Raw genomic sequence first — 72,089 nt, forward strand, 5'->3', positions numbered from 1 at the left:
GATTCGCTAAGGCTAGGCCACGTTATGCCCTTTTTAGTGAAAGAAAAAGGATCAAAAACGAGTAAAATCCGTAAATTAACAAGGAAATTCACTTTACCACCATTTTGGCCGTTTTTGAAATTTCTAAAATCAACCTTGGAAGTCGTAGATATGCTCGTTAGATTTCGTAGGAACTATTACATGCTTCGATTCGATAAGGCTAGGCCACTTTATGACCTTTTTAGTGAAAGAAAAATGGTCAAAAACGAGTAAAATTTGTAAATTTACAAGGAAATTAACTTAACCCCCATTTTGGCCATTTTTGAAAATTCTAAAATCAACCGTGGATGTCGTAGATATGCTTGTTATATTTCCTAGGAACTATTACATGGTTCAATTCGATAAGGCTAGGCCACTTTATGCCCTTTTTAGTGAAAGAAAAAGGGTCAAAAACGAGTAAAATCCGTAAATTAACAAGGAAATTCACCTAACCCCCATTTTGGCCATTATTGAAAATTCTAAAATCAACCATGGAAGTCGTAGATATGCTCGTTAGATTTCCTACGAACTATTACATGCTTCGATTCGATAAGGCTTGGCCACTTTATGCCCTTCTTAGTGAAAGAAAAAGTGTCAAAAACGAGTAAAATCCGTAAATTAACAAGGAAATTCACCTAACCCCCATTTTGGCCGTTTTTGAAAATTCTAAAATCAACAATGGAAGTCATAGATATGCACGTTATATTTCCTAGGAACTATTACATGATTCGATTCGATAAGGCTAGGCCACTTTATGACCTTTTTAGTGAAAGAAAAATGGTCAAAAACGAGTAAAATTCGTAAATTTACAAGGAAATTAACTTAACCCCCATTTTGGCCATTTTTGAAAATTCTAAAATCAGCCGTGGATGTCGTAGATATGCTTGTTATATTTCCTAGGAACTATTAGATAGTTCAATTCAATAAGGCCAGGCCACTTTATGCCCTTTTTAGTGAAAGAAAAAGGGTCAAAAATGAGTAAAATCCGTAAATTAACAAGGAAATTCACCTAACCCCCATTTTGGCCGTTTTTGAAAATTCTAAAATCAACCATGGATGTAATAGATATGCTCGTTAGATTTCCTAGGAACTATTACATGCTTCGATTCGATAAGGCTAGGCCACGTTATGCCCTTTTTACTGAAAGAAAAATGATCAAAATCGAGTAAAATCCGTAAATTAACAAGGAAATTAAATTAACCCCCATTTTGGCCGTTTTTGAAAATTCTAAAATCATCCATGGAAGTCGCAGATATGCTCGTTAGATTTCCTAGGAACTATTACATGCTTCAATTCGATAAGGCTAGGCCACTTTATGCCCTTTTTAGTGAAAGAAAAAGGGTCAAAAACAAGTAAAATCCGTAAATTAACAAGGAAATTCACCTAACCCCCATTTTGGCCGTTTTTGAAAATTCTAAAATCAACCATGGAAGTCATAGATATGCTCGTTAGATTTCCTAGGAACTATTACATGCTTCGATTCGATAAGGCTTGGCCACTTTATGCCCTTTTTAGTGAAAGAAAAAGGGTCAAAAACGAGTAAAATCCGTAAATTAACAAGGAAATTCACCTAACCCCCATTTTGGCCGTTTTTGAAAATTCTAAAATCAACCATGGAAGTCGTAGATATGCTCGTTAGATTTCCTAGGAACTATTACATGCTTCGATTCGATAAGGCTTGGCCACTTTATGCCCTTTTTAGTGATAGAAAAAGGGTCAAAAACGAGTAAAATCCGTAAATTAACAAGGAAATTCACCTAACCCCCATCTTGGCCGTTTTTGAAAATTCTAAAATCAACCATGGAAGTCATAGATATGCACGTTATATTTCCTAGGAACTATTACATGATTCGATTCGATAAGGCTAGGCCACTTTATGACCTTTTTAGTGAAAGAAAAAAGGTCAAAAACGAGTAAAATTCGTAAATTTACAAGGAAATTAACTTAACCCCCATTTTGGCCATTTTTGAAAATTCTAAAATCAGCCGTGGATGTCGTAGATATGCTTGTTATATTTCCTAGGAACTATTAGATAGTTCAATTCAATAAGGCTAGGCCACTTTATGCCCTTTTTATTGAAAGAAAAAGGGTCAAAAATGAGTAAAATCCGTAAATTAACAACGAAATTCACCTAACCCCCATTTTGGCCGTTTTTGAAAATTCTAAAATCAACCATGGAAGTCATAGATATGCTCGTTAGATTTCCTAGGAACTATTACATGCTTCGATTCGATAAGGCTTGGCCACTTTATGCCCTTTTTAGTGAAAGAAAAAGGGTCAAAAACGAGTAAAATCCGTAAATTAACAAGGAAATTCACCTAACCCCCATTTTGGCCGTTTTTGAAAATTCTAAAATCAACCATGGAAGTCGTAGATATGCTCGTTAGATTTCCTAGGAACTATTACATGCTTCGATTCGATAAGGCTTGGCCACTTTATGCCCTTTTTAGTGAAAGAAAAAGGGTCAAAAACGAGTAAAATCCGTAAATTAACAAGGAAATTCACCTAACCCCCATTTTGGCCGTTTTTGAAAATTCTAAAATCAACCATGGAAGTCATAGATATGCACTTTATATTTCCTAGGAACTATTACATGATTCGATTCGATAAGGCTAGGCCACTTTATGACCTTTTTAGTGAAAGAAAAAAGGTCAAAAACGAGTAAAATTCATAAATTTACAAGGAAATTAACTTAACCCCCATTTTGGCCATTTTTGACAATTCTAAAATCAGCCGTGGATGTCGTAGATATGCTTGTTATATTTCCTAGGAACTATTAGATAGTTCAATTCAATAAGGCTAGGCCACTTTATGCCCTTTTTAGTGAAAGAAAAAGGGTCAAAAATGAGTAAAATCCGTAAATTAACAACGAAATTCACCTAACCCCCATTTTGGCCATTTTTGAAAATTCTAAAATCAACCATGGAAGTCATAGATATGCTCGTTAGATTTCCTAGGAACTATTACATGCTTCGATTCGATAAGTCTTGGCCACTTTATGCCCTTTTTAGTGAAAGAAAAAGGGTCAAAAACGAGTAAAATCCGTAAATTAACAAGGAAATTCACCTAACCCCCATTTTGGCCGTTTTTGAAAATTCTAAAATCAACCATGGAAGTCGTAGATATGCTCGTTAGATTTCCTAGGAACTATTACATGCTTCGATTCGATAAGGCTTGGCCACTTTATGCCCTTTTTAGTGAAAGAAAAAGGGTCAAAAACGAGTAAAATCCGTAAATTAACAAGGAAATTCACCTAACCCCCATTTTGGCCGTTTTTGAAAATTCTAAAATCAACCATGGAAGTCATAGATATGTTCGTTAGATTTCCTAGGAACTATTACATGATTCGATTCGATAAGGCTAGGCCACTTTATGACCTTTTTAGTGAAAGAAAAAAGGTCAAAAACGAGTAAAATCCGTAAATTAACAAGGAAATTCACCTAACCCCCATTTTGGCCGTTTTTGAAAATTCTAAAATCAACCATGGAAGTCATAGATATGCACGTTATATTTCCTAGGAACTATTACATGATTCGATTCGATAAGGCTAGGCCACTTTATGACCTTTTTAGTGAAAGAAAAATGGTCAAAAACGAGTAAAATTCGTAAATTTACAAGGAAATTAACTTAACCCCCATTTTGGCCATTTTTGAAAATTCTAAAATCAGCCGTGGATGTCGTAGATATGCTTGTTATATTTCCTAGGAACTATTAGATAGTTCAATTCAATAAGGCTAGGCCACTTTATGCCCTTTTTAGTGAAAGAAAAAGGGTCAAAAATGAGTAAAATCCGTAAATTAACAACGAAATTCACCTAACCCCCATTTTCGCCGTTTTTGAAAATTCTAAAATCAACCATGGATGTCATAGATATGCTCGTTGGATTTCCTAGGAACTATTACATGCTTCGATTCGACAAGGCTAGGCCACGTTATGCCCTTTTTACTGAAAGAAAAAGGATCAAAATCGAGTAAAATCCGTAAATTAACAAGGAAATTAAATTAACCCCCATTTTGGCCGTTTTTGAAAATTCTAAAATCATCCATGGAAGTCGCAGATATGCTCGTTAGATTTCCTAGGAACTTTTACATGCTTCAATTCGATAAGGCTAGGCCACTTTATGCCCTTTTTAGTGAAAGAAAAAGGGTCAAAAACGAGTAAAATCCATAAATTAACAAGGAAATTCACCTAACCCCCATTTTGGCCATTTTTGAAAATTCTAAAATCAACCATGGAAGTCATAGATATGTTCGTTAGATTTCCTAGGAACTATTACATGCTTTGATTCGATAAGGCTAGGCCACGTTATGCCCTTTTTAGTGAAAGAAAAAGGATCAAAAACGAGTAAAATCCGTAAATTAACAAGGAAATTCACTATACCACCATTTTGGCCGTTTTTGAAATTTCTAAAATCAACCTTGGAAGTCGTAGATATGCTCGTTAGATTTCGTAGGAACTATTACATGCTTCGATTCGATAAGGCTAGGCCACTTTATGACCTTTTTAGTGAAAGAAAAATGGTCAAAAACGAGTAAAATTTGTAAATTTACAAGGAAATTAACTTAACCCCCATTTTGGCCATTTTTGAAAATTCTAAAATCAACCGTGGATGTCGTAGATATGCTTGTTATATTTCCTAGGAACTATTACATGGTTTAATTCGATAAGGCTAGGCCACTTTGTGCCCTTTTTAGTGAAAGAAAAAGGGTCAAAAACAAGTAAAATCCGTAAATTAACAAGGAAATTCACCTAACCCCCATTTTGGCCGTTTTTGAAAATTCTAAAATCAACCATGGAAGTCATAGATATGCACGTTATATTTCCTAGGAACTATTACATGATTCGATTCGATAAGGCTAGGCCACTTTATGACCTTTTTAGTGAAAGAAAAAAGGTCAAAAACGAGTAAAATTAGTAAATTTACAAGGAACTTAACCCCCATTTTGGCCATTTTTGAAAATTCTAAAATCAGCCGTGGATGTCGTAGATATGCTTGTTATATTTCCTAGGAACTATTAGATAGTTCAATTCAATAAGGCTAGGCCACTTTATGCCCTTTTTAGTGAAAGAAAAAGGGTCAAAAATGAGTAAAATCCGTAAATTAACAACGAAATTCACCTAACCCCCATTTTCGCCGTTTTTGAAAATTCTAAAATCAACCATGGATGTCATAGATATGCTCATTGGATTTCCTAGGAACTATTACATGCTTCGATTCGACAAGGCTAGGCCACGTTATGCCCTTTTTACTGAAAGAAAAAGGATCAAAATCGAGTAAAATCCGTAAATTAACAAGGAAATTAAATTAACCCCCATTTTGGCCGTTTTTGAAAATTCTAAAATCATCCATGGAAGTCGCAGATATGCTCGTTAGATTTCCTAGGAACTTTTACATGCTTCAATTCGATAAGGCTAGGCCACTTTATGCCCTTTTTAGTGAAAGAAAAAGGGTCAAAAACGAGTAAAATCCATAAATTAACAAGGAAATTCACCTAACCCCCATTTTGGCCATTTTTGAAAATTCTAAAATCAACCATGGAAGTCATAGATATGTTCGTTAGATTTCCTAGGAACTATTACATGCTTTGATTCGATAAGGCTAGGCCACGTTATGCCCTTTTTAGTGAAAGAAAAAGGATCAAAAACGAGTAAAATCCGTAAATTAACAAGGAAATTCACTATACCACCATTTTGGCCGTTTTTGAATTTTCTAAAATCAACCTTGGAAGTCGTAGATATGCTCGTTAGATTTCGTAGGAACTATTACATGCTTCGATTCGATAAGGCTAGGCCACTTTATGACCTTTTTAGTGAAAGAAAAATGGTCAAAAACGAGTAAAATTTGTAAATTTACAAGGAAATTAACTTAACCCCCATTTTGGCCATTTTTGAAAATTCTAAAATCAACCGTGGATGTCGTAGATATGCTTGTTATATTTCCTAGGAACTATTACATGGTTTAATTCGATAAGGCTAGGCCACTTTGTGCCCTTTTTAGTGAAAGAAAAAGGGTCAAAAACGAGTAAAATCCGTAAATTAACAAGGAAATTCACCTAACCCCCATTTTGGCCGTTTTTGAAAATTCTAAAATCAACCATGGAAGTCATAGATATGCACGTTATATTTCCTAGGAACTATTACATGATTCGATTCGATAAGGCTAGGCCACTTTATGACCTTTTTAGTGAAAGAAAAAAGGTCAAAAACGAGTAAAATTAGTAAATTTACAAGGAACTTAACCCCCATTTTGGCCATTTTTGAAAATTCTAAAATCAGCCGTGGATGTCGTAGATATGCTTGTTATATTTCCTAGGAACTATTAGATAGTTCAATTCAATAAGGCTAGGCCACTTTATGCCCTTTTTAGTGAAAGAAAAAGGGTCAAAAATGAGTAAAATCCGTAAATTAACAACGAAATTCACCTAACCCCCATTTTCGCCGTTTTTGAAAATTCTAAAATCAACCATGGATGTCATAGATATGCTCGTTGGATTTCCTAGGAACTATTACATGCTTCGATTCGACAAGGCTAGGCCACGTTATGCCCTTTTTACTGAAAGAAAAAGGATCAAAATCGAGTAAAATCCGTAAATTAACAAGGAAATTAAATTAACCCCCATTTTGGCCGTTTTTGAAAATTCTAAAATCATCCATGGAAGTCGCAGATATGCTCGTTAGATTTCCTAGGAACTTTTACATGCTTCAATTCGATAAGGCTAGGCCACTTTATGCCCTTTTTAGTGAAAGAAAAAGGGTCAAAAACGAGTAAAATCCATAAATTAACAAGGAAATTCACCTAACCCCCATTTTGGCCATTTTTGAAAATTCTAAAATCAACCATGGAAGTCATAGATATGTTCGTTAGATTTCCTAGGAACTATTACATGCTTTGATTCGATAAGGCTAGGCCACGTTATGCCCTTTTTAGTGAAAGAAAAAGGATCAAAAACGAGTAAAATCCGTAAATTAACAAGGAAATTCACTATACCACCATTTTGGCCGTTTTTGAAATTTCTAAAATCAACCTTGGAAGTCGTAGATATGCTCGTTAGATTTCGTAGGAACTATTACATGCTTCGATTCGATAAGGCTAGGCCACTTTATGACCTTTTTAGTGAAAGAAAAATGGTCAAAAACGAGTAAAATTTGTAAATTTACAAGGAAATTAACTTAACCCCCATTTTGGCCATTTTTGAAAATTCTAAAATCAACCGTGGATGTCGTAGATATGCTTGTTATATTTCCTAGGAACTATTACATGGTTTAATTCGATAAGGCTAGGCCACTTTGTGCCCTTTTTAGTGAAAGAAAAAGGGTCAAAAACGAGTAAAATCCGTAAATTAACAAGGAAATTCACCTAACCCCCATTTTGGCCGTTTTTGAAAATTCTAAAATCAACCATGGAAGTCATAGATATGCACGTTATATTTCCTAGGAACTATTACATGATTCGATTCGATAAGGCTAGGCCACTTTATGACCTTTTTAGTGAAAGAAAAAAGGTCAAAAACGAGTAAAATTAGTAAATTTACAAGGAACTTAACCCCCATTTTGGCCATTTTTGAAAATTCTAAAATCAGCCGTGGATGTCGTAGATATGCTTGTTATATTTCCTAGGAACTATTAGATAGTTCAATTCAATAAGGCTAGGCCACTTTATGCCCTTTTTAGTGAAAGAAAAAGGGTCAAAAATGAGTAAAATCCGTAAATTAACAACGAAATTCACCTAACCCCCATTTTCGCCGTTTTTGAAAATTCTAAAATCAACCATGGATGTCATAGATATGCTCGTTGGATTTCCTAGGAACTATTACATGCTTCGATTCGACAAGGCTAGGCCACGTTATGCCCTTTTTACTGAAAGAAAAAGGATCAAAATCGAGTAAAATCCGTAAATTAACAAGGAAATTAAATTAACCCCCATTTTGGCCGTTTTTGAAAATTCTAAAATCATCCATGGAAGTCGCAGATATGCTCGTTAGATTTCCTAGGAACTTTTACATGCTTCAATTCGATAAGGCTAGGCCACTTTATGCCCTTTTTAGTGAAAGAAAAAGGGTCAAAAACGAGTAAAATCCATAAATTAACAAGGAAATTCACCTAACCCCCATTTTGGCCATTTTTGAAAATTCTAAAATCAACCATGGAAGTCATAGATATGTTCGTTAGATTTCCTACGAACTATTACATGCTTTGATTCGATAAGGCTAGGCCACGTTATGCCCTTTTTAGTGAAAGAAAAAGGATCAAAAACGAGTAAAATCCGTAAATTAACAAGGAAATTCACTATACCACCATTTTGGCCGTTTTTGAAATTTCTAAAATCAACCTTGGAAGTCGTAGATATGCTCGTTAGATTTCGTAGGAACTATTACATGCTTCGATTCGATAAGGCTAGGCCACTTTATGACCTTTTTAGTGAAAGAAAAATGGTCAAAAACGAGTAAAATTTGTAAATTTACAAGGAAATTAACTTAACCCCCATTTTGGCCATTTTTGAAAATTCTAAAATCAACCGTGGATGTCGTAGATATGCTTGTTATATTTCCTAGGAACTATTACATGGTTTAATTCGATAAGGCTAGGCCACTTTGTGCCCTTTTTAGTGAAAGAAAAAGGGTCAAAAACAAGTAAAATCCGTAAATTAACAAGGAAATTCACCTAACCCCCATTTTGGTCATTATTGAAAATTCTAAAATCAACCATGCAAGTCGTAGATATGCTCGTTAGATTTCCTACGAACTATTACATGCTTCGATTCGATAAGGCTTGGCCACTTTATGCCCTTTTTAGTGAAAGAAAAAGGGTCAAAAACGAGTAAAATCCGTAAATTAACAAGGAAATTCACCTAACCCCCATTTTGGCCGTTTTTGAAAATTCTAAAATCAACCATGGAAGTCATAGATATGCACGTTATATTTCGTAGGAACTATTACATGATTCGATTCGATAAGGCTAGGCCACTTTATGACCTTTTTAGTGAAAGAAAAATGGTCAAAAACGAGTAAAATTCGTAAATTTACAAGGAAATTAACTTAACCCCCATTTTGGCCATTTTTGAAAATTCTAAAATCAGCCGTGGATGTCGTAGATATGCTTGTTATATTTCCTAGGAACTATTAGATAGTGCAATTCAATAAGGCTAGGGCACTTTATGCCCTTTTTAGTGAAAGAAAAAGGGTCAAAAATGAGTAAAATCCGTAAATTAACAAGGAAATTCACCTAACCCCCATTTTGGCCGTTTTTGAAAATTCTAAAATCAACCATGGATGTCATAGATATGCTCGTTAGATTTCCTAGGAACTATTACATGCTTCGATTCAATAAGGCTAGGCCAAGTTATGCCCTTTTTACTGAAAGAAAAATGATCAAAATCGAGTAAAATCCGTAAATTAACAAGGAAATTAAATTAACCCCCATTTTGGCCGTTTTTGAAAATTCTAAAATCATCCATGGAAGTCGCAGATATGCTCGTTAGATTTCCTAGGAACTATTACATGCTTCAATTCGATAAGGCTAGGCCACTTTATGCCCTTTTTAGTGAAAGAAAAAGGGTCAAAAACAAGTAAAATCCGTAAATTAACAAGGAAATTCACCTAACCCCCATTTTGGCCGTTTTTGAAAATTCTAAAATCAACCATGGAAGTCATAGATATGCTCGTTAGATTTCCTAGGAACTATTACATGCTTTGATTCGATAAGGCTAGGCCACGTTATGCCCTTTTTAGTGAAAGAAAAAGGATCAAAAACGAGTAAAATCCGTAAATTAACAAGGAAATTCACCTAACCCCCATTTTGACCATTATTGAAAATTCTAAAATCAACCATGGAAGTCATAGATATGCTCGTTAGATTTCCTAGGAACTATTACATGCTTCGATTCGATAAGGCTAGGCCACGTTATGCCCTTTTTAGTGAAAGAAAAAGGATCAAAAACGAGTAAAATCCGTAAATTAACAAGGAAATTCACTTTACCACCATTTTGGCCGTTTTTTAAATTTCTAAAATCAACCATGGAAGTCGTAGATATGCTCGTTAAATTTCCTAGGAACTATTACATGCTTCGATTCGATAAGGCTTGGCCACTTTATGCCCTTTTTAGTGAAAGAAAAAGGGTCAAAAACGAGTAAAATCCGTAAATTAACAAGGAAATTCACCTAACCCGCATTTTGGCCGTTTTTGAAAATTCTAAAATCAACCATGGAAGTCGTAGATATGCACGTTAGATTTCCTAGGAACTATTACATGATTCGATTCGATAAGGCTAGGCCACTTTATGACCTTTTTAGTGAAAGAAAAATGGTCAAAAACGAGTAAAATTCGTAAATTTACAAGGAAATTAACTTAACCCCCATTTTGGCCATTTTTGAAAATTCTAAAATCAGCCGTGGATGTCGTAGATATGCTTGTTATATTTCCTAGGAACTATTAGATAGTTCAATTCAATAAGGCTAGGCCACTTTATGCCCTTTTTAGTGAAAGAAAAAGGGTCAAAAATGAGTAAAATCCGTAAATTAACAAGGAAATTCACCTAACCCCCATTTTGGCCGTTTTTGAAATTTCTAAAATCAACCATGGAAGTCGTAGATATGCTCGTTAGATTTCCTAGGAACTATTACATGCTTCGATTCGATAAGGCTTGGCCACTTTATGCCCTTTTTAGTGAAAGAAAAAGGGTCAAAAACGAGTAAAATCCGTAAATTAAATAGGAAATTCACCTAACCCCCATTTTGGTCGTTTTTGAAAATTCTAAAATCAACCATGGAAGTCATAGATATGCTCGTTAGATTTCCTAGGAACTATTACATGCTTCGATTCGATAAGGCTAGGCCACGTTATGCCCTTTTTAGTGAAAGAAAAAGGATCAAAAACGAGTAAAATCCGTAAATTAACAAGGAAATTCACTTTACCACCATTTTGGCCGTTTTTGAAATTTCTAAAATCAACCATGGAAGTCGTAGTTATGCTCGTTAGATTACCTAGGAACTATTACATGGTTCAATACGATAAGGCTAGGCCACGTTAAGCCCTTTTTAGTGAAAGAAAAAGGATCAAAAACGAGTAAAATCCGTAAATTAACAAGGAAATTCACTTTACCACCATTTTGGCCGTTTTTGAAATTTCTAAAATCAACCTTGGAAGTCGTAGATATGCTCGTTAGATTTCCTAGGAACTATTACATGCTTCGATTCGATAAGGCTAGGCCACTTTATGACCTTTTTAGTGAAAGAAAAATGGTCAAAAACGAGTAAAATTTGTAAATTTACAAGGAAATTAACTTAACCCCCATTTTGGCCGTTTTTGAAAATTCTAAAATCAACCGTGGATGTCAGAGATATGCTTTTTATATTTCCTAGGAACTATTACATGGTTCAATTCGATAAGGATAGGCCAGTTTATGCCCTTTTTAGTGAAAGAAAAAGGGTCAAAAACGAGTAAAATCCGTAAATTAACAAGGAAATTCACCTAACCCCCATTTTGGCCGTTTTTGAAAATTCTAAAATCAACCATGGAAGTCATAGATATGCTCGTTAGATTTACTAGGAACTATTACATGCTTTGATTCGATAAGGCTAGGCCACGTTATGCCCTTTTTAGTGAAAGAAAAAGGATCAAAAACGAGTAAAATCCGTAAATTAACAAGGAAATTCACTTTACCACCATTTTGGCCGTTTTTGAAATTTCTAAAATCAACCATGGAAGTCGTAGATATGCTCGTTAGATTTCCTAGGAACTATTACATGCTTCGATTCGATAAGGCTTGGCCACTTTATGCCCTTTTTAGTGAAAGAAAAAGGGTCAAAAACGAGTAAAATCCGTAAATTAAATAGGAAATTCACCTAACCCCCATTTTGGTCGTTTTTGAAAATTCTAAAATCAACCATGGAAGTCATAGATATGCTCGTTAGATTTCCTAGGAACTATTACATGCTTTGATTCGATAAGGCTAGGCCACGTTATGCCCTTTTTAGTGAAAGAAAAAGGATCAAAAACGAGTAAAATCCGTAAATTAACAAGGAAATTCACTTTACCACCATTTTGGCCGTTTTTGAAATTTCTAAAATCAACCATGGAAGTCATAGATATGCTCGTTAAATTTCCTAGGAACTATTACATGCTTCGATTCGATAAGGCTTGGCCACTTTATGCCCTTTTTAGTGAAAGAAAAAGGGTCAAAAACGATTAAAATCCGTAAATTAACAAGGAAATTCACCTAACCCGCATTTTGGCCGTTTTTGAAAATTCTAAAATCAACCATGGAAGTCGTAGATATGCACGTTAGATTTCCTAGGAACTATTACATGATTCGATTCGATAAGTCTAGGCCACTTTATGACCTTTTTAGTGAAAGAAAAATGGTCAAAAACGAGTAAAATTCGTAAATTTACAAGGAAATTAACTTAACCCCCATTTTGGTCATTTTTGAAAATTCTAAAATCAGCCGTGGATGTCGTAGATATGCTTGTTATATTTCCTAGGAACTATTAGATAGTTCAATTCAATAAGGCTAGGCCACTTTATGCCCTTTTTAGTGAAAGAAAAAGGGTCAAAAATGAGTAAAATCCGTAAATTAACAAGGAAATTCACCTAACCCCCATTTTGGCCGTTTTTGAAAATTCTAAAATCAACCATGGAAGTCATAGATATGCTCGTTAGATTTCCTAGGAACTATTACATGCTTTGATTCGATAAGGCTAGGCCACGTGATGCCCTTTTTAGTGAAAGAAAAAGGATCAAAAACGAGTAAAATCCGTAAATTAACAAGGAAATTCACTTTACCACCATTTTGGCCGTTTTTGAAATTTCTAAAATCAACCATGGAAGTCGTAGATATGCTCGTTAGATTTCCTAGGAACTATTACATGCTTCGATTCGATAAGGCTTGGCCACTTTATGCCCTTTTTAGTGAAAGAAAAAGGGTCAAAAACGAGTAAAATCCGTAAATTAAATAGGAAATTCACCTAACCCCCATTTTGGTCGTTTTTGAAAATTCTAAAATCAACCATGGAAGTCATAGATATGCTCGTTAGATTTCCTAGGAACTATTACATGCTTTGATTCGATAAGGCTAGGCCACGTTATGCCCTTTTTAGTGAAAGAAAAAGGATCAAAAACGAGTAAAATCCGTAAATTAACAAGGAAATTCACTTTACCACCATTTTGGCCGTTTTTGAAATTTCTAAAAGCAATCATGGAAGTCGTAGATATGCTCGTTAGATTTCGTAGGAACTATTACATGCTTCGATTCGATAAGGCTAGGCCACTTTATGACCTTTTTAGTGAAAGAAAAATGGTCAAAAACGAGTAAAATTTGTAAATTTACAAGGAAATTAACTTAACCCCCATTTTGGCCATTTTTGAAAATTCTAAAATCAACCGTGGATGTCGTAGATATGCTTGTTATATTTCCTAGGAACTATTACATGGTTCAATTCGATAAGGCTAGACCACTTTATGCCCTTTTTAGTGAAAGAAAAAGGGTCAAAAAAGAGGAAAATCCGTAAATTAACAAGGAAATTCATCTAACCCCCATTTTGGCCTTTATTGAAAATTCTAAAATCAACCATGGAAGTCGTAGATATGCTCGTTAGATTTCCTAGGAACTATTACATGCTTTGATTCGATAAGGCTAGGCCACGTTATGCCCTTTTTAGTGAAAGAAAAAGGATCAAAAACGAGTAAAATCCGTAAATTAACAAGGAAATTCACTTTACCACCATTTTGGCCATTTTTGAAATTTCTAAAATCAACCATGGAAGTCGTAGATATGCTCGTTAGATTTCCTAGGAACTATTACATGCTTCGATTCGATAAGGCTTGGCCACTTTATGCCCTTTTTAGTGAAAGAAAAAGGGTCAAAAACGAGTAAAATCCGTAAATTAAATAGGAAATTCACCTAACCCCCATTTTGGTCGTTTTTGAAAATTCTAAAATCAACCATGGAAGTCATAGATATGCTCGTTAGATTTCCTAGGAACTATTACATGCTTCGATTCGATAAGGCTAGGCCACGTTATGCCCTTTTTAGTGATAGAAAAAGGATCAAAAACGAGTAAAAATCCATAAATTAACAAGGAAATTCACTTTACCACCATTTTGGCCGTTTTTGAAATTTCTAAAATCAACCATGGAAGTCGTAGTTATGCTCGTTAGATTACCTAGGAACTATTACATGGTTCAATACGATAAGGCTAGGCCACATTATGCCCTTTTTAGTGAAAGAAAAAGGATCAAAAACGATTAAAATCCGTAAATTAACAAGGAAATTCACTTTACCACCATTTTGGCTGTTTTTGAAATTTCTAAAATCAACCTTGGAAGTCGTAGATATGCTCATTAGATTTCCTAGGAACTATTACATGCTTCGATTCGATAAGGCTAGGCCACTTTATGACCTTTTTAGTGAAAGAAAAATGGTCAAAAACGAGTAAAATTTGTAAATTTACAAGGAAATTAACTTAACCCCCATTTTGGCCGTTTTTAAAAATTCTAAAATCAACCGTGGATGTCAGAGATATGCTTGTTATATTTCCTAGGAACTATTACATGGTTCAATTCGATAAGGCTAGGCCAGTTTATGCCCTTTTTAGTGAAAGAAAAAGGGTCAAAAACGAGTAAAATCCGTAAATTAACAAGGAAATTCACCTAACCCCCATTTTGGCCGTTTTTGAAAATTCTAAAATCAACCATGGAAGTCATAGATATGCTCGTTAGATTTCCTAGGAACTATTACATGCTTTGATTCGATAAGGCTAGGCCACGTTATGCCCTTTTTAGTGAAAGAAAAAGGATCAAAAACGAGTAAAATCCGTAAATTAACAAGGAAATTCACTTTACCACCATTTTGGCCGTTTTTGAAATTTCTAAAAGCAACCATGGAAGTCGTAGATATGCTCGTTCGATTTCGTAGGAACTATTACATGCTTCGATTCGATAAGGCTAGGCCACTTTATGACCTTTTTAGTGAAAGAAAAAGGGTCAAAAACGAGTAAAATCCGTAAATTAACAAGGAAATTCACCTAACCCCCATTTTGGCCATTATTGAAAATTCTAAAATCAACCATGGAAGTCATAGATATGCTCGTTAGATTTCCTAGGAACTATTACATGCTTCGATTCGATAAGGCTAGGCCACGTTATGCCCTTTTTAGTGAAAGAAAAAGGATCAAAAACGAGTAAAATCCGTAAATTAACAAGGAAATTCACTATACCACCATTTTGACCGTTTTTGAAATTTCTAAAATCAACCATGGAAGTCATAGATATGCTCTTTAAATTTCCTAGGAACTATTACATGCTTCGATTCGATAAGGCTTGGCCACTTTATGCCCTTTTTAGTGAAAGAAAAAGGGTCAAAAACGAGTAAAATCCGTAAATTAACAAGGAAATTCACCTAACCTGCATTTTGGCCGTTTTTGAAAATTCTAAAATCAACCATGGAAGTCGTAGATATGCACGTTAGATTTCCTAGGAACTATTACATGATTCGATTCGATAAGGCTAGGCCACTTTATGACCTTTTTAGTGAAAGAAAAATGGTCAAAAACGAGTAAAATTTGTAAATTTACAAGGAAATTAACTTAACCCCCATTTTGGCCGTTTTTAAAAATTCTAAAATCAACCGTGGATGTCAGAGATATGCTTGTTATATTTCCTAGGAACTATTACATGGTTCAATTCGATAAGGCTAGGCCAGTTTATGCCCTTTTTAGTGAAAGAAAAAGGGTCAAAAATGAGTAAAATCCGTAAATTAACAAGGAAATTCACCTAACCCCCATTTTGGCCGTTTTTGAAAATTCTAAAATCAACCATGGAAGTCATAGATATGCTCGTTAGATTTCCTAGGAACTATTACATGCTTTGATTCGATAAGGCTAGGCCACGTTATGCCCTTTTTAGTGAAAGAAAAAGGATCAAAAACGAGTAAAATCCGTAAATTAACAAGGAAATTCACTTTACCACCATTTTGGCCGTTTTTGAAATTTCTAAAAGCAACCATGGAAGTCGTAGATATGCTCGTTCGATTTCGTAGGAACTATTACATGCTTCGATTCGATAAGGCTAGGCCACTTTATGACCTTTTTAGTGAAAGAAAAAGGGTCAAAAACGAGTAAAATCCGTAAATTAACAAGGAAATTCACCTAACCCCCATTTTGGCCATTATTGAAAATTCTAAAATCAACCACGGAAGTCATAGATATGCTCGTTAGATTTCCTAGGAACTATTACATGCTTCGATTCGATAAGGCTAGGCCACGTTATGCCCTTTTTAGTGAAAGAAAAAGGATCAAAAACGAGTAAAATCCGTAAATTAACAAGGAAATTCACTTTACCACCATTTTGGCCGTTTTTGAAATTTCTAAAATCAACCATGGAAGTCATAGATATGCTCGTTAAATTTCCTAGGAACTATTACATGCTTCGATTCGATAAGGCTTGGCCACTTTATGCCCTTTTTAGTGAAAGAAAAAGGGTCAAAAACGAGTAAAATCCGTAAATTAACAAGGAAATTCACCTAACCCGCATTTTGGCCGTTTTTGAAAATTCTAAAATCAACCATGGAAGTCGTAGATATGCACGTTAGATTTCCTAGGAACTATTACATGATTCGATTCGATAAGGCTAGGCCACTTTATGACCTTTTTAGTGAAAGAAAAATGGTCAAAAACGAGTAAAATTCGTAAATTTACAAGGAAATTAACTTAACCCCCATTTTGGCCATTTTTGAAAATTCTAAAATCAGCCGTGGATGTCGTAGATATGCTTGTTATATTTCCTAGGAACTATTAGATAGTTCAATTCAATAAGGCTAGGCCACTTTATGCCCTTTTTAGTGAAAGAAAAAGGGTCAAAAATGAGTAAAATCCGTAAATTAACAAGGAAATTCACCTAACCCCCATTTTGGCCGTTTTTGAAAATTCTAAAATCAACCATGGAAGTCATAGATATGCTCGTTAGATTTCCTAGGAACTATTACATGCTTTGATTCGATAAGGCTAGGCCACGTTATGCCCTTTTTAGTGAAAGAAAAAGGATCAAAAACGAGTAAAATCCGTAAATTAACAAGGAAATTCACTTTACCACCATTTTGGCCATTTTTTAAATTTCTAAAATCAACCATGGAAGTCGTAGATATGCTCGTTAGATTTCGTAGGAACTATTACATGCTTCGATTCGATAAGGCTAGGCCACGTTATGCCCTTTTTAGTGAAAGAAAAAGGATCAAAAACGAGTAAAATCCGTAAATTAACAAGGAAATTCATCTAACCCCCATTTTGGCCATTATTGAAAATTCTAAAATCAACCATGGAAGTCATAGATATGCTCGTTAGATTTCCTAGGAACTATTACATGCTTCGATTCGATAAGGCTAGGCCACGTTATGCCCTTTTTAGTGAAAGAAAAAGGATCAAAAACGTGTAAAATCCGTAAATTAACAAGGAAATTCACGTTACCACCATTTTGGCCATTTTTGAAATTTCTAAAATCAACCATGGAAGTCGTAGATATGCTCGTTAGATTTCCTAGGAACTATTACATGCTTCGATTCGATAAGGCTAGGCCACGTTATGCCCTTTTTAGTGAAAGAAAAAGATCAAAAACGAGTAAAATCCGTAAATTAACAAGGAAATTCACATTACCACCATTTTGGCCGTTTTTGAAATTTCTAAAATCAACCATGGAAGTCGTAGTTATGCTCGTTAGATTACCTAGGAACTATTACATGGTTCAATACGATAAGGCTAGGCCACGTTATGCCCTTTTTAGTGAAAGAAAAAGGATCAAAAACGAGTAAAATCCGTAAATTAACAAGGAAATTCACTTTACCACCATTTTGGCCGTTTTTGAAATTTCTAAAATCAACCTTGGAAGTCGTAGATATGCTCATTAGATTTCCTAGGAACTATTACATGCTTCGATTCGATAAGGCTAGGCCACTTTATGACCTTTTTAGTGAAAGAAAAATGGTCAAAAACGAGTAAAATTTGTAAATTTACAAGGAAATTAACTTAACCCCCATTTTGGCCGTTTTTAAAAATTCTAAAATCAACCGTGGATGTCAGAGATATGCTTGTTATATTTCCTAGGAACTATTACATGGTTCAATTCGATAAGGCTAGGCCAGTTTATGCCCTTTTTAGTGAAAGAAAAAGGGTCAAAACGAGTAAAATCCGTAAATTAACAAGGAAATTCACCTAACCCCCATTTTGGCCGTTTTTGAAAATTCTAAAATCAACCATGGAAGTCATAGATATGCTCGTTAGATTTCCTAGGAACTATTACATGCTTTGATTCGATAAGGCTAGGCCACGTTATGCCCTTTTTAGTGAAAGAAAAAGGATCAAAAACGAGTAAAATCCGTAAATTAACAAGGAAATTCACTTTACCACCATTTTGGACGTTTTTGAAATTTCTAAAAGCAACCATGGAAGTCGTAGATATGCTCGTTAGATTTCGTAGGAACTATTACATGCTTCGATTCGATAAGGCTAGGCCACTTTATGACCTTTTTAGTGAAAGAAAAAGGGTCAAAAACGAGTAAAATCCGTAAATTAACAAGGAAATTCACCTAACCCCCATTTTGGCCATTATTGAAAATTCTAAAATCAACCATGGAAGTCATAGATATGCTCGTTAGATTTCCTAGGAACTATTACATGCTTCGATTCGATAAGGCTAGGCCACGTTATGCCCTTTTTAGTGAAAGAAAAAGGATCAAAAACGAGTAAAATCCGTAAATTAACAAGGAAATTCACTTTACCACCATTTTGGCCGTTTTTGAAATTTCTAAAATCAACCATGGAAGTCATAGATATGCTCGTTAAATTTCCTAGGAACTATTACATGCTTCGATTCGATAAGGCTTGGCCACTTTATGCCCTTTTTAGTGAAAGAAAAAGGGTCAAAAACGAGTAAAATCCGTAAATTAACAAGGAAATTCACCTAACCCGCATTTTGGCCGTTTTTGAAAATTCTAAAATCAACCATGGAAGTCGTAGATATGCACGTTAGATTTCCTAGGAACTATTACATGATTCGATTCGATAAGGCTAGGCCACTTTATGACCTTTTTAGTGAAAGAAAAATGGTCAAAAACGAGTAAAATTCGTAAATTTACAAGGAAATTAACTTAACCCCCATTTTGGCCATTTTTGAAAATTCTAAAATCAGCTGTGGATGTCGTAGATATGCTTGTTATATTTCCTAGGAACTATTAGATAGTTCAATTCAATAAGGCTAGGCCACTTTATGCCCTTTTTAGTGAAAGAAAAAGGGTCAAAAATGAGTAAAATCCGTAAATTAGCAAGGAAATTCACCTAACCCCCATTTTGGCCGTTTTTAAAAATTCTAAAATCAACCATGGAAGTCATAGATATGCTCGTTAGATTTCCTAGGAACTATTACATGCTTTGATTCGATAAGGCTAGGCCACGTTATGCCCTTTTTAGTGAAAGAAAAAGGATCAAAAACGAGTAAAATCCGTAAATTAACAAGGAAATTCACTTTACCACCATTTTGGCCGTTTTTGAAATTTCTAAAATCAACCATGGAAGTCGTAGTTATGCTCGTTAGATTAGCTAGGAACTATTACATGGTTCATTACGATAAGGCTAGGCCACGTTATGCCCTTTTTAGTGAAAGAAAAAGGATCAAAAACGAGTAAAATCCGTAAATTAACAAGGAAATTCACTTTACCACCATTTTGGCCGTTTTTGAAATTTCTAAAATCAACCTTGGAAGTCGTAGATATGCTCGTTAGATTTCCTAGGAACTATTACATGCTTCGATTCGATAAGGCTAGGCCACTTTATGACCTTTTCAGTGAAAGAAAAATGGTCAAAAACGAGTAAAATTTGTAAATTTACAAGGAAATTAACTTAACCCCCATTTTGGCCATTTTTGAAAATTCTAAAATCAACCGTGGATGTCGTAGATATGCTTGTTATATTTCCTAGGAACTATTACATGGTTCAATTCGATAAGGCTAGACCACTTTATGCCCTTTTTAGTGAAAGAAAAAGGATCAAAAACGAGTAAAATCCGTAAATTAACAAGGAAATTCACTTTACCACCATTTTGGCCATTTTTGAAATTTCTAAAATAAACCATGGAAGTCGTAGATATGCTCGTTAGATTTCCTAGGAACTATTACATGCTTCGATTCGATAAGGCTAGGCCACGTTATGCCCTTTTTAGTGAAAGAAAAAGATCAAAAACGAGTAAAATCCGTAAATTAACAAGGAAATTCACTTTACCACCATTTTGGCCGTTTTTGAAATTTCTAAAATCAACCATGGAAGTCGTAGTTATGCTCGTTAGATTACCTAGGAACTATTACATGGTTCAATACGATAAGGCTAGGCCACGTTATGCCCTTTTTAGTGAAAGAAAAAGGATCAAAAACGAGTAAAATCCGTAAATTAACAAGGAAATTCACTTTACCACCATTTTGGCCGTTTTTGAAATTTCTAAAATCAACCTTGGAAGTCGTAGATATGCTCATTAGATTTCCTAGGAACTATTACATGCTTCGATTCGATAAGGCTAGGCCACTTTATGACCTTTTTAGTGAAAGAAAAATGGTCAAAAACGAGTAAAATTTGTAAATTTACAAGGAAATTAACTTAACCCCCATTTTGGCCGTTTTTAAAAATTCTAAAATCAACCGTGGATGTCAGAGATATGCTTGTTATATTTCCTAGGAACTATTACATGGTTCAATTCGATAAGGCTAGGCCAGTTTATGCCCTTTTTAGTGAAAGAAAAAGGGTCAAAAACGAGTAAAATCCGTAAATTAACAAGGAAATTCACCTAACCCCCATTTTGGCCGTTTTTGAAAATTCTAAAATCAACCATGGAAGTCATAGATATGCTCGTTAGATTTCCTAGGAACTATTACATGCTTTGATTCGATAAGGCTAGGCCACGTTATGCCCTTTTTAGTGAAAGAAAAAGGATCAAAAACGAGTAAAATCCGTAAATTAACAAGGAAATTCACTTTACCACCATTTTGGACGTTTTTGAAATTTCTAAAAGCAACCATGGAAGTCGTAGATATGCTCGTTAGATTTCGTAGGAACTATTACATGCTTCGATTCGATAAGGCTAGGCCACTTTATGACCTTTTTAGTGAAAGAAAAAGGGTCAAAAACGAGTAAAATCCGTAAATTAACAAGGAAATTCACCTAACCCCCATTTTGGCCATTATTGAAAATTCTAAAATCAACCATGGAAGTCATAGATATGCTCGTTAGATTTCCTAGGAACTATTACATGCTTCGATTCGATAAGGCTAGGCCACGTTATGCCCTTTTTAGTGAAAGAAAAAGGATCAAAAACGAGTAAAATCCGTAAATTAACAAGGAAATTCACTTTACCACCATTTTGGCCGTTTTTGAAATTTCTAAAATCAACCATGGAAGTCATAGATATGCTCGTTAAATTTCCTAGGAACTATTACATGCTTCGATTCGATAAGGCTTGGCCACTTTATGCCCTTTTTAGTGAAAGAAAAAGGGTCAAAAACGAGTAAAATCCGTAAATTAACAAGGAAATTCACCTAACCCGCATTTTGGCCGTTTTTGAAAATTCTAAAATCAACCATGGAAGTCGTAGATATGCACGTTAGATTTCCTAGGAACTATTACATGATTCGATTCGATAAGGCTAGGCCACTTTATGACCTTTTTAGTGAAAGAAAAATGGTCAAAAACGAGTAAAATTCGTAAATTTACAAGGAAATTAACTTAACCCCCATTTTGGCCATTTTTGAAAATTCTAAAATCAGCCGTGGATGTCGTAGATATGCTTGTTATATTTCCTAGGAACTATTAGATAGTTCAATTCAATAAGGCTAGGCCACTTTATGCCCTTTTTAGTGAAAGAAAAAGGGTCAAAAATGAGTAAAATCCGTAAATTAACAAGGAAATTCACCTAACCCCCATTTTGGCCGTTTTTAAAAATTCTAAAATCAACCATGGAAGTCATAGATATGCTCGTTAGATTTCCTAGGAACTATTACATGCTTTGATTCGATAAGGCTAGGCCACGTTATGCCCTTTTTAGTGAAAGAAAAAGGATCAAAAACGAGTAAAATCCGTAAATTAACAAGGAAATTCACTTTACCACCATTTTGGCCGTTTTTGAAATTTCTAAAATCAACCATGGAAGTCGTAGTTATGCTCGTTAGATTAGCTAGGAACTATTACATGGTTCATTACGATAAGGCTAGGCCACGTTATGCCCTTTTTAGTGAAAGAAAAAGGATCAAAAACGAGTAAAATCCGTAAATTAACAAGGAAATTCACGTTACCACCATTTTGGCCGTTTTTGAAATTTCTAAAATCAACCTTGGAAGTCGTAGATATGCTCGTTAGATTTCCTAGGAACTATTACATGCTTCGATTCGATAAGGCTAGGCCACTTTATGACCTTTTTAGAGAAAGAAAAATGGTCAAAAACGAGTAAAATTTGTAAATTTACAAGGAAATTAACTTAACCCCCATTTTGGCCATTTTTGAAAATTCTAAAATCAACCGTGGATGTCGTAGATATGCTTGTTATATTTCCTAGGAACTATTACATGGTTCAATTCGATAAGGCTAGACCACTTTATGCCCTTTTTAGTGAAAGAAAAAGGATCAAAAACGAGTAAAATCCGTAAATTAACAAGGAAATTCACTTTACCACCATTTTGGCCGTTTTTGAAATTTCTAAAAGCAACCATGGAAGTCGTAGATATGCTCGTTAGATTTCGTAGGAACTATTACATGCTTCGATTCGATAAGGCTAGGCCACTTTATGACCTTTTTAGTGAAAGAAAAATGGTCAAAAACGAGTAAAATTTGTAAATTTACAAGGAAATTAACTTAACCCCCATTTTGGCCATTTTTGAAAATTCTAAAATCAACCGTGGATGTCGTAGATATGCTTGTTATATTTCCTAGGAACTATTACATGGTTCAATTCGATAAGGCTAGACCACTTTATGCCCTTTTTAGTGAAAGAAAAAGGGTCAAAAACGAGTAAAATCCGTAAATTAACAAGGAAATTCATCTAACCCCCATTTTGGCCATTATTGAAAATTCTAAAATCAACCATGGAAGTCATAGATATGCTCGTTAGATTTCCTAGGAACTATTACATGCTTCGATTCGGTAAGGCTAGGCCACGTTATGCCCTTTTTAGTGAAAGAAAAAGGATCAAAAACGTGTAAAATCCGTAAATTAACAAGGAAATTCACTTTACCACCATTTTGGCCATTTTTGAAATTTCTAAAATCAACCATGGAAGTCGTAGATATGCTCGTTAGATTTCCTAGGAACTATTACATGCTTCGATTCGATAAGGCTTGGCCACTTTATGCCCTTTTTAGTGAAAGAAAAAGGGTCAAAAACGAGTAAAATCCGTAAATTAACAAGGAAATTCACCTAACCCCCATTTTGGTCGTTTTTGAAAATTTTAAAATCAACCATGGAAGTCATAGATATGCTCGTTAGATTTCCTAGGAACTATTACATGCTTCGATTCGATGAGGCTAGGCCACGTTATGCCCTTTTTAGTGAAAGAAAAAGGATCAAAAACGAGTAAAATCCGTAAATTATCAAGGAAATTCATTTTACCACCATTTTGGCCGTTTTTGAAATTTCGAAAATCAACCTTGGAAGTCGTAGATATGCTCGTTAGATTTCCTAGGAACTATTACATGCTTCGATTCGATAAGGCTAGGCCACTTTATGACCTTTTTAGTGAAAGAAAAATGGTCAAAAACGAGTAAAATTTGTAAATTTACAAGGAAATTAACTTAACCCCCATTTTGGCCGTTTTTGAAAATTCTAAAATCAACCGTGGATGTCGGAGATATGCTTGTTATATTTCCTAGGAACTATTACATGGTTCAATTGGATAAGGCTAGGCCAGTTTATGCCCTTTTTAGTGAAAGAAAAAGGGTCAAAAATGAGTAAAATCCGTAAATTAACAAGGAAATTCACCTAACCCCCATTTTGGCCGTTTTTGAAAATTCTAAAATCAACCATGGAAGTCATAGATATGCTCGTTAGATTTCCTAGGAACTATTACATGCTTTGATTCGATAAGGCTAGGCCACGTTATGCCCTTTTTAGTGAAAGAAAAAGGATCAAAAATGAGTAAAATCCGAAAATTAACAAGGAAATTCACTTTACCACCATTTTGGCCGTTTTTGAAATTTCTAAAAGCAACCATGGAAGTCGTAGATATGCTCGTTAGATTTCGTAGGAACTATTACATGCTTCGATTCGATAAGGCTCGGCCACTTTATGACCTTTTTAGTGAAAGAAAAATGGTCAAAAACGAGTAAAATTTGTAAATTTACAAGGAAATTAACTTAACCCCCATTTTGGCCGTTTTTGAAAATTCTAAAATCAACCGTGGATGTCGGAGATATGCTTGTTATATTTCCTAGGAACTATTACATGGTTCAATTCGATAAGGCTAGGCCAGTTTATGCCCTTTTTAGTGAAAGAAAAAGGGTCAAAAACGAGTAAAATCCGTAAATTAACAAGGAAATTCACCTAACCCCCATTTTGGCCGTTTTTGAAAATACTAAAATCAACCCTGGAAGTCGTAGATATGCTCGTTAGATTTCCTAGGAACTATTACATGCTTTGATTCGATAAGGCTAGGCCACGTTATGCCCTTTTTAGTGAAAGAAAAAGGATCAAAAACGAGTAAAATCCGTAAATTAACAAGGAAATTCACTTTACCACCATTTTGGCCGTTTTTGAAATTTCTAAAATCAACCATGGAAGTCGTAGATATGCTCGTTAGATTTCCTAGGAACTATTACATGCTTCGATTCGATAAGGCTTGGCCACTTTATGCCCTTTTTAGTGAAAGAAAAAGGGTCAAAAACGAGTAAAATCCGTAAATTAAATAGGAAATTCACCTAACCCCCATTTTGGTCGTTTTTGAAAATTCTAAAATCAACCATGGAAGTCAAAGATATGCTCGTTAGATTTCCTAGGAACTATTACATGCTTCGATTCGGTAAGGCTAGGCCACGTTATGCCCTTTTTAGTGAAAGAAAAAGGATCAAAAACGTGTAAAATCCGTAAATTAACAAGGAAATTCACTTTACCACCATTTTGGCCATTTTTGAAATTTCTAAAATCAACCATGGAAGTCGTAGATATGCTCGTTAGATTTCCTAGGAACTATTACATGCTTCGATTCGATAAGGCTTGGCCACTTTATGCCCTTTTTAGTGAAAGAAAAAGGGTCAAAAACAAGTAAAATCCGTAAATTAACAAGGAAATTCACCTAACCCCCATTTTGGTCGTTTTTGAAAATTTTAAAATCAACCATGGAAGTCATAGATATGCTCGTTAGATTTCCTAGGAACTATTACATGCTTCGATTCGATGAGGCTAGGCCACGTTATGCCCTTTTTAGTGAAAGAAAAAGGATCAAAAACGAGTAAAATCCGTAAATTATCAAGGAAATTCATTTTACCACCATTTTGGCCGTTTTTGAAATTTCGAAAATCAACCTTGGAAGTCGTAGATATGCTCGTTAGATTTCCTAGGAACTATTACATGCTTCGATTCGATAAGGCTAGGCCACTTTATGACCTTTTTAGTGAAAGAAAAATGGTCAAAAACGAGTAAAATTTGTAAATTTACAAGGAAATTAACTTAACCCCCATTTTGGCCGTTTTTGAAAATTCTAAAATCAACCGTGGATGTCGGAGATATGCTTGTTATATTTCCTAGGAACTATTACATGGTTCAATTCGATAAGGCTAGGCCAGTTTATGCCCTTTTTAGTGAAAGAAAAAGGGTCAAAAACGAGTAAAATCCGTAAATTAACAAGGAAATTCACCTAACCCCCATTTTGGCCGTTTTTGAAAATTCTAAAATCAACCATGGAAGTCATAGATATGCTCGTTAGATTTCCTAGGAACTATTACATGCTTTGATTCGATAAGGCTAGGCCACGTTATGCCCTTTTTAGTGAAAGAAAAAGGATCAAAAATGAGTAAAATCCGAAAATTAACAAGGAAATTCACTTTACCACCATTTTGGCCGTTTTTGAAATTTCTAAAAGCAACCATGGAAGTCGTAGATATGCTCGTTAGATTTCGTAGGAACTATTACATGCTTCGATTCGATAAGGCTCGGCCACTTTATGACCTTTTTAGTGAAAGAAAAATGGTCAAAAACGAGTAAAATTTGTAAATTTACAAGGAAATTAACTTAACCCCCATTTTGGCCGTTTTTGAAAATTCTAAAATCAACCGTGGATGTCGGAGATATGCTTGTTATATTTCCTAGGAACTATTACATGGTTCAATTCGATAAGGCTAGGCCAGTTTATGCCCTTTTTAGTGAAAGAAAAAGGGTCAAAAACGAGTAAAATCCGTAAATTAACAAGGAAATTCACCTAACCCCCATTTTGGCCGTTTTTGAAAATACTAAAATCAACCCTGGAAGTCGTAGATATGCTCGTTAGATTTCCTAGGAACTATTACATGCTTTGATTCGATAAGGCTAGGCCACGTTATGCCCTTTTTAGTGAAAGAAAAAGGATCAAAAACGAGTAAAATCCGTAAATTAACAAGGAAATTCACTTTACCACCATTTTGGCCGTTTTTGAAATTTCTAAAATCAACCATGGAAGTCGTAGATATGCTCGTTAGATTTCCTAGGAACTATTACATGCTTCGATTCGATAAGGCTTGGCCACTTTATGCCCTTTTTAGTGAAAGAAAAAGGGTCAAAAACGAGTAAAATCCGTAAATTAAATAGGAAATTCACCTAACCCCCATTTTGGTCGTTTTTGAAAATTCTAAAATCAACCATGGAAGTCAAAGATATGCTCGTTAGATTTCCTAGGAACTATTACATGCTTCGATTCGATAAGGCTAGGCCACGTTATGCCCTTTTTAGTGAAAGAAAAAGGATCAAAAACGAGTAAAATCCGTAAATTAACAAGGAAATTCACTTTACCACCATTTTGGACGTTTTTGAAATTTCTAAAAGCAACCATGGAAGTCGTAGATATGCTCGTTAGATTTCGTAGGAACTATTACATGCTTCGATTCGATAAGGCTAGGCCACTTTATGACCTTTTTAGTGAAAGAAAAAGGGTCAAAAACGAGTAAAATCCGTAAATTAACAAGGAAATTCACCTAACCCCCATTTTGGCCATTATTGAAAATTCTAAAATCAACCATGGAAGTCATAGATATGCTCGTTAGATTTCCTAGGAACTATTACATGCTTCGATTCGATAAGGCTAGGCCACGTTATGCCCTTTTTAGTGAAAGAAAAAGGATCAAAAACGAGTAAAATCCGTAAATTAACAAGGAAATTCACTTTACCACCATTTTGGCCGTTTTTGAAATTTCTAAAATCAACCATGGAAGTCATAGATATGCTCGTTAAATTTCCTAGGAACTATTACATGCTTCGATTCGATAAGGCTTGGCCATTTTATGCCCTTTTTAGTGAAAGAAAAAGGGTCAAAAACGAGTAAAATCCGTAAATTAACAAGGAAATTCACCTAACCCGCATTTTGGCCGTTTTTGAAAATTCTAAAATCAACCATGGAAGTCGTAGATATGCACGTTAGATTTCCTAGGAACTATTACATGATTCGATTCGATAAGGCTAGGCCACTTTATGACCTTTTTAGTGAAAGAAAAATGGTCAAAAACGAGTAAAATTCGTAAATTTACAAGGAAATTAACTTAACCCCCATTTTGGCCATTTTTGAAAATTCTAAAATCAGCCGTGGATGTCGTAGATATGCTTGTTATATTTCCTAGGAACTATTAGATAGTTCAATTCAATAAGGCTAGGCCACTTTATGCCCTTTTTAGTGAAAGAAAAAGGGTCAAAAAGGAGTAAAATCCGTAAATTAACAAGGAAATTCACCTAACCCCCATTTTGGCCGTTTTTAAAAATTCTAAAATCAACCATGGAAGTCATAGATATGCTCGTTAGATTTCCTAGGAACTATTACATGCTTTGATTCGATAAGGCTAGGCCACGTTATGCCCTTTTTAGTGAAAGAAAAAGGATCAAAAACGAGTAAAATCCGTAAATTAACAAGGAAATTCACTTTACCACCATTTTGGCCGTTTTTGAAATTTCTAAAATCAACCATGGAAGTCGTAGTTATGCTCGTTAGATTACCTAGGAACTATTACATGGTTCATTACGATAAGGCTAGGCCACGTTATGCCCTTTTTAGTGAAAGAAAAAGGATCAAAAACGAGTAAAATCCGTAAATTAACAAGGAAATTCACTTTACCACCATTTTGGCCGTTTTTGAAATTTCTAAAATGAACCTTGGAAGTCGTAGATATGCTCGTTAGATTTCCTAGGAACTATTACATGCTTCGATTCGATAAGGCTAGGCCACTTTATGACCTTTTTAGTGAAAGAAAAATGGTCAAAAACGAGTAAAATTTGTAAATTTACAAGGAAATTAACTTAACCCCCATTTTGGCCATTTTTGAAAATTCTAAAATCAACCGTGGATGTCGTAGATATGCTTGTTATATTTCCTAGGAACTATTACATGCTTCGATTCGATGAGGCTAGGCCACGTTATGCCCTTTTTAGTGAAAGAAAAAGGATCAAAAACGAGTAAAATCCGTAAATTATCAAGGAAATTCATTTTACCACCATTTTGGCCGTTTTTGAAATTTCAAAAATCAACCTTGGAAGTCGTAGATATGCTCGTTAGATTTCCTAGGAACTATTACATGCTTCGATTCGATAAGGCTAGGCCACTTTATGACCTTTTTAGTGAAAGAAAAATGGTCAAAAACGAGTAAAATTTGTAAATTTACAAGGAAATTAACTTAACCCCCATTTTGGCCGTTTTTGAAAATTCTAAAATCAACCGTGGATGTCGGAGATATGCTTGTTATATTTCCTAGGAACTATTACATGGTTCAATTCGATAAGGCTAGGCCAGTTTATGCCCTTTTTAGTGAAAGAAAAAGGGTCAAAAACGAGTAAAATCCGTAAATTAACAAGGAAATTCACCTAACCCCCATTTTGGCCGTTTTTGAAAATTCTAAAATCAACCATGGAAGTCATAGATATGCTCGTTAGATTTCCTAGGAACTATTACATGCTTTGATTCGATAAGGCTAGGCCACGTTATGCCCTTTTTAGTGAAAGAAAAAGGATCAAAAATGAGTAAAATCCGAAAATTAACAAGGAAATTCACTTTACCACCATTTTGGCCGTTTTTGAAATTTCTAAAAGCAACCATAGAAGTCGTAGATATGCTCGTTAGATTTCGTAGGAACTATTACATGCTTCGATTGGATAAGGCTCGGCCACTTTATGACCTTTTTAGTGAAAGAAAAATGGTCAAAAACGAGTAAAATTTGTAAATTTACAAGGAAATTAACTTAACCCCCATTTTGGCCGTTTTTGAAAATTCTAAAATCAACCATGGATGTCGGAGATATGCTTGTTATATTTCCTAGGAACTATTACATGGTTCAATTCGATAAGGCTAGGCCAGTTTATGCCCTTTTTAGTGAAAGAAAAAGGGTCAAAAACGAGTAAAATCCGTAAATTAACAAGGAAATTCACCTAACCCCCATTTTGGCCGTTTTTGAAAATACTAAAATCAACCCTGGAAGTCCTAGATATGCTCGTTAGATTTCCTAGGAACTATTACATGCTTTCATTCGATAAGGCTAGGCCACGTTATGCCCTTTTTAGTGAAAGAAAAAGGATCAAAAACGAGTAAAATCCGTAAATTAACAAGGAAATTCACTTTACCACCATTTTGGCCGTTTTTGAAATTTCTAAAATCAACCATGGAAGTCGTAGATATGCTCGTTAGATTTCCTAGGAACTATTACATGCTTCGATTCGATAAGGCTTGGCCACTTTATGCCCTTTTTAGTGAAAGAAAAAGGGTCAAAAACGAGTAAAATCCGTAAATTAAATAGGAAATTCACCTAACCCCCATTTTGGTCGTTTTTGAAAATTCTAAAATCAACCATGGAAGTCAAAGATATGCTCGTTAGATTTCCTAGGAACTATTACATGCTTCGATTCGATAAGGCTAGGCCACGTTATGCCCTTTTTAGTGAAAGAAAAAGGATGAAAAACGAGTAAAATCCGTAAATTAACAAGGAAATTCACTTTACCACCATTTTGGCCGTTTTTGAAATTTCTAAAATCAACCATGGAAGTCGTAGTTATGCTCGTTAGATTACCTAGGAACTATTACATGGTTCAATACGATAAGGCTAGGCCACGTTATGCCCTTTTTAGTGAAAGAAAAAGGATCAAAAACGAGTAAAATCCGTAAATTAACAAGGAAATTCACTTTACCACCATTTTGGCCGTTTTTGAAATTTCTAAAATCAACCTTGGAAGTCGTAGATATGCTCGTTAGATTTCCTAGGAACTATTACATGCTTCGATTCGATAAGGCTAGGCCACTTTATGACCTTTATAGTGAAAGAAAAATGGTCAAAAACGAGTAAAATTTGTAAATTTACAAGGAAATTAACTTAACCCCCATTTTGGCCGTTTTTGAAAATTCTAAAATCAACCGTGGATGTCAGAGATATGCTTGTTATATTTCCTAGGAACTATTACATGGTTCAATTCGATAAGGCTAGGCCAGTTTATGCCCTTTTTAGTGAAAGAAAAAGGGTCAAAAACGAGTAAAATCCGTAAATTAACAAGGAAATTCACCTAACCCCCATTTTGGCCGTTTTTAAAAATTCTAAAATCAACCATGGAAGTCATAGATATGCTCGTTAGATTTCCTAGGAACTATTACATGCTTTGATTCGATAAGGCTAGGCCACGTTATGCCCTTTTTAGTGAAAGAAAAAGGATCAAAAACGAGTAAAATCCGTAAATTAACAAGGAAATTCACTTTACCACCATTTTGGCCGTTTTTGAAATTTCTTAAAGCAACCATGGAAGTCGTAGATATGCTCGTTAGATTTCGTAGGAACTATTACATGCTTCGATTTGATAAGGCTAGGCCACTTTATGACCTTTTTAGTGAAAGAAAAATGGTCAAAAACGAGTAAAATTTGTAAATTTACAAGGAAATTAACTTAACCCCCATTTTGGCCATTTTTGAAAATTCTAAAATCAACCGTGGATGTCGTAGATATGCTTGTTATATTTCCTAGGAACTATTACATGGTTCAATTCGATAAGGCTAGACCACTTTATGCCCTTTTTAGTGAAAGAAAAAGGGTCAAAAACGAGTAAAATCCGTAAATTAACAAGGAAATTCACCTAACCCCCATTTTGGTCGTTTTTGAAAATTTTAAAATCAACCATGGAAGTCATAGATATGCTCGTTAGATTTCCTAGGAACTATTACATGCTTCGATTCGATGAGGCTAGGCCACGTTATGCCCTTTTTAGTGAAAGAAAAAGGATCAAAAACGAGTAAAATCCGTAAATTATCAAGGAAATTCATTTTACCACCATTTTGGCCATTTTTGAAATTTCGAAAATCAACCTTGGAAGTCGTAGATATGCTCGTTAGATTTCCTAGGAACTATTACATGCTTCGATTCGATAAGGCTAGGCCACTTTATGACCTTTTTAGTGAAAGAAAAATGGTCAAAAACGAGTAAAATTTGTAAATTTACAAGGAAATTAACTTAACCCCCATTTTGGCCGTTTTTGAAAATTCTAAAATCAACCGTGGATGTCGGAGATATGCTTGTTATATTTCCTAGGAACTATTACATGGTTCAATTCGATAAGGCTAGGCCAGTTTATGCCCTTTTTAGTGAAAGAAAAAGGGTCAAAAACGAGTAAAATCCGTAAATTAACAAGGAAATTCACCTAACCCCCATTTTGGCCGTTTTTGAAAATTCTAAAATCAACCATGGAAGTCATAGATATGCTCGTTAGATTTCCTAGGAACTATTACATGCTTTGATTCGATAAGGCTAGGCCACGTTATGCCCTTTTTAGTGAAAGAAAAAGGATCAAAAATGAGTAAAATCCGAAAATTAACAAGGAAATTCACTTTACCACCATTTTGGCCGTTTTTGAAATTTCTAAAAGCAACCATGGAAGTCGTAGATATGCTCGTTAGATTTCGTAGGAACTATTACATGCTTCGATTGGATAAGGCTCGGCCACTTTATGACCTTTTTAGTGAAAGAAAAATGGTCAAAAACGAGTAAAATTTGTAAATTTACAAGGAAATTAACTTAACCCCCATTTTGGCCGTTTTTGAAAATTCTAAAATCAACCGTGGATGTCGGAGATATGCTTGTTATATTTCCTAGGAACTATTACATGGTTCAATTCGATAAGGCTAGGCCAGTTTATGCCCTTTTTAGTGAAAGAAAAAGGGTCAAAAACGAGTAAAATCCGTAAATTAACAAGGAAATTCACCTAACCCCCATTTTGGCCGTTTTTGAAAATACTAAAATCAACCCTGGAAGTCGTAGATATGCTCGTTAGATTTCCTAGGAACTATTACATGCTTTGATTCGATAAGGCTAGGCCACGTTATGCCCTTTTTAGTGAAAGAAAAAGGATCAAAAACGAGTAAAATCCGTAAATTAACAAGGAAATTCACTTTACCACCATTTTGGCCGTTTTTGAAATTTCTAAAATCAACCATGGAAGTCGTAGATATGCTCGTTAGATTTCCTAGGAACTATTACATGCTTCGATTCGATAAGGCTTGGCCACTTTATGCCCTTTTTAGTGAAAGAAAAAGGGTCAAAAACGAGTAAAATCCGTAAATTAAATAGGAAATTCACCTAACCCCCATTTTGGTCGTTTTTGAAAATTCTAAAATCAACCATGGAAGTCAAAGATATGCTCGTTAGATTTCCTAGGAACTATTACATGCTTCGATTCGATAAGGCTAGGCCACGTTATGCCCTTTTTAGTGAAAGAAAAAGGATCAAAAACGAGTAAAATCCGTAAATTAACAAGGAAATTCACTTTACCACCATTTTGGCCGTTTTTGAAATTTCTAAAATCAACCATGGAAGTCGTAGTTATGCTCGTTAGATTACCTAGGAACTATTACATGGTTCAATACGATAAGGCTAGGCCACGTTATGCCCTTTTTAGTGAAAGAAAAAGGATCAAAAACGAGTAAAATCCGTAAATTAACAAGGAAATTCACTTTACCACCATTTTGGCCGTTTTTGAAATTTCTAAAATCAACCTTGGAAGTCGTAGATATGCTCGTTAGATTTCCTAGGAACTATTACATGCTTCGATTCGATAAGGCTAGGCCACTTTATGACCTTTTTAGTGAAAGAAAAATGGTCAAAAACGAGTAAAATTTGTAAATTTACAAGGAAATTAACTTAACCCCCATTTTGGCCGTTTTTGAAAATTCTAAAATCAACCGTGGATGTCAGAGATATGCTTGTTATATTTCCTAGGAACTATTACATGGTTCAATTCGATAAGGCTAGGCCAGTTTATGCCCTTTTTAGTGAAAGAAAAAGGGTCAAAAACGAGTAAAATCCGTAAATTAACAAGGAAATTCACCTAACCCCCATTTTGGCCGTTTTTAAAAATTCTAAAATCAACCATGGAAGTCATAGATATGCTCGTTAGATTTCCTAGGAACTATTACATGCTTTGATTCGATAAGGCTAGGCCACGTGATGCCCTTTTTAGTGAAAGAAAAAGGATCAAAAACGAGTAAAATCCGTAAATTAACAAGGAAATTCACTTTACCACCATTTTGGCCGTTTTTGAAATTTCTAAAATCAACCATGGAAGTCGTAGATATGCTCGTTAGATTTCCTAGGAACTATTACATGCTTCGATTCGATAAGGCTTGGCCACTTTATGCCCTTTTTAGTGAAAGAAAAAGGGTCAAAAACGAGTAAAATCCGTAAATTAAATAGGAAATTCACCTAACCCCCATTTTGGTCGTTTTTGAAAATTCTAAAATCAACCATGGAAGTCATAGATATGCTCGTTAGATTTCCTAGGAACTATTACATGCTTTGATTCGATAAGGCTAGGCCACGTTATGCCCTTTTTAGTGAAAGAAAAAGGATCAAAAACGAGTAAAATCCGTAAATTAACAAGGAAATTCACTTTACCACCATTTTGGCCGTTTTTGAAATTTCTAAAAGCAATCATGGAAGTCGTAGATATGCTCGTTAGATTTCGTAGGAACTATTACATGCTTCGATTCGATAAGGCTAGGCCACTTTATGACCTTTTTAGTGAAAGAAAAATGGTCAAAAACGAGTAAAATTTGTAAATTTACAAGGAAATTAACTTAACCCCCATTTTGGCCATTTTTGAAAATTCTAAAATCAACCGTGGATGTCGTAGATATGCTTGTTATATTTCCTAGGAACTATTACATGGTTCAATTCGATAAGGCTAGACCACTTTATGCCCTTTTTAGTGAAAGAAAAAGGGTCAAAAAAGAGGAAAATCCGTAAATTAACAAGGAAATTCATCTAACCCCCATTTTGGCCTTTATTGAAAATTCTAAAATCAACCATGGAAGTCGTAGATATGCTCGTTAGATTTCCTAGGAACTATTACATGCTTTGATTCGATAAGGCTAGGCCACGTTATGCCCTTTTTAGTGAAAGAAAAAGGATCAAAAACGAGTAAAATCCGTAAATTAACAAGGAAATTCACTTTACCACCATTTTGGCCATTTTTGAAATTTCTAAAATCAACCATGGAAGTCGTAGATATGCTCGTTAGATTTCCTAGGAACTATTACATGCTTCGATTCGATAAGGCTTGGCCACTTTATGCCCTTTTTAGTGAAAGAAAAAGGGTCAAAAACGAGTAAAATCCGTAAATTAAATAGGAAATTCACCTAACCCCCATTTTGGTCGTTTTTGAAAATTCTAAAATCAACCATGGAAGTCATAGATATGCTCGTTAGATTTCCTAGGAACTATTACATGCTTCGATTCGATAAGGCTAGGCCACGTTATGCCCTTTTTAGTGATAGAAAAAGGATCAAAAACGAGTAAAAATCCATAAATTAACAAGGAAATTCACTTTACCACCATTTTGGCCGTTTTTGAAATTTCTAAAATCAACCATGGAAGTCGTAGTTATGCTCGTTAGATTACCTAGGAACTATTACATGGTTCAATACGATAAGGCTAGGCCACATTATGCCCTTTTTAGTGAAAGAAAAAGGATCAAAAACGAGTAAAATCCGTAAATTAACAAGGAAATTCACTTTACCACCATTTTGGCTGTTTTTGAAATTTCTAAAATCAACCTTGGAAGTCGTAGATATGCTCATTAGATTTCCTAGGAACTATTACATGCTTCGATTCGATAAGGCTAGGCCACTTTATGACCTTTTTAGTGAAAGAAAAATGGTCAAAAACGAGTAAAATTTGTAAATTTACAAGGAAATTAACTTAACCCCCATTTTGGCCGTTTTTAAAAATTCTAAAATCAACCGTGGATGTCAGAGATATGCTTGTTATATTTCCTAGGAACTATTACATGGTTCAATTCGATAAGGCTAGGCCAGTTTATGCCCTTTTTAGTGAAAGAAAAAGGGTCAAAAACGAGTAAAATCCGTAAATTAACAAGGAAATTCACCTAACCCCCATTTTGGCCGTTTTTGAAAATTCTAAAATCAACCATGGAAGTCATAGATATGCTCGTTAGATTTCCTAGGAACTATTACATGCTTTGATTCGATAAGGCTAGGCCACGTTATGCCCTTTTTAGTGAAAGAAAAAGGATCAAAAACGAGTAAAATCCGTAAATTAACAAGGAAATTCACTTTACCACCATTTTGGCCGTTTTTGAAATTTCTAAAAGCAACCATGGAAGTCGTAGATATGCTCGTTCGATTTCGTAGGAACTATTACATGCTTCGATTCGATAAGGCTAGGCCACTTTATGACCTTTTTAGTGAAAGAAAAAGGGTCAAAAACGAGTAAAATCCGTAAATTAACAAGGAAATTCACCTAACCCCCATTTTGGCCATTATTGAAAATTCTAAAATCAACCATGGAAGTCATAGATATGCTCGTTAGATTTCCTAGGAACTATTACATGCTTCGATTCGATAAGGCTAGGCCACGTTATGCCCTTTTTAGTGAAAGAAAAAGGATCAAAAACGAGTAAAATCCGTAAATTAACAAGGAAATTCACTATACCACCATTTTGACCGTTTTTGAAATTTCTAAAATCAACCATGGAAGTCATAGATATGCTCTTTAAATTTCCTAGGAACTATTACATGCTTCGATTCGATAAGGCTTGGCCACTTTATGCCCTTTTTAGTGAAAGAAAAAGGGTCAAAAACGAGTAAAATCCGTAAATTAACAAGGAAATTCACCTAACCTGCATTTTGGCCGTTTTTGAAAATTCTAAAATCAACCATGGAAGTCGTAGATATGCACGTTAGATTTCCTAGGAACTATTACATGATTCGATTCGATAAGGCTAGGCCACTTTATGACCTTTTTAGTGAAAGAAAAATGGTCAAAAACGAGTAAAATTTGTAAATTTACAAGGAAATTAACTTAACCCCCATTTTGGCCGTTTTTAAAAATTCTAAAATCAACCGTGGATGTCAGAGATATGCTTGTTATATTTCCTAGGAACTATTACATGGTTCAATTCGATAAGGCTAGGCCAGTTTATGCCCTTTTTAGTGAAAGAAAAAGGGTCAAAAATGAGTAAAATCCGTAAATTAACAAGGAAATTCACCTAACCCCCATTTTGGCCGTTTTTGAAAATTCTAAAATCAACCATGGAAGTCATAGATATGCTCGTTAGATTTCCTAGGAACTATTACATGCTTTGATTCGATAAGGCTAGGCCACGTTATGCCCTTTTTAGTGAAAGAAAAAGGATCAAAAACGAGTAAAATCCGTAAATTAACAAGGAAATTCACTTTACCACCATTTTGGCCGTTTTTGAAATTTCTAAAAGCAACCATGGAAGTCGTAGATATGCTCGTTCGATTTCGTAGGAACTATTACATGCTTCGATTCGATAAGGCTAGGCCACTTTATGACCTTTTTAGTGAAAGAAAAAGGGTCAAAAACGAGTAAAATCCGTAAATTAACAAGGAAATTCACCTAACCCCCATTTTGGCCATTATTGAAAATTCTAAAATCAACCACGGAAGTCATAGATATGCTCGTTAGATTTCCTAGGAACTATTACATGCTTCGATTCGATAAGGCTAGGCCACGTTATGCCCTTTTTAGTGAAAGAAAAAGGATCAAAAACGAGTAAAATCCGTAAATTAACAAGGAAATTCACTTTACCACCATTTTGGCCGTTTTTGAAATTTCTAAAATCAACCATGGAAGTCATAGATATGCTCGTTAAATTTCCTAGGAACTATTACATGCTTCGATTCGATAAGGCTTGGCCACTTTATGCCCTTTTTAGTGAAAGAAAAAGGGTCAAAAACGAGTAAAATCCGTAAATTAACAAGGAAATTCACCTAACCCGCATTTTGGCCGTTTTTGAAAATTCTAAAATCAACCATGGAAGTCGTAGATATGCACGTTAGATTTCCTAGGAACTATTACATGATTCGATTCGATAAGGCTAGGCCACTTTATGACCTTTTTAGTGAAAGAAAAATGGTCAAAAACGAGTAAAATTCGTAAATTTACAAGGAAATTAACTTAACCCCCATTTTGGCCATTTTTGAAAATTCTAAAATCAGCCGTGGATGTCGTAGATATGCTTGTTATATTTCCTAGGAACTATTAGATAGTTCAATTCAATAAGGCTAGGCCACTTTATGCCCTTTTTAGTGAAAGAAAAAGGGTCAAAAATGAGTAAAATCCGTAAATTAACAAGGAAATTCACCTAACCCCCATTTTGGCCGTTTTTGAAAATTCTAAAATCAACCATGGAAGTCATAGATATGCTCGTTAGATTTCCTAGGAACTATTACATGCTTTGATTCGATAAGGCTAGGCCACGTTATGCCCTTTTTAGTGAAAGAAAAAGGATCAAAAACGAGTAAAATCCGTAAATTAACAAGGAAATTCACTTTACCACCATTTTGGCCATTTTTTAAATTTCTAAAATCAACCATGGAAGTCGTAGATATGCTCGTTAGATTTCGTAGGAACTATTACATGCTTCGATTCGATAAGGCTAGGCCACGTTATGCCCTTTTTAGTGAAAGAAAAAGGATCAAAAACGAGTAAAATCCGTAAATTAACAAGGAAATTCATCTAACCCCCATTTTGGCCATTATTGAAAATTCTAAAATCAACCATGGAAGTCATAGATATGCTCGTTAGATTTCCTAGGAACTATTACATGCTTCGATTCGATAAGGCTAGGCCACGTTATGCCCTTTTTAGTGAAAGAAAAAGGATCAAAAACGTGTAAAATCCGTAAATTAACAAGGAAATTCACGTTACCACCATTTTGGCCATTTTTGAAATTTCTAAAATCAACCATGGAAGTCGTAGATATGCTCGTTAGATTTCCTAGGAACTATTACATGCTTCGATTCGATAAGGCTAGGCCACGTTATGCCCTTTTTAGTGAAAGAAAAAGATCAAAAACGAGTAAAATCCGTAAATTAACAAGGAAATTCACTTTACCACCATTTTGGCCGTTTTTGAAATTTCTAAAATCAACCATGGAAGTCGTAGTTATGCTCGTTAGATTACCTAGGAACTATTACATGGTTCAATACGATAAGGCTAGGCCACGTTATGCCCTTTTTAGTGAAAGAAAAAGGATCAAAAACGAGTAAAATCCGTAAATTAACAAGGAAATTCACTTTACCACCATTTTGGCCGTTTTTGAAATTTCTAAAATCAACCTTGGAAGTCGTAGATATGCTCATTAGATTTCCTAGGAACTATTACATGCTTCGATTCGATAAGGCTAGGCCACTTTATGACCTTTTTAGTGAAAGAAAAATGGTCAAAAACGAGTAAAATTTGTAAATTTACAAGGAAATTAACTTAACCCCCATTTTGGCCGTTTTTAAAAATTCTAAAATCAACCGTGGATGTCAGAGATATGCTTGTTATATTTCCTAGGAACTATTACATGGTTCAATTCGATAAGGCTAGGCCAGTTTATGCCCTTTTTAGTGAAAGAAAAAGGGTCAAAACGAGTAAAATCCGTAAATTAACAAGGAAATTCACCTAACCCCCATTTTGGCCGTTTTTGAAAATTCTAAAATCAACCATGGAAGTCATAGATATGCTCGTTAGATTTCCTAGGAACTATTACATGCTTTGATTCGATAAGGCTAGGCCACGTTATGCCCTTTTTAGTGAAAGAAAAAGGATCAAAAACGAGTAAAATCCGTAAATTAACAAGGAAATTCACTTTACCACCATTTTGGACGTTTTTGAAATTTCTAAAAGCAACCATGGAAGTCGTAGATATGCTCGTTAGATTTCGTAGGAACTATTACATGCTTCGATTCGATAAGGCTAGGCCACTTTATGACCTTTTTAGTGAAAGAAAAAGGGTCAAAAACGAGTAAAATCCGTAAATTAACAAGGAAATTCACCTAACCCCCATTTTGGCCATTATTGAAAATTCTAAAATCAACCATGGAAGTCATAGATATGCTCGTTAGATTTCCTAGGAACTATTACATGCTTCGATTCGATAAGGCTAGGCCACGTTATGCCCTTTTTAGTGAAAGAAAAAGGATCAAAAACGAGTAAAATCCGTAAATTAACAAGGAAATTCACTTTACCACCATTTTGGCCGTTTTTGAAATTTCTAAAATCAACCATGGAAGTCATAGATATGCTCGTTAAATTTCCTAGGAACTATTACATGCTTCGATTCGATAAGGCTTGGCCACTTTATGCCCTTTTTAGTGAAAGAAAAAGGGTCAAAAACGAGTAAAATCCGTAAATTAACAAGGAAATTCACCTAACCCGCATTTTGGCCGTTTTTGAAAATTCTAAAATCAACCATGGAAGTCGTAGATATGCACGTTAGATTTCCTAGGAACTATTACATGATTCGATTCGATAAGGCTAGGCCACTTTATGACCTTTTTAGTGAAAGAAAAATGGTCAAAAACGAGTAAAATTCGTAAATTTACAAGGAAATTAACTTAACCCCCATTTTGGCCATTTTTGAAAATTCTAAAATCAGCTGTGGATGTCGTAGATATGCTTGTTATATTTCCTAGGAACTATTAGATAGTTCAATTCAATAAGGCTAGGCCACTTTATGCCCTTTTTAGTGAAAGAAAAAGGGTCAAAAATGAGTAAAATCCGTAAATTAACAAGGAAATTCACCTAACCCCCATTTTGGCCGTTTTTAAAAATTCTAAAATCAACCATGGAAGTCATAGATATGCTCGTTAGATTTCCTAGGAACTATTACATGCTTTGATTCGATAAGGCTAGGCCACGTTATGCCCTTTTTAGTGAAAGAAAAAGGATCAAAAACGAGTAAAATCCGTAAATTAACAAGGAAATTCACTTTACCACCATTTTGGCCGTTTTTGAAATTTCTAAAATCAACCATGGAAGTCGTAGTTATGCTCGTTAGATTAGCTAGGAACTATTACATGGTTCATTACGATAAGGCTAGGCCACGTTATGCCCTTTTTAGTGAAAGAAAAAGGATCAAAAACGAGTAAAATCCGTAAATTAACAAGGAAATTCACTTTACCACCATTTTGGCCGTTTTTGAAATTTCTAAAATCAACCTTGGAAGTCGTAGATATGCTCGTTAGATTTCCTAGGAACTATTACATGCTTCGATTCGATAAGGCTAGGCCACTTTATGACCTTTTCAGTGAAAGAAAAATGGTCAAAAACGAGTAAAATTTGTAAATTTACAAGGAAATTAACTTAACCCCCATTTTGGCCATTTTTGAAAATTCTAAAATCAACCGTGGATGTCGTAGATATGCTTGTTATATTTCCTAGGAACTATTACATGGTTCAATTCGATAAGGCTAGACCACTTTATGCCCTTTTTAGTGAAAGAAAAAGGATCAAAAACGAGTAAAATCCGTAAATTAACAAGGAAATTCACTTTACCACCATTTTGGCCATTTTTGAAATTTCTAAAATCAACCATGGAAGTCGTAGATATGCTCGTTAGATTTCCTAGGAACTATTACATGCTTCGATTCGATAAGGCTAGGCCACGTTATGCCCTTTTTAGTGAAAGAAAAAGATCAAAAACGAGTAAAATCCGTAAATTAACAAGGAAATTCACTTTACCACCATTTTGGCCGTTTTTGAAATTTCTAAAATCAACCATGGAAGTCGTAGTTATGCTCGTTAGATTACCTAGGAACTATTACATGGTTCAATACGATAAGGCTAGGCCACGTTATGCCCTTTTTAGTGAAAGAAAAAGGATCAAAAACGAGTAAAATCCGTAAATTAACAAGGAAATTCACTTTACCACCATTTTGGCCGTTTTTGAAATTTCTAAAATCAACCTTGGAAGTCGTAGATATGCTCATTAGATTTCCTAGGAACTATTACATGCTTCGATTCGATAAGGCTAGGCCACTTTATGACCTTTTTAGTGAAAGAAAAATGGTCAAAAACGAGTAAAATTTGTAAATTTACAAGGAAATTAACTTAACCCCCATTTTGGCCGTTTTTAAAAATTCTAAAATCAACCGTGGATGTCAGAGATATGCTTGTTATATTTCCTAGGAACTATTACATGGTTCAATTCGATAAGGCTAGGCCAGTTTATGCCCTTTTTAGTGAAAGAAAAAGGGTCAAAAACGAGTAAAATCCGTAAATTAACAAGGAAATTCACCTAACCCCCATTTTGGCCGTTTTTGAAAATTCTAAAATCAACCATGGAAGTCATAGATATGCTCGTTAGATTTCCTAGGAACTATTACATGCTTTGATTCGATAAGGCTAGGCCACGTTATGCCCTTTTTAGTGAAAGAAAAAGGATCAAAAATGAGTAAAATCCGTAAATTAACAAGGAAATTCACTTTACCACCATTTTGGACGTTTTTGAAATTTCTAAAAGCAACCATGGAAGTCGTAGATATGCTCGTTAGATTTCGTAGGAACTATTACATGCTTCGATTCGATAAGGCTAGGCCACTTTATGACCTTTTTAGTGAAAGAAAAAGGGTCAAAAACGAGTAAAATCCGTAAATTAACAAGGAAATTCACCTAACCCCCATTTTGGCCATTATTGAAAATTCTAAAATCAACCATGGAAGTCATAGATATGCTCGTTAGATTTCCTAGGAACTATTACATGCTTCGATTCGATAAGGCTAGGCCACGTTATGCCCTTTTTAGTGAAAGAAAAAGGATCAAAAACGAGTAAAATCTGTAAATTAACAAGGAAATTCACTTTACCACCATTTTGGCCGTTTTTGAAATTTCTAAAATCAACCATGGAAGTCATAGATATGCTCGTTAAATTTCCTAGGAACTATTACATGCTTCGATTCGATAAGGCTTGGCCACTTTATGCCCTTTTTAGTGAAAGAAAAAGGGTCAAAAACGAGTAAAATCCGTAAATTAACAAGGAAATTCACCTAACCCGCATTTTGGCCGTTTTTGAAAATTCTAAAATCAACCATGGAAGTCGTAGATATGCACGTTAGATTTCCTAGGAACTATTACATGATTCGATTCGATAAGGCTAGGCCACTTTATGACCTTTTTAGTGAAAGAAAAATGGTCAAAAACGAGTAAAATTCGTAAATTTACAAGGAAATTAACTTAACCCCCATTTTGGCCATTTTTGAAAATTCTAAAATCAGCCGTGGATGTCGTAGATATGCTTGTTATATTTCCTAGGAACTATTAGATAGTTCAATTCAATAAGGCTAGGCCACTTTATGCCCTTTTTAGTGAAAGAAAAAGGGTCAAAAATGAGTAAAATCCGTAAATTAACAAGGAAATTCACCTAACCCCCATTTTGGCCGTTTTTAAAAATTCTAAAATCAACCATGGAAGTCATAGATATGCTCGTTAGATTTCCTAGGAACTATTACATGCTTTGATTCGATAAGGCTAGGCCACGTTATGCCCTTTTTAGTGAAAGAAAAAGGATCAAAAACGAGTAAAATCCGTAAATTAACAAGGAAATTCACTTTACCACCATTTTGGCCGTTTTTGAAATTTCTAAAATCAACCATGGAAGTCGTAGTTATGCTCGTTAGATTAGCTAGGAACTATTACATGGTTCATTACGATAAGGCTAGGCCACGTTATGCCCTTTTTAGTGAAAGAAAAAGGATCAAAAACGAGTAAAATCCGTAAATTAACAAGGAAATTCACGTTACCACCATTTTGGCCGTTTTTGAAATTTCTAAAATCAACCTTGGAAGTCGTAGATATGCTCGTTAGATTTCCTAGGAACTATTACATGCTTCGATTCGATAAGGCTAGGCCACTTTATGACCTTTTTAGAGAAAGAAAAATGGTCAAAAACGAGTAAAATTTGTAAATTTACAAGGAAATTAACTTAACCCCCATTTTGGCCATTTTTGAAAATTCTAAAATCAACCGTGGATGTCGTAGATATGCTTGTTATATTTCCTAGGAACTATTACATGGTTCAATTCGATAAGGCTAGACCACTTTATGCCCTTTTTAGTGAAAGAAAAAGGATCAAAAACGAGTAAAATCCGTAAATTAACAAGGAAATTCACTTTACCACCATTTTGGCCGTTTTTGAAATTTCTAAAAGCAACCATGGAAGTCGTAGATATGCTCGTTAGATTTCGTAGGAACTATTACATGCTTCGATTCGATAAGGCTAGGCCACTTTATGACCTTTTTAGTGAAAGAAAAATGGTCAAAAACGAGTAAAATTTGTAAATTTACAAGGAAATTAACTTAACCCCCATTTTGGCCATTTTTGAAAATTCTAAAATCAACCGTGGATGTCGTAGATATGCTTGTTATATTTCCTAGGAACTATTACATGGTTCAATTCGATAAGGCTAGACCACTTTATGCCCTTTTTAGTGAAAGAAAAAGGGTCAAAAACGAGTAAAATCCGTAAATTAACAAGGAAATTCATCTAACCCCCATTTTGGCCATTATTGAAAATTCTAAAATCAACCATGGAAGTCATAGATATGCTCGTTAGATTTCCTAGGAACTATTACATGCTTCGATTCGGTAAGGCTAGGCCACGTTATGCCCTTTTTAGTGAAAGAAAAAGGATCAAAAACGTGTAAAATCCGTAAATTAACAAGGAAATTCACTTTACCACCATTTTGGCCATTTTTGAAATTTCTAAAATCAACCATGGAAGTCGTAGATATGCTCGTTAGATTTCCTAGGAACTATTACATGCTTCGATTCGATAAGGCTTGGCCACTTTATGCCCTTTTTAGTGAAAGAAAAAGGGTCAAAAACGAGTAAAATCCGTAAATTAACAAGGAAATTCACCTAACCCCCATTTTGGTCGTTTTTGAAAATTTTAAAATCAACCATGGAAGTCATAGATATGCTCGTTAGATTTCCTAGGAACTATTACATGCTTCGATTCGATGAGGCTAGGCCACGTTATGCCCTTTTTAGTGAAAGAAAAAGGATCAAAAACGAGTAAAATCCGTAAATTATCAAGGAAATTCATTTTACCACCATTTTGGCCGTTTTTGAAATTTCGAAAATCAACCTTGGAAGTCGTAGATATGCTCGTTAGATTTCCTAGGAACTATTACATGCTTCGATTCGATAAGGCTAGGCCACTTTATGACCTTTTTAGTGAAAGAAAAATGGTCAAAAACGAGTAAAATTTGTAAATTTACAAGGAAATTAACTTAACCCCCATTTTGGCCGTTTTTGAAAATTCTAAAATCAACCGTGGATGTCGGAGATATGCTTGTTATATTTCCTAGGAACTATTACATGGTTCAATTGGATAAGGCTAGGCCAGTTTATGCCCTTTTTAGTGAAAGAAAAAGGGTCAAAAATGAGTAAAATCCGTAAATTAACAAGGAAATTCACCTAACCCCCATTTTGGCCGTTTTTGAAAATTCTAAAATCAACCATGGAAGTCATAGATATGCTCGTTAGATTTCCTAGGAACTATTACATGCTTTGAGTCGATAAGGCTAGGCCACGTTATGCCCTTTTTAGTGAAAGAAAAAGGATCAAAAATGAGTAAAATCCGAAAATTAACAAGGAAATTCACTTTACCACCATTTTGGCCGTTTTTGAAATTTCTAAAAGCAACCATGGAAGTCGTAGATATGCTCGTTAGATTTCGTAGGAACTATTACATGCTTCGATTCGATAAGGCTCGGCCACTTTATGACCTTTTTAGTGAAAGAAAAATGGTCAAAAACGAGTAAAATTTGTAAATTTACAAGGAAATTAACTTAACCCCCATTTTGGCCGTTTTTGAAAATTCTAAAATCAACCGTGGATGTCGGAGATATGCTTGTTATATTTCCTAGGAACTATTACATGGTTCAATTCGATAAGGCTAGGCCAGTTTATGCCCTTTTTAGTGAAAGAAAAAGGGTCAAAAACGAGTAAAATCCGTAAATTAACAAGGAAATTCACCTAACCCCCATTTTGGCCGTTTTTGAAAATACTAAAATCAACCCTGGAAGTCGTAGATATGCTCGTTAGATTTCCTAGGAACTATTACATGCTTTGATTCGATAAGGCTAGGCCACGTTATGCCCTTTTTAGTGAAAGAAAAAGGATCAAAAACGAGTAAAATCCGTAAATTAACAAGGAAATTCACTTTACCACCATTTTGGCCGTTTTTGAAATTTCTAAAATCAACCATGGAAGTCGTAGATATGCTCGTTAGATTTCCTAGGAACTATTACATGCTTCGATTCGATAAGGCTTGGCCACTTTATGCCCTTTTTAGTGAAAGAAAAAGGGTCAAAAACGAGTAAAATCCGTAAATTAAATAGGAAATTCACCTAACCCCCATTTTGGTCGTTTTTGAAAATTCTAAAATCAACCATGGAAGTCAAAGATATGCTCGTTAGATTTCCTAGGAACTATTACATGCTTCGATTCGGTAAGGCTAGGCCACGTTATGCCCTTTTTAGTGAAAGAAAAAGGATCAAAAACGTGTAAAATCCGTAAATTAACAAGGAAATTCACTTTACCACCATTTTGGCCATTTTTGAAATTTCTAAAATCAACCATGGAAGTCGTAGATATGCTCGTTAGATTTCCTAGGAACTATTACATGCTTCGATTCGATAAGGCTTGGCCACTTTATGCCCTTTTTAGTGAAAGAAAAAGGGTCAAAAACAAGTAAAATCCGTAAATTAACAAGGAAATTCACCTAACCCCCATTTTGGTCGTTTTTGAAAATTTTAAAATCAACCATGGAAGTCATAGATATGCTCGTTAGATTTCCTAGGAACTATTACATGCTTCGATTCGATGAGGCTAGGCCACGTTATGCCCTTTTTAGTGAAAGAAAAAGGATCAAAAACGAGTAAAATCCGTAAATTATCAAGGAAATTCATTTTACCACCATTTTGGCCGTTTTTGAAATTTCGAAAATCAACCTTGGAAGTCGTAGATATGCTCGTTAGATTTCCTAGGAACTATTACATGCTTCGATTCGATAAGGCTAGGCCACTTTATGACCTTTCTAGTGAAAGAAAAATGGTCAAAAACGAGTAAAATTTGTAAATTTACAAGGAAATTAACTTAACCCCCATTTTGGCCGTTTTTGAAAATTCTAAAATCAACCGTGGATGTCGGAGATATGCTTGTTATATTTCCTAGGAACTATTACATGGTTCAATTCGATAAGGCTAGGCCAGTTTATGCCCTTTTTAGTGAAAGAAAAAGGGTCAAAAACGAGTAAAATCCGTAAATTAACAAGGAAATTCACCTAACCCCCATTTTGGCCGTTTTTGAAAATTCTAAAATCAACCATGGAAGTCATAGATATGCTCGTTAGATTTCCTAGGAACTATTACATGCTTTGATTCGATAAGGCTAGGCCACGTTATGCCCTTTTTAGTGAAAGAAAAAGGATCAAAAATGAGTAAAATCCGAAAATTAACAAGGAAATTCACTTTACCACCATTTTGGCCGTTTTTGAAATTTCTAAAAGCAACCATGGAAGTCGTAGATATGCTCGTTAGATTTCGTAGGAACTATTACATGCTTCGATTCGATAAGGCTCGGCCACTTTATGACCTTTTTAGTGAAAGAAAAATGGTCAAAAACGAGTAAAATTTGTAAATTTACAAGGAAATTAACTTAACCCCCATTTTGGCCGTTTTTGAAAATTCTAAAATCAACCGTGGATGTCGGAGATATGCTTGTTATATTTCCTAGGAACTATTACATGGTTCAATTCGATAAGGCTAGGCCAGTTTATGCCCTTTTTAGTGAAAGAAAAAGGGTCAAAAACGAGTAAAATCCGTAAATTAACAAGGAAATTCACCTAACCCCCATTTTGGCCGTTTTTGAAAATACTAAAATCAACCCTGGAAGTCGTAGATATGCTCGTTAGATTTCCTAGGAACTATTACATGCTTTGATTCGATAAGGCTAGGCCACGTTATGCCCTTTTTAGTGAAAGAAAAAGGATCAAAAACGAGTAAAATCCGTAAATTAACAAGGAAATTCACTTTACCACCATTTTGGCCGTTTTTGAAATTTCTAAAATCAACCATGGAAGTCGTAGATATGCTCGTTAGATTTCCTAGGAACTATTACATGCTTCGATTCGATAAGGCTTGGCCACTTTATGCCCTTTTTAGTGAAAGAAAAAGGGTCAAAAACGAGTAAAATCCGTAAATTAAATAGGAAATTCACCTAACCCCCATTTTGGTCGTTTTTGAAAATTCTAAAATCAACCATGGAAGTCAAAGATATGCTCGTTAGATTTCCTAGGAACTATTACATGCTTCGATTCGATAAGGCTAGGCCACGTTATGCCCTTTTTAGTGAAAGAAAAAGGATCAAAAACGAGTAAAATCCGTAAATTAACAAGGAAATTCACTTTACCACCATTTTGGACGTTTTTGAAATTTCTAAAAGCAACCATGGAAGTCGTAGATATGCTCGTTAGATTTCGTAGGAACTATTACATGCTTCGATTCGATAAGGCTAGGCCACTTTATGACCTTTTTAGTGAAAGAAAAAGGGTCAAAAACGAGTAAAATCCGTAAATTAACAAGGAAATTCACCTAACCCCCATTTTGGCCATTATTGAAAATTCTAAAATCAACCATGGAAGTCATAGATATGCTCGTTAGATTTCCTAGGAACTATTACATGCTTCGATTCGATAAGGCTAGGCCACGTTATGCCCTTTTTAGTGAAAGAAAAAGGATCAAAAACGAGTAAAATCCGTAAATTAACAAGGAAATTCACTTTACCACCATTTTGGCCGTTTTTGAAATTTCTAAAATCAACCATGGAAGTCATAGATATGCTCGTTAAATTTCCTAGGAACTATTACATGCTTCGATTCGATAAGGCTTGGCCATTTTATGCCCTTTTTAGTGAAAGAAAAAGGGTCAAAAACGAGTAAAATCCGTAAATTAACAAGGAAATTCACCTAACCCGCATTTTGGCCGTTTTTGAAAATTCTAAAATCAACCATGGAAGTCGTAGATATGCACGTTAGATTTCCTAGGAACTATTACATGATTCGATTCGATAAGGCTAGGCCACTTTATGACCTTTTTAGTGAAAGAAAAATGGTCAAAAACGAGTAAAATTCGTAAATTTACAAGGAAATTAACTTAACCCCCATTTTGGCCATTTTTGAAAATTCTAAAATCAGCCGTGGATGTCGTAGATATGCTTGTTATATTTCCTAGGAACTATTAGATAGTTCAATTCAATAAGGCTAGGCCACTTTATGCCCTTTTTAGTGAAAGAAAAAGGGTCAAAAAGGAGTAAAATCCGTAAATTAACAAGGAAATTCACCTAACCCCCATTTTGGCCGTTTTTAAAAATTCTAAAATCAACCATGGAAGTCATAGATATGCTCGTTAGATTTCCTAGGAACTATTACATGCTTTGATTCGATAAGGCTAGGCCACGTTATGCCCTTTTTAGTGAAAGAAAAAGGATCAAAAACGAGTAAAATCCGTAAATTAACAAGGAAATTCACTTTACCACCATTTTGGCCGTTTTTGAAATTTCTAAAATCAACCATGGAAGTCGTAGTTATGCTCGTTAGATTACCTAGGAACTATTACATGGTTCATTACGATAAGGCTAGGCCACGTTATGCCCTTTTTAGTGAAAGAAAAAGGATCAAAAACGAGTAAAATCCGTAAATTAACAAGGAAATTCACTTTACCACCATTTTGGCCGTTTTTGAAATTTCTAAAATGAACCTTGGAAGTCGTAGATATGCTCGTTAGATTTCCTAGGAACTATTACATGCTTCGATTCGATAAGGCTAGGCCACTTTATGACCTTTTTAGTGAAAGAAAAATGGTCAAAAACGAGTAAAATTTGTAAATTTACAAGGAAATTAACTTAACCCCCATTTTGGCCATTTTTGAAAATTCTAAAATCAACCGTGGATGTCGTAGATATGCTTGTTATATTTCCTAGGAACTATTACATGCTTCGATTCGATGAGGCTAGGCCACGTTATGCCCTTTTTAGTGAAAGAAAAAGGATCAAAAACGAGTAAAATCCGTAAATTATCAAGGAAATTCATTTTACCACCATTTTGGCCGTTTTTGAAATTTCAAAAATCAACCTTGGAAGTCGTAGATATGCTCGTTAGATTTCCTAGGAACTATTACATGCTTCGATTCGATAAGGCTAGGCCACTTTATGACCTTTTTAGTGAAAGAAAAATGGTCAAAAACGAGTAAAATTTGTAAATTTACAAGGAAATTAACTTAACCCCCATTTTGGCCGTTTTTGAAAATTCTAAAATCAACCGTGGATGTCGGAGATATGCTTGTTATATTTCCTAGGAACTATTACATGGTTCAATTCGATAAGGCTAGGCCAGTTTATGCCCTTTTTAGTGAAAGAAAAAGGGTCAAAAACGAGTAAAATCCGTAAATTAACAAGGAAATTCACCTAACCCCCATTTTGGCCGTTTTTGAAAATTCTAAAATCAACCATGGAAGTCATAGATATGCTCGTTAGATTTCCTAGGAACTATTACATGCTTTGATTCGATAAGGCTAGGCCACGTTATGCCCTTTTTAGTGAAAGAAAAAGGATCAAAAATGAGTAAAATCCGAAAATTAACAAGGAAATTCACTTTACCACCATTTTGGCCGTTTTTGAAATTTCTAAAAGCAACCATAGAAGTCGTAGATATGCTCGTTAGATTTCGTAGGAACTATTACATGTTTCGATTCGATAAGGCTCGGCCACTTTATGACCTTTTTAGTGAAAGAAAAATGGTCAAAAACGAGTAAAATTTGTAAATTTACAAGGAAATTAACTTAACCCCCATTTTGGCCGTTTTTGAAAATTCTAAAATCAACCATGGATGTCGGAGATATGCTTGTTATATTTCCTAGGAACTATTACATGGTTCAATTCGATAAGGCTAGGCCAGTTTATGCCCTTTTTAGTGAAAGAAAAAGGGTCAAAAACGAGTAAAATCCGTAAATTAACAAGGAAATTCACCTAACCCCCATTTTGGCCGTTTTTGAAAATACTAAAATCAACCCTGGAAGTCCTAGATATGCTCGTTAGATTTCCTAGGAACTATTACATGCTTTCATTCGATAAGGCTAGGCCACGTTATGCCCTTTTTAGTGAAAGAAAAAGGATCAAAAACGAGTAAAATCCGTAAATTAACAAGGAAATTCACTTTACCACCATTTTGGCCGTTTTTGAAATTTCTAAAATCAACCATGGAAGTCGTAGATATGCTCGTTAGATTTCCTAGGAACTATTACATGCTTCGATTCGATAAGGCTTGGCCACTTTATGCCCTTTTTAGTGAAAGAAAAAGGGTCAAAAACGAGTAAAATCCGTAAATTAAATAGGAAATTCACCTAACCCCCATTTTGGTCGTTTTTGAAAATTCTAAAATCAACCATGGAAGTCAAAGATATGCTCGTTAGATTTCCTAGGAACTATTACATGCTTCGATTCGATAAGGCTAGGCCACGTTATGCCCTTTTTAGTGAAAGAAAAAGGATGAAAAACGAGTAAAATCCGTAAATTAACAAGGAAATTCACTTTACCACCATTTTGGCCGTTTTTGAAATTTCTAAAATCAACCATGGAAGTCGTAGTTATGCTCGTTAGATTACCTAGGAACTATTACATGGTTCAATACGATAAGGCTAGGCCACGTTATGCCCTTTTTAGTGAAAGAAAAAGGATCAAAAACGAGTAAAATCCGTAAATTAACAAGGAAATTCACTTTACCACCATTTTGGCCGTTTTTGAAATTTCTAAAATCAACCTTGGAAGTCGTAGATATGCTCGTTAGATTTCCTAGGAACTATTACATGCTTCGATTCGATAAGGCTAGGCCACTTTATGACCTTTATAGTGAAAGAAAAATGGTCAAAAACGAGTAAAATTTGTAAATTTACAAGGAAATTAACTTAACCCCCATTTTGGCCGTTTTTGAAAATTCTAAAATCAACCGTGGATGTCAGAGATATGCTTGTTATATTTCCTAGGAACTATTACATGGTTCAATTCGATAAGGCTAGGCCAGTTTATGCCCTTTTTAGTGAAAGAAAAAGGGTCAAAAACGAGTAAAATCCGTAAATTAACAAGGAAATTCACTTTACCACCATTTTGGCCGTTTTTGAAATTTCTAAAATCAACCATGGAAGTCGTAGATATGCTCGTTAGATTTCCTAGGAACTATTACATGCTTCGATTCGATAAGGCTTGGCCACTTTATGCCCTTTTTAGTGAAAGAAAAAGGGTCAAAAACGAGTAAAATCCGTAAATTAAATAGGAAATTCACCTAACCCCCATTTTGGTCGTTTTTGAAAATTCTAAAATCAACCATGGAAGTCAAAGATATGCTCGTTAGATTTCCTAGGAACTATTACATGCTTCGATTCGGTAAGGCTAGGCCACGTTATGCCCTTTTTAGTGAAAGAAAAAGGATCAAAAACGTGTAAAATCCGTAAATTAACAAGGAAATTCACTTTACCACCATTTTGGCCATTTTTGAAATTTCTAAAATCAACCATGGAAGTCGTAGATATGCTCGTTAGATTTCCTAGGAACTATTACATGCTTCGATTCGATAAGGCTTGGCCACTTTATGCCCTTTTTAGTGAAAGAAAAAGGGTCAAAAACAAGTAAAATCCGTAAATTAACAAGGAAATTCACCTAACCCCCATTTTGGTCGTTTTTGAAAATTTTAAAATCAACCATGGAAGTCATAGATATGCTCGTTAGATTTCCTAGGAACTATTACATGCTTCGATTCGATGAGGCTAGGCCACGTTATGCCCTTTTTAGTGAAAGAAAAAGGATCAAAAACGAGTAAAATCCGTAAATTATCAAGGAAATTCATTTTACCACCATTTTGGCCGTTTTTGAAATTTCTAAAATCAACCATGGAAGTCGTAGTTATGCTCGTTAGATTACCTAGGAACTATTACATGGTTCATTACGATCAGGCTAGGCCACGTTATGCCCTTTTTAGTGAAAGAAAAAGGATCAAAAACGAGTAAAATCCGTAAATTAACAAGGAAATTCACTTTACCACCATTTTGGCCGTTTTTGAAATTTCTAAAATGAACCTTGGAAGTCGTAGATATGCTCGTTAGATTTCCTAGGAACTATTACATGCTTCGATTCGATAAGGCTAGGCCACTTTATGACCTTTTTAGTGAAAGAAAAATGGTCAAAAACGAGTAAAATTTGTAAATTTACAAGGAAATTAACTTAACCCCCATTTTGGCCATTTTTGAAAATTCTAAAATCAACCGTGGATGTCGTAGATATGCTTGTTATATTTCCTAGGAACTATTACATGCTTCGATTCGATGAGGCTAGGCCACGTTATGCCCTTTTTAGTGAAAGAAAAAGGATCAAAAACGAGTAAAATCCGTAAATTATCAAGGAAATTCATTTTACCACCATTTTGGCCGTTTTTGAAATTTCAAAAATCAACCTTGGAAGTCGTAGATATGCTCGTTAGATTTCCTAGGAACTATTACATGCTTCGATTCGATAAGGCTAGGCCACTTTATGACCTTTTTAGTGAAAGAAAAATGGTCAAAAACGAGTAAAATTTGTAAATTTACAAGGAAATTAACTTAACCCCCATTTTGGCCGTTTTTGAAAATTCTAAAATCAACCGTGGATGTCGGAGATATGCTTGTTATATTTCCTAGGAACTATTACATGGTTCAATTCGATAAGGCTAGGCCAGTTTATGCCCTTTTTAGTGAAAGAAAAAGGGTCAAAAACGAGTAAAATCCGTAAATTAACAAGGAAATTCACCTAACCCCCATTTTGGCCGTTTTTGAAAATTCTAAAATCAACCATGGAAGTCATAGATATGCTCGTTAGATTTCCTAGGAACTATTACATGCTTTGATTCGATAAGGCTAGGCCACGTTATGCCCTTTTTAGTGAAAGAAAAAGGATCAAAAATGAGTAAAATCCGAAAATTAACAAGGAAATTCACTTTACCACCATTTTGGCCGTTTTTGAAATTTCTAAAAGCAACCATAGAAGTCGTAGATATGCTCGTTAGATTTCGTAGGAACTATTACATGTTTCGATTCGATAAGGCTCGGCCACTTTATGACCTTTTTAGTGAAAGAAAAATGGTCAAAAACGAGTAAAATTTGTAAATTTACAAGGAAATTAACTTAACCCCCATTTTGGCCGTTTTTGAAAATTCTAAAATCAACCATGGATGTCGGAGATATGCTTGTTATATTTCCTAGGAACTATTACATGGTTCAATTCGATAAGGCTAGGCCAGTTTATGCCCTTTTTAGTGAAAGAAAAAGGGTCAAAAACGAGTAAAATCCGTAAATTAACAAGGAAATTCACCTAACCCCCATTTTGGCCGTTTTTGAAAATACTAAAATCAACCCTGGAAGTCCTAGATATGCTCGTTAGATTTCCTAGGAACTATTACATGCTTTCATTCGATAAGGCTAGGCCACGTTATGCCCTTTTTAGTGAAAGAAAAAGGATCAAAAACGAGTAAAATCCGTAAATTAACAAGGAAATTCACTTTACCACCATTTTGGCCGTTTTTGAAATTTCTAAAATCAACCATGGAAGTCGTAGATATGCTCGTTAGATTTCCTAGGAACTATTACATGCTTCGATTCGATAAGGCTTGGCCACTTTATGCCCTTTTTAGTGAAAGAAAAAGGGTCAAAAACGAGTAAAATCCGTAAATTAAATAGGAAATTCACCTAACCCCCATTTTGGTCGTTTTTGAAAATTCTAAAATCAACCATGGAAGTCAAAGATATGCTCGTTAGATTTCCTAGGAACTATTACATGCTTCGATTCGATAAGGCTAGGCCACGTTATGCCCTTTTTAGTGAAAGAAAAAGGATGAAAAACGAGTAAAATCCGTAAATTAACAAGGAAATTCACTTTACCACCATTTTGGCCGTTTTTGAAATTTCTAAAATCAACCATGGAAGTCGTAGTTATGCTCGTTAGATTACCTAGGAACTATTACATGGTTCAATACGATAAGGCTAGGCCACGTTATGCCCTTTTTAGTGAAAGAAAAAGGATCAAAAACGAGTAAAATCCGTAAATTAACAAGGAAATTCACTTTACCACCATTTTGGCCGTTTTTGAAATTTCTAAAATCAACCTTGGAAGTCGTAGATATGCTCGTTAGATTTCCTAGGAACTATTACATGCTTCGATTCGATAAGGCTAGGCCACTTTATGACCTTTATAGTGAAAGAAAAATGGTCAAAAACGAGTAAAATTTGTAAATTTACAAGGAAATTAACTTAACCCCCATTTTGGCCGTTTTTGAAAATTCTAAAATCAACCGTGGATGTCAGAGATATGCTTGTTATATTTCCTAGGAACTATTACATGGTTCAATTCGATAAGGCTAGGCCAGTTTATGCCCTTTTTAGTGAAAGAAAAAGGGTCAAAAACGAGTAAAATCCGTAAATTAACAAGGAAATTCACCTAACCCCCATTTTGGCCGTTTTTAAAAATTCTAAAATCAACCATGGAAGTCATAGATATGCTCGTTAGATTTCCTAGGAACTATTACATGCTTTGATTCGATAAGGCTAGGCCACGTTATGCCCTTTTTAGTGAAAGAAAAAGGATCAAAAACGAGTAAAATCCGTAAATTAACAAGGAAATTCACTTTACCACCATTTTGGCCGTTTTTGAAATTTCTTAAAGCAACCATGGAAGTCGTAGATATGCTCGTTAGATTTCGTAGGAACTATTACATGCTTCGATTTGATAAGGCTAGGCCACTTTATGACCTTTTTAGTGAAAGAAAAATGGTCAAAAACGAGTAAAATTTGTAAATTTACAAGGAAATTAACTTAACCCCCATTTTGGCCATTTTTGAAAATTCTAAAATCAACCGTGGATGTCGTAGATATGCTTGTTATATTTCCTAGGAACTATTACATGGTTCAATTCGATAAGGCTAGACCACTTTATGCCCTTTTTAGTGAAAGAAAAAGGGTCAAAAACGAGTAAAATCCGTAAATTAACAAGGAAATTCACCTAACCCCCATTTTGGTCGTTTTTGAAAATTTTAAAATCAACCATGGAAGTCATAGATATGCTCGTTAGATTTCCTAGGAACTATTACATGCTTCGATTCGATGAGGCTAGGCCACGTTATGCCCTTTTTAGTGAAAGAAAAAGGATCAAAAACGAGTAAAATCCGTAAATTATCAAGGAAATTCATTTTACCACCATTTTGGCCATTTTTGAAATTTCGAAAATCAACCTTGGAAGTCGTAGATATGCTCGTTAGATTTCCTAGGAACTATTACATGCTTCGATTCGATAAGGCTAGGCCACTTTATGACCTTTTTAGTGAAAGAAAAATGGTCAAAAACGAGTAAAATTTGTAAATTTACAAGGAAATTAACTTAACCCCCATTTTGGCCGTTTTTGAAAATTCTAAAATCAACCGTGGATGTCGGAGATATGCTTGTTATATTTCCTAGGAACTATTACATGGTTCAATTCGATAAGGCTAGGCCAGTTTATGCCCTTTTTAGTGAAAGAAAAAGGGTCAAAAACGAGTAAAATCCGTAAATTAACAAGGAAATTCACCTAACCCCCATTTTGGCCGTTTTTGAAAATTCTAAAATCAACCATGGAAGTCATAGATATGCTCGTTAGATTTCCTAGGAACTATTACATGCTTTGATTCGATAAGGCTAGGCCACGTTATGCCCTTTTTAGTGAAAGAAAAAGGATCAAAAATGAGTAAAATCCGAAAATTAACAAGGAAATTCACTTTACCACCATTTTGGCCGTTTTTGAAATTTCTAAAAGCAACCATGGAAGTCGTAGATATGCTCGTTAGATTTCGTAGGAACTATTACATGCTTCGATTGGATAAGGCTCGGCCACTTTATGACCTTTTTAGTGAAAGAAAAATGGTCAAAAACGAGTAAAATTTGTAAATTTACAAGGAAATTAACTTAACCCCCATTTTGGCCGTTTTTGAAAATTCTAAAATCAACCGTGGATGTCGGAGATATGCTTGTTATATTTCCTAGGAACTATTACATGGTTCAATTCGATAAGGCTAGGCCAGTTTATGCCCTTTTTAGTGAAAGAAAAAGGGTCAAAAACGAGTAAAATCCGTAAATTAACAAGGAAATTCACCTAACCCCCATTTTGGCCGTTTTTGAAAATACTAAAATCAACCCTGGAAGTCGTAGATATGCTCGTTAGATTTCCTAGGAACTATTACATGCTTTGATTCGATAAGGCTAGGCCACGTTATGCCCTTTTTAGTGAAAGAAAAAGGATCAAAAACGAGTAAAATCCGTAAATTAACAAGGAAATTCACTTTACCACCATTTTGGCCGTTTTTGAAATTTCTAAAATCAACCATGGAAGTCGTAGATATGCTCGTTAGATTTCCTAGGAACTATTACATGCTTCGATTCGATAAGGCTTGGCCACTTTATGCCCTTTTTAGTGAAAGAAAAAGGGTCAAAAACGAGTAAAATCCGTAAATTAAATAGGAAATTCACCTAACCCCCATTTTGGTCGTTTTTGAAAATTCTAAAATCAACCATGGAAGTCAAAGATATGCTCGTTAGATTTCCTAGGAACTATTACATGCTTCGATTCGATAAGGCTAGGCCACGTTATGCCCTTTTTAGTGAAAGAAAAAGGATCAAAAACGAGTAAAATCCGTAAATTAACAAGGAAATTCACTTTACCACCATTTTGGCCGTTTTTGAAATTTCTAAAATCAACCATGGAAGTCGTAGTTATGCTCGTTAGATTACCTAGGAACTATTACATGGTTCAATACGATAAGGCTAGGCCACGTTATGCCCTTTTTAGTGAAAGAAAAAGGATCAAAAACGAGTAAAATCCGTAAATTAACAAGGAAATTCACTTTACCACCATTTTGGCCGTTTTTGAAATTTCTAAAATCAACCTTGGAAGTCGTAGATATGCTCGTTAGATTTCCTAGGAACTATTACATGCTTCGATTCGATAAGGCTAGGCCACTTTATGACCTTTTTAGTGAAAGAAAAATGGTCAAAAACGAGTAAAATTTGTAAATTTACAAGGAAATTAACTTAACCCCCATTTTGGCCGTTTTTGAAAATTCTAAAATCAACCGTGGATGTCAGAGATATGCTTGTTATATTTCCTAGGAACTATTACATGGTTCAATTCGATAAGGCTAGGCCAGTTTATGCCCTTTTTAGTGAAAGAAAAAGGGTCAAAAACGAGTAAAATCCGTAAATTAACAAGGAAATTCACCTAACCCCCATTTTGGCCGTTTTTAAAAATTCTAAAATCAACCATGGAAGTCATAGATATGCTCGTTAGATTTCCTAGGAACTATTACATGCTTTGATTCGATAAGGCTAGGCCACGTTATGCCCTTTTTAGTGAAAGAAAAAGGATCAAAAACGAGTAAAATCCGTAAATTAACAAGGAAATTCACTTTACCACCATTTTGGCCGTTTTTGAAATTTCTAAAAGCAACCATGGAAGTCGTAGATATGCTCGTTAGATTTCCTAGGAACTATTACATGCTTCGATTCGATAAGGCTAGGCCACTTTATGACCTTTTTAGTGAAAGAAAAATGGTCAAAAACGAGTAAAATTTGTAAATTTACAAGGAAATTAACTTAACCCCCATTTTGGCCGTTTTTGAAAATTCTAAAATCAACCGTGGATGTCGGAGATATGCTTGTTATATTTCCTAGGAACTATTACATGGTTCAATTCGATAAGGCTAGGCCAGTTTATGCCCTTTTTAGTGAAAGAAAAAGGGTCAAAAACGAGTAAAATCCGTAAATTAACAAGGAAATTCACCTAACCCCCATTTTGGCCGTTTTTGAAAATTCTAAAATCAACCATGGAAGTCCTAGATATGCTCGTTAGATTTCCTAGGAACTATTACATGCTTTGATTCGATAAGGCTAGGCCACGTTATGCCCTTTTTAGTGAAAGAAAAAGGATCAAAAATGAGTAAAATCCGAAAATTAACAAGGAAATTCACTTTACCACCATTTTGGCCGTTTTTGAAATTTCTAAAAGCAACCATGGAAGTCGTAGATATGCTCGTTAGATTTCGTAGGAACTATTACATGCTTCGATTGGATAAGGCTCGGCCACTTTATGACCTTTTTAGTGAAAGAAAAATGGTCAAAAACGAGTAAAATTTGTAAATTTACAAGGAAATTAACTTAACCCCCATTTTGGCCGTTTTTGAAAATTCTAAAATCAACCGTGGATGTCGGAGATATGCTTGTTATATTTCCTAGGAACTATTACATGGTTCAATTCGATAAGGCTAGGCCAGTTTATGCCCTTTTTAGTGAAAGAAAAAGGGTCAAAAACGAGTAAAATCCGTAAATTAACAAGGAAATTCACCTAACCCCCATTTTGGCCGTTTTTGAAAATACTAAAATCAACCCTGGAAGTCGTAGATATGCTCGTTAGATTTCCTAGGAACTATTACATGCTTTGATTCGATAAGGCTAGGCCACGTTATGCCCTTTTTAGTGAAAGAAAAAGGATCAAAAACGAGTAAAATCCGTAAATTAACAAGGAAATTCACTTTACCACCATTTTGGCCGTTTTTGAAATTTCTAAAATCAACCATGGAAGTCGTAGATATGCTCGTTAGATTTCCTAGGAACTATTACATGCTTCGATTCGATAAGGCTTGGCCACTTTATGCCCTTTTTAGTGAAAGAAAAAGGGTCAAAAACGAGTAAAATCCGTAAATTAAATAGGAAATTCACCTAACCCCCATTTTGGTCGTTTTTGAAAATTCTAAAATCAACCATGGAAGTCAAAGATATGCTCGTTAGATTTCCTAGGAACTATTACATGCTTCGATTCGATAAGGCTAGGCCACGTTATGCCCTTTTTAGTGAAAGAAAAAGGATCAAAAACGAGTAAAATCCGTAAATTAACAAGGAAATTCACTTTACCACCATTTTGGCCGTTTTTGAAATTTCTAAAATCAACCATGGAAGTCGTAGTTATGCTCGTTAGATTACCTAGGAACTATTACATGGTTCAATACGATAAGGCTAGGCCACGTTATGCCCTTTTTAGTGAAAGAAAAAGGATCAAAAACGAGTAAAATCCGTAAATTAACAAGGAAATTCACTTTACCACCATTTTGGCCGTTTTTGAAATTTCTAAAATCAACCTTGGAAGTCGTAGATATGCTCGTTAGATTTCCTAGGAACTATTACATGCTTCGATTCGATAAGGCTAGGCCACTTTATGACCTTTTTAGTGAAAGAAAAATGGTCAAAAACGAGTAAAATTTGTAAATTTACAAGGAAATTAACTTAACCCCCATTTTGGCCGTTTTTGAAAATTCTAAAATCAACCGTGGATGTCAGAGATATGCTTGTTATATTTCCTAGGAACTATTACATGGTTCAATTCGATAAGGCTAGGCCAGTTTATGCCCTTTTTAGTGAAAGAAAAAGGGTCAAAAACGAGTAAAATCCGTAAATTAACAAGGAAATTCACCTAACCCCCATTTTGGCCGTTTTTAAAAATTCTAAAATCAACCATGGAAGTCATAGATATGCTCGTTAGATTTCCTAGGAACTATTACATGCTTTGATTCGATAAGGCTAGGCCACGTTATGCCCTTTTTAGTGAAAGAAAAAGGATCAAAAACGAGTAAAATCCGTAAATTAACAAGGAAATTCACTTTACCACCATTTTGGCCGTTTTTGAAATTTCTAAAAGCAACCATGGAAGTCGTAGATATGCTCGTTAGATTTCGTAGGAACTATTACATGCTTCGATTTGATAAGGCTAGGCCACTTTATGACCTTTTTAGTGAAAGAAAAATGGTCAAAAACGAGTAAAATTTGTAAATTTACAAGGAAATTAACTTAACCCCCATTTTGGCCATTTTTGAAAATTCTAAAATCAACCGTGGATGTCGTAGATATGCTTGTTATATTTCCTAGGAACTATTACATGGTTCAATTCGATAAGGCTAGACCACTTTATGCCCTTTTTAGTGAAAGAAAAAGGGTCAAAAACGAGTAAAATCCGTAAATTAACAAGGAAATTCATCTAACCCCCATTTTGGCCTTTATTGAAAATTCTAAAATCAACCATGGAAGTCGTAGATATGCTCGTTAGATTTCCTAGGAACTATTACATGCTTTGATTCGATAAGGCTAGGCCACGTTATGCCCTTTTTAGTGAAAGAAAAAGGATCAAAAACGAGTAAAATCCGTAAATTAACAAGGAAATTCACTTTACCACCATTTTGGCCGTTTTTGAAATTTCTAAAATCAACCATGGAAGTCGTAGATATGCTCGTTAGATTTCCTAGGAACTATTACATGCTTCGATTCGATAAGGCTTGGCCACTTTATGCCCTCTTTAGTGAAAGAAAAAGGGTCAAAAACGAGTAAAATCCGTAAATTAAATAGGAAATTCACCTAACCCCCATTTTGGTCGTTTTTGAAAATTCTAAAATCAACCATGGAAGTCATAGATATGCTCGTTAGATTTCCTAGGAACTATAACATGCTTCGATTCGATAAGGCTAGGCCACGTTATGCCCTTTTTAGTGAAAGAAAAAGGATCAAAAACGAGTAAAATCCGTAAATTAACAAGGAAATTCACTTTACCACCATTTTGGCCGTTTTTGAAATTTCTAAAATCAACCATGGAAGTCGTAGTTATGCTCGTTAGATTACCTAGGAACTATTACATGGTTCAATACGATAAGGCCAGGCCACGTTATGCCCTTTTTAGTGAAAGAAAAAGCATCAAAAACGAGTAAAATCCGTAAATTAACAAGGAAATTCACTTTACCACCATTTTGGCCGTTTTTGAAATTTCTAAAATCAACCTTGGAAGTCGTAGATATGCTCATTAGATTTCCTAGGAACTATTACATGCTTCGATTCGATAAGGCTAGGCCACTTTATGACCTTTTTAGTGAAAGAAAAATGGTCAAAAACGAGTAAAATTTGTAAATTTACAAGGAAATTAACTTAACCCCCATTTTGGCCGTTTTTAAAAATTCTAAAATCAACCGTGGATGTCAGAGATATGCTTGTTATATTTCCTAGGAACTATTACATGGTTCAATTCGATAAGGCTAGGCCAGTTTATGCCCTTTTTAGTGAAAGAAAAAGGGTCAAAAACGAGTAAAATCCGTAAATTAACAAGGAAATTCACCTAACCCCCATTTTGGCCGTTTTTGAAAATTCTAAAATCAACCATGGAAGTCATAGATATGCTCGTTAGATTTCTTAGGAACTATTATATGCTTCGATTCGATAAGGCTAGGCCACTTTATGACCTTTTTAGTGAAAGAAAAAGGGTCAAAAACGAGTAAAATCCGTAAATTAACAAGGAAATTCACCTAACCCCCATTTTGGCCATTATTGAAAATTCTAAAATCAACCATGGAAGTCATAGATATGCTCGTTAGATTTCCTAGGAACTATTACATGCTTCGATTCGATAAGGCTAGGCCACGTTATGCCCTTTTTAGTGAAAGAAAAAGGATCAAAAACGAGTAAAATCCGTAAATTAACAAGGAAATTCACTTTACCACCATTTTGGCCGTTTTTGAAATTTCTAAAATCAACCATGGAAGTCATAGATATGCTCGTTAAATTTCCTAGGAACTATTACATGCTTCGATTCGATAAGGCTTGGCCACTTTATGCCCTTTTTAGTGAAAGAAAAAGGGTCAAAAACGAGTAAAATCCGTAAATTAACAAGGAAATTCACCTAACCCGCATTTTGGCCGTTTTTGAAAATTCTAAAATCAACCATGGAAGTCGTAGATATGCACGTTAGATTTCCTAGGAACTATTACATGATTCGATTCGATAAGGCTAGGCCACTTTATGACCTTTTTAGTGAAAGAAAAATGGTCAAAAACGAGTAAAATTCGTAAATTAACAAGGAAATTCACCTAACCCCCATTTTGGCCATTATTGAAAATTCTAAAATCAACCATGGAAGTCATAGATATGCTCGTTAGATTTCCTAGGAACTATTACATGCTTCGATTCGATAAGGCTAGGCCACTTTATGACCTTTTTAGTGAAAGAAAAATGGTCAAAAACGAGTAAAATTTGTAAATTTACAAGGAAATTAACTTAACCCCCATTTTGGCCATTTTTGAAAATTCTAAAATCAACCGTGGATGTCGTAGATATGCTTGTTATATTTCCTAGGAACTATTACATGGTTCAATTCGATAAGGCTAGACCACTTTATGCCCTTTTTAGTGAAAGAAAAAGGGTCAAAAACGAGTAAAATCCGTAAATTAACAAGGAAATTCATCTAACCCCCATTTTGGCCGTTTTTGAAAATTCTAAAATCAACCATGGAAGTCATAGATATGCTCGTTAGATTTCCTAGGAACTATTACATGCTTTGATTCGATAAGGCTAGGCCACGTTATGCCCTTTTTAGTGAAAGAAAAAGGATCAAAAACGAGTAAAATCCGTAAATTAACAAGGAAATTCACTTTACCACCATTTTGGCCGTTTTTGAAATTTCTAAAAGCAACCATGGAAGTCGTAGATATGCTCGTTAGATTTCGTAGGAACTATTACATGCTTCGATTCGATAAGGCTAGGCCACTTTATGACCTTTTTAGTGAAAGAAAAATGGTCAAAAACGAGTAAAATTTGTAAATTTACAAGGAAATTAACTTAACCCCCATTTTGGCCATTTTTGAAAATTCTAAAATCAACCGTGGATGTCGTAGATATGCTTGTTATATTTCCTAGGAACTATTACATGGTTCAATTCGATAAGGCTAGACCACTTTATGCCCTTTTTAGTGAAAGAAAAAGGGTCAAAAACGAGTAAAATCCGTAAATTAACAAGGAAATTCATCTAACCCCCATTTTGGCCATTATTGAAAATTCTAAAATCAACCATGGAAGTCATAGATATGCTCGTTAGATTTCGTAGGAACTATTACATGCTTCGATTCGATAAGGCTAGGCCACTTTATGACCTTTTTAGTGAAAGAAAAATGGTCAAAAACGAGTAAAATTTGTAAATTTACAAGGAAATTAACTTAACCCCCATTTTGGCCGTTTTTGAAAATTCTAAAATCAACCATGGAAGTCGTAGATATGCTTGTTATATTTCCTAGGAACTATTACATGGTTCAATTCGATAAGGCTAGACCACTTTATGCCCTTTTTAGTGAAAGAAAAAGGGTCAAAAACGAGTAAAATCCGTAAATTAACAAGGAAATTCATCTAACCCCCATTTTGGCCATTATTGAAAATTCTAAAATCAACCATGGAAGTCATAGATATGCTCGTTAGATTTCCTAGGAACTATTACATGCTTCGATTCGATAAGGCTAGGCCACGTTATGCCCTTTTTAGTGAAAGAAAAAGGATCAAAAACGTGTAAAATCCGTAAATTAACAAGGAAATTCACTTTACCACCATTTTGGCCATTTTTGAAATTTCTAAAATCAACCATGGAAGTCGTAGATATGCTCGTTAGATTTCCTAGGAACTATTACATGCTTCGATTCGATAAGGCTAGGCCACGTTATGCCCTTTTTAGTGAAAGAAAAAGGATCAAAAACGAGTAAAATCCGTAAATTAACAAGGAAATTCACTTTACCACCATTTTGGCCGTTTTTGAAATTTCTAAAATCAACCATGGAAGTCGTAGTTATGCTCGTTAGATTACCTAGGAACTATTACATGGTTCAATACGATAAGGCTAGGCCACGTTATGCCCTTTTTAGTGAAAGAAAAAGGATCAAAAACGAGTAAAATCCGTAAATTAACAAGGAAATTCACCTAACCCCCATTTTGGCCGTTTTTGAAAATTCTAAAATCAACCATGGAAGTCATAGATATGCTCGTTAGATTTCCTAGGAACTATTACATGCTTTGATTCGATAAGGCTAGGCCACTTTATGACCTTTTTAGTGAAAGAAAAATGGTCAAAAACGAGTAAAATTTGTAAATTTACAAGGAAATTAACTTTACCCCCATTTTGGCCGTTTTTAAAAATTCTAAAATCAGCCGTGGATGTCGTAGATATGCTTGTTATATTTCCTAGGAACTATTAGATAGTTCAATTCAATAAGGCTAGGCCACTTTATGCCCTTTTTAGTGAAAGAAAAAGGGTCAAAAATGAGTAAAATCCGTAAATTAACAAGGAAATTCACCTAACCCCCATTTTGGCCGTTTTTGAAAATTCTAAAATCAACCATGGAAGTCATAGATATGCTCGTCAGATTTCCTAGGAACTATTACATGCTTTGATTCGATAAGGCTAGGCCACGTTATGCCCTTTTTAGTGAAAGAAAAAGGATCAAAAACGAGTAAAATCCGTAAATTAACAAGGAAATTCACTTTACCACCATTTTGGCCGTTTTTGAAATTTCTAAAATCAACCTTGGAAGTCGTAGATATGCTCATTAGATTTCCTAGGAACTATTACATGCTTCGATTCGATAAGGCTAGGCCACTTTATGACCTTTTTAGTGAAAGAAAAATGGTCAAAAACGAGTAAAATTTGTAAATTTACAAGGAAATTAACTTAACCCCCATTTTGGCCATTTTTGAAAATTCTAAAATCAGCCGTGGATGTCGTAGATATGCTTGTTATATTTCCTAGGAACTATTAGATAGTTCAATTCAATAAGGCTAGGCCACTTTATGCCCTTTTTAGTGAAAGAAAAAGGGTCAAAAATGAGTAAAATCCGTAAATTAACAAGGAAATTCACCTAACCCCCATTTTGGCCGTTTTTGAAAATTCTAAAATCAACCATGGAAGTCATAGATATGCTCGTCAGATTTCCTAGGAACTATTACATGCTTTGATTCGATAAGGCTAGGCCACGTTATGCCCTTTTTAGTGAAAGAAAAAGGATCAAAAACGAGTAAAATCCGTAAATTAACAAGGAAATTCACTTTACCACCATTTTGGCCGTTTTTGAAATTTCTAAAATCAACCTTGGAAGTCGTAGATATGCTCATTAGATTTCCTAGGAACTATTACATGCTTCGATTCGATAAGGCTAGGCCACTTTATGACCTTTTTAGTGAAAGAAAAATGGTCAAAAACGAGTAAAATTTGTAAATTTACAAGGAAATTAACTTAACCCCCATTTTGGCCGTTTTTAAAAATTCTAAAATCAAAAGTGGATGTCAGAGATATGCTTGTTATATTTCCTAGGAACTATTACATGGTTCAATTCGATAAGGCTAGGCCAGTTTATGCCCTTTTTAGTGAAAGAAAAAGGGTCAAAAACGAGTAAAATCCGTAAATTAACAAGGAAATTCACCTAACCCCCATTTTGGCCGTTTTTGAAAATTCTAAAATCAACCATGGAAGTCATAGATATGCTCGTTAAATTTCCTAGGAACTATTACATGCTTCGATTCGATAAGGCTTGGCCACTTTATGCCCTTTTTAGTGAAAGAAAAAGGGTCAAAAACGAGTAAAATCCGTAAATTAACAAGGAAATTCACCTAACCCGCATTTTGGCCGTTTTTGAAAATTCTAAAATCAACCATGGAAGTCGTAGATATGCACGTTAGATTTCCTAGGAACTATTACATGATTCGATTCGATAAGGCTAGGCCACTTTATGACCTTTTTAGTGAAAGAAAAATGGTCAAAAACGAGTAAAATTCGTAAATTTACAAGGAAATTAACTTAACCCCCATTTTGGCCATTTTTGAAAATTCTAAAATCAGCCGTGGATGTCGTAGATATGCTTGTTATATTTCCTAGGAACTATTAGATAGTTCAATTCAATAAGGCTAGGCCACTTTATGCCCTTTTTAGTGAAAGAAAAAGGGTCAAAAATGAGTAAAATCCGTAAATTAACAAGGAAATTCACCTAACCCCCATTTTGGCCGTTTTTGAAAATTCTAAAATCAACCATGGAAGTCATAGATATGCTCGTTAGATTTCCTAGGAACTATTACATGCTTTGATTCGATAAGGCTAGGCCACGTTATGCCCTTTTTAGTGAAAGAAAAAGGATCAAAAACGAGTAAAATCCGTAAATTAACAAGGAAATTCACTTTACCACCATTTTGGCCGTTTTTGAAATTTCTAAAATCAACCTTGGAAGTCGTAGATATGCACATTAGATTTCCTAGGAACTATTACATGCTTCGATTCGATAAGGCTAGGCCACTTTATGACCTTTTTAGTGAAAGAAAAATGGTCAAAAACGAGTAAAATTTGTAAATTTACAAGGAAATTAACTTAACCCCCATTTTGGCCGTTTTTAAAAATTCTAAAATCAAAAGTGGATGTCAGAGATATGCTTGTTATATTTCCTAGGAACTATTACATGGTTCAATTCGATAAGGCTAGGCCAGTTTATGCCCTTTTTAGTGAAAGAAAAAGGGTCAAAAACGAGTAAAATCCGTAAATTAACAAGGAAATTCACCTAACCCCCATTTTGGCCGTTTTTGAAAATTCTAAAATCAACCATGGAAGTCATAGATATGCTCGTTAGATTTCCTAGGAACTATTACATGCTTCGATTCGATAAGGCTAGGCCACGTTATGCCCTTTTTAGTGAAAGAAAAAGGATCAAAAACGAGTAAAATCCGTAAATTAACAAGGAAATTCACTTTACCACCATTTTGGCCGTTTTTGAAATTTCTAAAATCAACCATGGAAGTCGTAGTTATGCTCGTTAGATTATCTAGGAACTATTACATGGTTCAATACGATAAGGCTAGGCCACGTTATGCCCTTTTTAGTGAAAGAAAAAGGATCAAAAACGAGTAAAATCCGTAAATTAACAAGGAAATTCACCTAACCCCCATTTTGGCCGTTTTTGAAAATTCTAAAATCAACCATGGAAGTCATAGATATGCTCGTTAGATTTCCTAGGAACTATTACATGCTTTGATTCGATAAGGCTAGGCCACTTTATGACCTTTTTAGTGAAAGAAAAATGGTCAAAAACGAGTAAAATTTGTAAATTTACAAGGAAATTAACTTTACCACCATTTTGGCCGTTTTTAAAAATTCTAAAATCAACCGTGGATGTCAGAGATATGCTTGTTATATTTCCTAGGAACTATTACATGGTTCAATTCGATAAGGCTAGGCCAGTTTATGCCCTTTTTAGTGAAAGAAAAAGGGTCAAAAACGAGTAAAATCCGTAAATTAACAAGGAAATTCACCTAACCCCCATTTTGGCCGTTTTTGAAAATTCTAAAATCAACCATGGAAGTCATAGATATGCTCGTTAGATTTCCTAGGAACTATTACATGCTTTGATTCGATAAGGCTAGGCCACGTTTTGCCCTTTTTAGTGAAAGAAAAAGGATCAAAAACGAGTAAAATCCGTAAATTAACAAGGAAATTCACTTTACCACCATTTTGGCCGTTTTTGAAATTTCTAAAATCATCCGTGGAAGTCATAGATATGCTCGTTAAATTTCCTAGGAACTATTACATGCTTCGATTCGATAAGGCTTGGCCACTTTATGCCCTTTTTAGTGAAAGAAAAAGGGTCAAAAACGAGTAAAATCCGTAAATTAACAAGGAAATTCACCTAACCCGCATTTTGGCCGTTTATGAAAATTCTAAAATCAACCATGGAAGTCGTAGATATGCACGTTAGATTTCCTAGGAACTATTACATGATTCGATTCGATAAGGCTAGGCCACTTTATGACCTTTTTAGTGAAAGAAAAATGGTCAAAAACGAGTAAAATTCGTAAATTTACAAGGAAATTCACCTAACCCCCATTTTGGCCATTATTGAAAATTCTAAAATCAACCATGGAAGTCATAGATATGCTCGTTAGATTTCCTAGGAACTATTACATGCTTTGATTCGATAAGGCTAGGCCACGTTATGCCCTTTTTAGTGAAAGAAAAAGGATCAAAAACGAGTAAAATCCGTAAATTAACAAGGAAATTCACTTTACCACCATTTTGGCCGTTTTTGAAATTTCTAAAATCAACCTTGGAAGTCGTAGATATGCTCATTAGATTTCCTAGGAACTATTACATGCTTCGATTCGATAAGGCTAGGCCACTTTATGACCTTTTTAGTGAAAGAAAAATGGTCAAAAACGAGTAAAATTTGTAAATTTACAAGGAAATTAACTTAACCCCCATTTTGGCCGTTTTTAAAAATTCTAAAATCAAAAGTGGATGTCAGAGATATGCTTGTTATATTTCCTAGGAACTATTACATGGTTCAATTCGATAAGGCTAGGCCAGTTTATGCCCTATTTAGTGAAAGAAAAAGGGTCAAAAACGAGTAAAATCCGTAAATTAACAAGGAAATTCACCTAACCCCCATTTTGGCCGTTTTTGAAAATTCTAAAATCAACCATGGAAGTCATAGATATGCTCGTTAGATTTCCTAGGAACTATTACATGCTTTGATTCGATAAGGCTAGGCCACTTTATGACCTTTTTAGTGAAAGAAAAAGGGTCAAAAACGAGTAAAATCCGTAAATTAACAAGGAAATTCACCTAACCCCCATTTTGGCCATTATTGAAAATTCTAAAATCAACCATGGAAGTCATAGATATGCTCGTTAGATTTCCTAGGAACTATTACATGCTTCGATTCGATAAGGCTAGGCCACGTTATGCCCTTTTTAGTGAAAGAAAAAGGATCAAAAACGAGTAAAATCCGTAAATTAACAAGGAAATTCACTTTACCACCATTTTGGCCGTTTTTGAAATTTCTAAAATCAACCATGGAAGTCGTAGTTATGCTCGTTAGATTATCTAGGAACTATTACATGGTTCAATACGATAAGGCTAGGCCACGTTATGCCCTTTTTAGTGAAAGAAAAAGGATCAAAAACGAGTAAAATCCGTAAATTAACAAGGAAATTCACCTAACCCCCATTTTGGCCGTTTTTGAAAATTCTAAAATCAACCATGGAAGTCATAGATATGCTCGTTAGATTTCCTAGGAACTATTACATGCTTTGATTCGATAAGGCTAGGCCACTTTATGACCTTTTTAGTGAAAGAAAAATGGTCAAAAACGAGTAAAATTTGTAAATTTACAAGGAAATTAACTTTACCACCATTTTGGCCGTTTTTAAAAATTCTAAAATCAACCGTGGATGTCAGAGATATGCTTGTTATATTTCCTAGGAACTATTACATGGTTCAATTCGATAAGGCTAGGCCAGTTTATGCCCTTTTTAGTGAAAGAAAAAGGGTCAAAAACGAGTAAAATCCGTAAATTAACAAGGAAATTCACCTAACCCCCATTTTGGCCGTTTTTGAAAATTCTAAAATCAACCATGGAAGTCATAGATATGCTCGTTAGATTTCCTAGGAACTATTACATGCTTTGATTCGATAAGGCTAGGCCACGTTTTGCCCTTTTTAGTGAAAGAAAAAGGATCAAAAACGAGTAAAATCCGTAAATTAACAAGGAAATTCACTTTACCACCATTTTGGCCGTTTTTGAAATTTCTAAAATCATCCGTGGAAGTCATAGATATGCTCGTTAAATTTCCTAGGAACTATTACATGCTTCGATTCGATAAGGCTTGGCCACTTTATGCCCTTTTTAGTGAAAGAAAAAGGGTCAAAAACGAGTAAAATCCGTAAATTAACAAGGAAATTCACCTAACCCGCATTTTGGCCGTTTATGAAAATTCTAAAATCAACCATGGAAGTCGTAGATATGCACGTTAGATTTCCTAGGAACTATTACATGATTCGATTCGATAAGGCTAGGCCACTTTATGACCTTTTTAGTGAAAGAAAAATGGTCAAAAACGAGTAAAATTCGTAAATTTACAAGGAAATTCACCTAACCCCCATTTTGGCCATTATTGAAAATTCTAAAATCAACCATGGAAGTCATAGATATGCTCGTTAGATTTCCTAGGAACTATTACATGCTTTGATTCGATAAGGCTAGGCCACGTTATGCCCTTTTTAGTGAAAGAAAAAGGATCAAAAACGAGTAAAATCCGTAAATTAACAAGGAAATTCACTTTACCACCATTTTGGCCGTTTTTGAAATTTCTAAAATCAACCTTGGAAGTCGTAGATATGCTCATTAGATTTCCTAGGAACTATTACATGCTTCGATTCGATAAGGCTAGGCCACTTTATGACCTTTTTAGTGAAAGAAAAATGGTCAAAAACGAGTAAAATTTGTAAATTTACAAGGAAATTAACTTAACCCCCATTTTGGCCGTTTTTAAAAATTCTAAAATCAAAAGTGGATGTCAGAGATATGCTTGTTATATTTCCTAGGAACTATTACATGGTTCAATTCGATAAGGCTAGGCCAGTTTATGCCCTATTTAGTGAAAGAAAAAGGGTCAAAAACGAGTAAAATCCGTAAATTAACAAGGAAATTCACCTAACCCCCATTTTGGCCGTTTTTGAAAATTCTAAAATCAACCATGGAAGTCATAGATATGCTCGTTAGATTTCCTAGGAACTATTACATGCTTTGATTCGATAAGGCTAGGCCACGTTATGTCCTTTTTAGTGAAAGAAAAAGGATAAAAAACGAGTAAAATCCGTAAATTAACAAGGAAATTCACTTTACCACCATTTTGGCCGTTTTTGAAATTTCTAAAAGCAACCATGGAAGTCGTAGATATGCTCGTTAGATTTCGTAGGAACAATTACATGCTTCGATTCGATAAGGCTAGGCCACTTTATGACCTTTTTAGTGAAAGAAAAAGGGTCAAAAACGAGTAAAATCCGTAAATTAACAAGGAAATTCACCTAACCCCCATTTTGGCCATTATTGAAAATTCTAAAATCAACCATGGAAGTCATAGATATGCTCGTTAGATTTCCTAGGAACTATTACATGCTTCGATTCGATAAGGCTAGGCCACGTTATGCCCTTTTTAGTGAAAGAAAAAGGATCAAAAACGAGTAAAATCCGTAAATTAACAAGGAAATTCACTTTACCACCATTTTGGCCGTTTTTGAAATTTCTAAAAGCAACCATGGAAGTCGTAGATATGCTCGTTAGATTTCGTAGGAACTATTACATGCTTCGATTCGATATGGCTAGGCCACTTTATGACCTTTTTAGTGAAAGAAAAATGGTCAAAAACGAGTAAAATTTGTAAATTTACAAGGAAATTAACTTAACCCCCATTTTGGCCATTTTTTAAAATTCTAAAATCAACCGTGGATGTCGTAGATATGCTTGTTATATTTCCTAGGAACTATTACATGGTTCAATTCGATAAGGCTAGACCACTTTATGCCCTTTTTAGTGAAAGAAAAAGGGTCAAAAACGAGTAAAATCCGTAAATTAACAAGGAAATTCATCTAACCCCCATTTTGGCCATTATTGAAAATTCTAAAATCAACCATGGAAGTCATAGATATGCTCGTTAGATTTCCTAGGAACTATTACATGCTTCGATTCGATAAGGCTAGGCCACGTTATGCCCTTTTTAGTGAAAGAAAAAGGATCAAAAACGTGTAAAATCCGTAAATTAACAAGGAAATTCACTTTACCACCATTTTGGCCATT

The sequence above is a fragment of the Medicago sativa genome, chromosome 3 (genome assembly GCF_051527215.1).
Source record: "Medicago sativa cultivar Bolivia chromosome 3, Bolivia_mono, whole genome shotgun sequence".
NCBI classification, from domain to species: Eukaryota; Viridiplantae; Streptophyta; class Magnoliopsida; order Fabales; family Fabaceae; genus Medicago; species Medicago sativa.